The sequence below is a fragment of the Hyposmocoma kahamanoa genome, unplaced genomic scaffold (assembly GCF_003589595.1).
Source record: "Hyposmocoma kahamanoa isolate Upper Pololo Valley unplaced genomic scaffold, ASM358959v1 263, whole genome shotgun sequence".
In the NCBI taxonomy this organism is placed as follows: Eukaryota; Metazoa; Arthropoda; class Insecta; order Lepidoptera; family Cosmopterigidae; genus Hyposmocoma; species Hyposmocoma kahamanoa.
This window is the reverse complement of record NW_020653766.1, coordinates 3,467,136-3,531,221: the sequence shown is the minus strand read 5'-3', so window position 1 is coordinate 3,531,221 and position 64,086 is coordinate 3,467,136. Positions and strand designations below refer to the sequence as shown.

Here is a 64,086-nt window from a genome sequence, read left to right as displayed (position 1 = left end):
GAGTCGAAGTTAAGCTACTGATTTAGATACTTAAGTGCTCGAGGCAGAGGGAGCCATCTCACTCACTCTACATCGTGTGATAGGTACTGCAAATAACCTCATTTTATGAAGTCGCACCAATTTAGTTCTAGGTACCATAAAGCCTACCTTGGACAACAAAAAAAGTTGTATATTATTCCCCGTAACAGACGAAACATAATGTTTTTATATAATGTATTTTTTGAGGTTATGATCTATCCCTTCTACATGGTGTAAGTTTCATTCATTTAGAAGGTGGCACATATAAATAAATAAATCTATGCTACGAGGGCGGACCTTGTAGCATACATTTATTTATTTATAAATGTGCAAATTAGTTTAGATCAATGGCCTTGCTGCCAAAACAAATAAATGAAAAAAATATAAGATGCGCATTTGAATTTCGAACACGTTATGATCAGCCTTGATGATTAATTTCAATCCAGCACATTGACTTACAAATAAATGGACGACGGGTCTAATACAAAAACCACGAAAAAAATGTCCCAAGTCAACCTATTCGAAATTTAAATTGTAATGTCATCGCAGTATCGCGCTGTCAGTAGAACAAATGAAGACTAAAGCGGAGTGTCGCGCTCTGTATACGATTTTAGCGCCTTACAAGTGCGGACACTTTTTAGCGCGGACCCGACGTCCATATAATTGTAAGTCAATGATCCAGCAGCAAATTAATGATTAAAAATACGTTTAACGTTTTTTCAATGCAATTTTGAATAAGACTGATTCGCATAAGTATCTAAAGTTATTGTTTATTTCCTATAAAACCAATAATTTACCGGTTTGGTGCAACAAAGGCGGATAACACAAGGGAAAAAAAAATTTCAAATGCGTCTAATTGTTTTAATAATAACACCTGAATTTTTTAGCTATATCATAGGACAAATAAATAGTGAAGTATAATATGAGTCATATTATAAATATTTAAAAGATATAAGACATTAAAACTTCATTTTCAATTTTCTCGAATCTCATTTTTACGTGATACGCCCTTGTTATACCCAATGCTTGAATTGCTATATATTTTCAGTAGAGTCTAATTAAACGCATCTATGTCAAGGTCCAAAAGTAACAGCAGTTGTCTGCACCGCAGTCAAAATAAAACAAACTTGTTCGTAATAAAAACACATATATTTGCTTTTATTTTACCAAAATTTGGAACGTGTCCAACAAGGCAGTTCGGCGGTCCCCCCCGCACTCTAAGGCCTTTAGAAAGTCTACGTCGTTTTTATACGGATCTGTCATTATCAATTAATGTTGAGGAATAAATCTTCAGTTGCAATTAACATATTGATATGTGAAGGCCTTCACTACATCGGCAACAACCAACTCTTAAATCTGAGAGATAATGCGCTGCAGGTATATGTTACTTCCTATAAAAATATCTACTTATAATAAACAACTATCTCTCGTTTGTATTACAAGAGTAACAAAACGTTGTTTACGCATTTCTTACCGCCTTACATATAACAATGTTTTCATAATCGCATGTTTAAATACTACAAAAGAACCACAAGTATTAATTTCATTATAATTATTAAACCATACAATTATTACAATTTCATAGTATTGGTGGCGTTGTTATTTAACCCGTTCACGGAGTAGTTGAAAAGTTCTGTATACAAAAATGTCACAATTTTTTGTGCCACAGTGCATCATTGAATTTTGTCAGCACGTTGTCGATTTACACAGAAAGCACTTGGCAATAGTTACTTTTTTAATGTCTATTTAGTGAAACGGGGTACACCGTACTATCATAATCTGTAATTAAATTTACGATAACTGTCTGTTACTAATACTTATCATTCGAATGGGCAAATCATTCGCCTAAGTCGAATCCATAATAGTCGAATGATTATTATGTCGGAACTACTCGAAATCCATACCCCTGTCCCCGTCACTTTTTCGGTATTCACCGTATGTCAGAAGAGGGTTAGGCAGAAATGCCCTGTGGATTAGTAATGAATGATCATTCGAATACGAAAATTATTAAATTACTAACGTGTCACTCGAATGACAGGATTAGTAATAAGTAAAGAGTCGAATATCTAAATGTTTCACAATCGCGCATCACTAGCCGCTACTGTCCAAGAACGGGTTAATTTTATATTTTAAACTGACGGAACTTAAATTAATGCACGAAGTAAATTATCATTCTATAGATTTGTTATGTGTAAAATAAACGTGGTTACAGTAACATAAGCAGTGGTAATCTTGTACTTGTATGGCAGATCCGCAAAAAACGACGTACCAACAACCCACACGCGCCAACAAAACAGAAAAAAACAAACAGTTACAAAAATACAATTCCAACTGCTGTGGGTTGCCCTGCGTACTTTGCACTACGTGACTTTTATCTATACACGGAAAAATCAAATTCAATTGCCGAATTTTAATAAGATATTTAAGTTAATAATGTGCATTCAATTCACAGGCTGCCATAAATTTTCATCCAAGCTAATATGGGTTGGTTAGAAAAACGATGTTTTAACTACGAAAAACAGTGTTTTTTTAAATTCTAAAACGTCATTCTCGGACTGGCGTTCAGTACTATAATTAGCTACTATAATTATTAAATAATAAAAATTGCCACGGAAATTAGGTAGTGAAGACTAGTCCGAGAATGACCGTAAATTGAAGACGCTTTTAACTAATTTATCTTAGCAAAATTTGGCTAAAGTGAATTAAATTTCATCCTGTATTGGAACAGTAGAGAATTTGGTTGTTTTAATTTAAACTTTATTGTCGTAAAATATAAGCTCCATTGATATTTACTTTGGTCACAGTTTTTGGGCTTAGTACAATTTTGGTTTGGGTTAAATTTTAATCGAAAATGCTCTTATTACAAACAGTACAATTACAAATAGAACATATCTATCCCTTGCAAGAGAAATCCACGTAACTTGCATTTTTTAAATCATCATATTTGAATCAAAGAATGTTAATAATTGTATACGTTAGTTACGCTCATTCGTGCTAAAAAGGGATGATATTTCTGAATAGTTTTTAAGGAGTCACAATTCGGCTTTATCTAAGATAAGCGTATGAAATAAAAAAGTAAAAAATCACTTGATAAAATTTTAATTGCCGATTAAGGAAGACAACATGAAAAACTGCTGGCAAACCGCGAAAATTGACATACTGACTTGCCGGCTCCGTGTTGACCTTTAAACAATTTTGCGTCGGCTAAATTCGTAACCTTTCGTAGCCTTCAAATTAGACGCTTCGTAGACGGGTCGTATTCTAGAACTCTACTCAATACTCAAGTCAGGATTTGAGTATTGCAGTGAGCACTGAAAATTATACTCAAGCCCTTGCCATTAGGGTTGTATTTCCAGTGCTTGAAATCATATTCAAGTCTGCTCAAGTCTGGAATACGACCCTTATAGAAGTATACTAATTTTCATACAATATCTAGTCTAAATATTGTTACGAACCGTTGTATAAGTTGTAATTTAATTATTATTGTTTAATACATTTATTAACTATTGGAGTTTTTTTTATTGTTACTTTTCGAATAGCAAGAAAGAGACTGCAAGGAAAGTGTCGCGTCCAGCCTCCACAGATGACCAGCACAGGGCCACAAAGAGACTCACTAGACTGACGGAAATTGAAAATTAGATCGACTTTCTTTTGAATAAAGGACGACGAGGACAATTCCGACTAAACCTCTGACGCGTGCAGACCACTCCTCTTGACAAAATTTGTACAAACAGAAAGTTCAGGAAAAGACCAAATATCATTGTTCTCAACAGCGGCAGCACAAATTACCGAATGCAAAATAATCGAATTTGAAATATCTAGTAAAATTATTGTATGAAAATAAGCATTGGTGCGGCTGCAACGCCACTATGGCGTGTCTGCAACGCCAATGTGGCGCGGTTGCAACGCCAATGTGGTGCGACTGCAACGCCAATGTGGCGTGGCTGCAACGCCAATGTGGCGTGGCTGCAACGCCACTATGGCGCGGCAGCAACACCATTGTGGCGCGTCTTTATTGAAAGCGCCCTAATATGAACTTTTTGAGTAGGCACCAAAAACACAATTACTAGAAACAATTTTATATGACAATCGTATCAATCAATCATATAACTTTGGTCTAGAAATTATATCTTAAGTTGTAATTGCCCGATATTGCACTTGGAAGAGTAAAAAAGGAAACAGTGTCCAAAAGAGGTTCTCAAATTTAGCCGACGCTTTGTCTACTATAGACGGATTTTTAATAAGAAAAATTCCTTCTAACCGACTGGACTTACCGTGACTACAGATGCCGCTGGTTCGAATCCAGTCAGATAGAAAGATTTTTTAAGCGACACGCCTGCCCTTAATAGTTTCAGTGCCACGAAGAGTTTAAAATCGCAATATCTCAGGGACTGCACACGACAATGTACTGCACCTGTCACTCTGAGACAAAGCAGTAAGTTGACAAGCCTTTTCAATTTCACCAGAAGTGTAAATGGTAATACTGAGCTGGAAAGAGAGAACATCAATGTGACAGACTTTCGCCTCCCACGTTTGCAGCATAAAAAAGTTTGTGATCGAAATCAGGTGGAAGAAAACATGGCGGAACTGTCTGATAACCCCGAGATCTGTAACTAGGGTTGACACACCCTAGTTTGCCAATTTTAAATCATCTCAGTCGTCTGTCGATAGTGTCAATGGCATGATTTTGTACATTTGGTATTCTGCTAGAAGTGGCTTCTCAATGGCTCGCCATCGCTACGTTTTTGGAATTCTGCTCTTCAATGGCATTTCGATAGCGTAATCTACTAAGTATATGACATAAAAATACATTTAAATTGAAGGCTCTGAGAAATGGTCATTTACTATGGGCCTCATAAAATAGCTCTAAGGGTCGTATTCTAGAACCCTACTCAATGCTCAAGTCAGGATTTGAGTACGGTTTAAAGCACTCGAAATCATACTCAAGTCCCTGCCATTAGGGTCGTATTTCCAGTGCTTGTGTTTCAATTGCAATCCTGACTTGAGCATTGAGTAGAGTTCTAGAATACGACCCTAAGTCACTCGATCAATGTTGCCTTATTAAAACTACCATGGAAATACAATTCTTATATTAATTTTTATCTCGTTTCAACAACAATTCAATCTTCAAATAAAACGTATTTATTTTCATTATGTGAAATAATAAGTAGACTCCGCATTAGACGTGTCAAAGACTCACCATTGAAGAGCAGAATACCAAAAAATCGCAATGGCAGTTGAATAGTTGGCTAGCATCGAGTATATAACCAGAAATAGAGACGAAATGTCATTTGTTTGAAAATTATTCTGCCAAATCATTACGATGACAACTGCGCTCCGATTGGCCAGCCCGAATTCGAAACAATTGGCGGGTGTCGCTAATCTGATCTTTATTACAATAAATGCAGAATATTTTTGCAGTATACGTAGAAGTACACACAGGTCAGTTGTTGTTGTACTATTTCAGCTTTCTAATTTGTGATTTCAGTGCAAACGAGTTGATATTTAAAAGCGACATAAGGCCCATTTGCCGATGAGTTGCCACGTTGCCAGGGATGGATAGCTCTTATGTTGTCTCTATTTCTGGTTAGATACTCGATGCATTTACTATATTTCAAACGTCTTACGATTGTCACCACCACGGATTTTTGTCATTCAAGTATGCAGAAGCTGCATAATAATAATGTTTGTGTGTTCACTGTAGTTTTAAACCTCGTAAATGGCGATCGAATCTTATTAAAGCACAAAGTTACTAAAATGCAAACAATGGATTGTGTATACAAATTCTGCAGGACGATTTCACATCATATTTTCTTCATATTCGCACACTGGCTTTTACTTATTCTTAAAGTAACGTATCCAATTTAACACCCTTGATAATTTTGCCTGATGAATAGCCAGGGATGGATGACCCTTATTTCGTCACTATTTCTGGTTATATACTCGATGTTGGCTATCCACTCACAAGACACTTCTCTTAACTTTTAGCAGAATACCAAACGGAGAAAATCCTGCATTTAGCACTCTGTCGACCACTGAGATGATTTAGCATGAGCAGATTTGGGGTCCTGGAAGCTTGGACACAAACTGCCATCAGAAACTTTCAGCAAGGAAGATGACGTGTAATCACAAACTTTTATTAATTCTAAAATTAACGTCATAAATTTTGACTCCGATAAAAAAAAATCCGAATGTATTTATAAGTTTTTCACTTAATTCATACTAAAGATTACCAAGTTAGTGTTGAACCTTGAAGTGGTGGCGCTAATATCGATATTTGACACTTATTTTCGTGTTGTTAATAGTAGAAAATAGTTCTTAAAAGTTCCGCAACATGGCCAGGGTTCAGGTTTAACTTGACAATCTCCAAAAATCTATACAAAAAAGAATTCTATAATGCTACAATGTGCAGTGCATATTTTGAACCATTTATTTTAATATACCAAATTCTCCACTGTGGACCTTAAAATACTAGCACATAGAGTTTACTTTGGACTACTTAAACTTATTCATATCAGTGTTTTGTTTATTTGTATTGTCCAATATATTACAAAAACAGAGGGCTTATGAGGTATTTCTACATGCTAGTATTTTAAAAAAATATCTTTTTCTTTTAACAATTTGTGGTCAACACGTAATAAGGTCCTTATTTTTGATATTTTGACTCGATATAGCAATACATATGTATAATATACAATTGGAACTCCTATTTATTATTTATTTACCTAATTTTCTTTCATAAATCACAATGGGTAACCAGACAACGCAATATGAAAGTCTAAGAGATTGTTTTTTGTCTTGGAAAAAAGGTTTACATTAAAAAAAATTTTTTTTGGTGGATCGCCTGAATTTTCAAACTTTCGAAAACGCCCATATCTAAAAACGATTTAACGACATTGGAATTTCGCAGTACATTTAATATCACAACTTTTTGGATCCACCACTTTGTTTTTGTGTCCGCCTAAATAAAAAATAAATATATGACTAACACAACGGAGTGGACGCATGACTAAATTATAAATTAAATACGCTGATAAATCTTTTTGTTTAGTTTGAAGCGTGGTGTCGCACGGCTACATGCGCGTGCGCAACTGGTGAACTACAAAATAAGGGTCTAGAAAACGCCTGCGAGGGTAGGCAACGGTTAAATGCCACAACAAACTCGGTGTTATAATAATTCATGAAACAAAATCGCTGCTTTTCAAGAATAGTGGCTCATGCCAAAATAGTCCATATTAATATTAGAACACAGTTGCATTCAGAATGTGCAAAATTATATTGTGGAAAAGTCATTTAGCTGTTTATTGGTTAAAACAAACAAGTGACCACATATACCGGTGTATGATTCGTCAGCTTTGGACCTTTAGGTATACTTCATTTTCGATTTTGAGATAGGCCACTACTCTAGAAAGCCATGGAAATCACCTTTAATACAATAATTTTTTACGTCAAAACATTATCAACAATGTCATTAAATGCCATAATTAATAAATCAACAAAAAAAAACAATAAAACATAATTGTTACACTAAATTACATAAAACAATTTACGAATTTGGCAACTTTTATACATAATCTAATAGGGAAGATAAGAAATTCAGTTCAAAATAATGAGCTAGTCATATACAACAATAACCGACATGCGTCAGTGCCGCACTTACGCTGAGTGTATTTTATATGAGATACCATTCGCACATACGTCGCATTGTTGGCCACGGGTGTAGTCTGAGAAAAAGTTTACGTCATTATCCCGTACTTGTCCAATACTAGACAGCAGTTGTAAGAATCATCTTTAATGGTTAACCAATTGTTAGTAAGCCGCACATTATAACGCTGGGAACAGAATTCAAAACTCTTAAACAGGAGCACAGTGTCTCCCTAAGCGATTTAATTCTTTGAATTATGGGCTTGGTACAGATGCATATGACTTAAATACGGGTCAGTTCCAATAATGCACAACTGGAAGCAGATATCTAGCCACGGTAAAAATAATTTCAATGACGACAACCCTTCCCGCACCCCGCAGGACCCCCTCAAAGACCCACCACGCACATTCATTCCATCCTATCTATATCTTACTCATATATTTACATATTCGAGCACTACCTCGTATGTACAAGTTACACTTAAGACTAATGTAAGGACACTTGGAACTGAGAATGGAACCTTTGGTCGGGCGTCCACACACCGAGAACGCAAGGTACTTGTTATTTTACACTAAATTTTGGATGTCATTTTACACTAAATTTTGAATGCTATTTTACGCTCAATTTTGGATGTTATTTCACACTAAATTTTGAATGTTATTTTATACTACATTTTGGAGGTTATTTTGCAGTATATTTTGGATGTTATTTTACACAAAATTTTGGATGTCGCTTTTCTTCACTGTATATTTAAGTGAAGGTATTTGTTTGTTTGCTTGTTTGACTGCCCAGTCAAGACAAGATATCATGTTTATCCAACCATTGAAGAAATATTTTTATATTGTCGCCCTTTACAAAGGAAAATTTTAAATTACTTAGACATGAGAACATTGAACTCTGAATCAGGCTACGTAAATTACTTTTTCACCACACCTGCTCATAAACAGTGTCGTGGCATGCAGGCAAAGTCGACCGCAATGTTCTAAATTCTGTGGCTCTAGTGAAAAGTGGTGCCTGTCAAAAATGCCAACTTTACAAGGAAACACGAATAACACTTAACACTGAATAGCCATTGACTTACAATTATATGGACGTCGGGTCCGCGCTAAAAAGAAAAAGTGTCCGAACTTATAGGGCGTTAAAATCGTATACAGAGCGTCATTCACGCTTTAGTCTTCATTTGTTCGACTGACAGCGAAGCAAGCAAAATTAGACAGTACTGCGATGACATTACAATTTAAATTCAACGTTTTAGCTTTTTCATGTTCCTTTACATGTTACTACGTTTAAATGACTTGGGACATTTTTTTCGTGGTTTTTGTATTAGACCCGTCGTCCATTTATTTGTAAGTCAATGTGAATAGCATATTAAGTTGCAACTGTTTTTCGCGTCGCCTTGTAAAGTTGGCTTTTTTGACCTATGCCCTTTTTCACTAGAGCCACAGAATTATGCCCACGGGCTTTTTCATTATATTATCGCCCTATGAATTGTTACGTCAAGATTAATCAAAAAGGTTTTTATGCTCTAAAAATCTGAATGTATATAATTTCGCTTATATACTAGAAGTATAAAAAAAACTTAACATTTGCAACTACGTTTTACTAAATTTATTTTGTGAATTCAAATTTTGCAGTATTTTTAGAATTTGAAAATTATTTCTGTGGCTCTAGTAAAAAGAGGTGAAAGTCAAAAAGCCAACTTCACAATGAAATGCGAAAAACACTTAACGCTTAATATCATATCTGCTTTTCGCATCTCCTTGTAAATTTGGCTTTTATGACTTGTAGCCCTTTTTCACTAGAACCACAGATATATTTTACATCTAATACATTGTGGCTGCATGCGTCTGAGCCTTTTATAACATTTTAGTGCGAGTTGTATTATTAAGGGAAGAATAGTCAGTAATCTGTTTAAAAAAAATCCGTATAAAATCCATTTCAGTAAAGTAGCACGGGCAGTAAAAATTACAAACCTGAGTTATTAGCCTTCAGCCTTCGGTTTCGGGCTTTTAACAAACTCTCGATAGTAATTTCTTATTTACCGCATCAACATTTTCATTCGCCTTTAAAGATATGATATGTCTAGCAGTAGATAGGGTGATGTAGGAATAGCAATGATGCCTTGGCGTCACTAGTAGGGGAACAATGGGGGTACGCAAAATTTGTTTCCACAGCGAACTTTTCAAATAATTTTTCAACTATGCTCAAAATGTACACCATCAAAATGATAATTATTGTGTAACTTCATCCAAAACGTATAAAATGACAGTAACTTGCTTACAACGAAGGCTGAATCAATATGGAGATGCTCGTTTTCCAAACTTAGGTGTTTCTTCTGGTCCATACTTGCCATCATTTTGATATATCGAATTTGCATTTAACTACTAACGCGTATCATACTATTTAGTATGTACGTATCAAATGGTCGCGTATCATTTTGTATTTTGGAAATACCGAAAAGATTCAAGTGTGGACCCGGTACACTTAAGCGCTGACTGCACAGTAAACTCGGATACAATCATTGTACAAAAAAACAGTATCACTAACCGTCAACAACAGGTCTGCAGATGAACGTAGCACAAGTACACAAGCACATCTCTTCAGCACTTCCATTAATTTGGCACTTCAACACTGACTTAGCACGAAAGAGTATCACAGAGTCACGTCAGTCAATCACCACATACGGCAGCGCAATTAGATCGCCTAATTTCGCACACTCATGCCACTCTGTGAAGTTCGGAGGCCGTGGCGGTCTACCAAGCTCATCCACCGTCCGGTCTGACTCCATATCGTTGAGAGCCTGCACCAAGACTTCCTCCCCTTCGTTAACGTCCACTGGCAGAGTGACAACTGGAGCGGGATCCGTCTGCTCATATGTATATGGAACTGTTTCCAGTGCTCTCTGGAATAAGGCATATAGCGTTCTCCCATCTATGTCCTCTTTCGTTCTTTCAACGGTCCTGTGGTCCTCCTCTTCGCTCATAACTGCTTCAACAACGTTCATCTTAACTGGTACCTCACAGGCACCAAAGTTTTTAACATCCTCGTTGGACAGTAATGGTGCTTTCAACCGCTCGCTCGGTTCTAAACTAGGAACAGACGGAGTCTCCGCTTTAATTGAACACTTGTACTCATAGACTTCAGGCTTCTCTTCAGTTTTTATTGATTCCTCAACTTCCTCGTCTTCTATGTCTAATTCAGGTTTTGCTTCTGGAGAGTCAACAGGGTAAGGGCGTATAGGGGGTGGGGAAGGTGGAGGTGGAGGTTCTGGAGGGGGCGGAGCGAACTGCGTCCAAGGCAGATTCTCGCAAAGGGGAACTCGTGACATGTTTTTGACGCAATAATCATCCGCGTAGTCAGAGTACTTGTACAGAGGAACAATGCTGGTGAAGAGATCAGTGTTGTCAGGGTCCATTGGTTTTCTGACCGCGAATTGGTGAGGATGAGTGGGAGCTCTCGTGCCGTTGATGCCGGGCAGGTACGCGTGATGCAGTGCATGGACGTGGTACGGCCTGACGTCGGTAATCTTCGCCGCTGGACAACTGTCCTCGGCCTCGTCCTCCCCGCAGGTGCATTCGAAGTATTCCCTCTCGTCCTCTAAGGAAGGGAGGGGTACGGGAGTGGGGAGGCGTGGAGGAGAAGGTGGTCGCTCGGTGCTGCCGTTACGGAGCGGTGAATCCAATTTTATTGGATACACCACTGAAAATGAAATACAGGATAGATGAGAAAATACAAATCATGACAAATGTACATACATAAGTCTTACTTCACAAAAACTACACTTAGGACAATTATAAACGGAGCTCTCCCCGTCAAAATTGTTATATGAAAGGGAAGCCTGAGTTGTCATTTTTTACAGATCGTTGGTCCAGCCTGAAAGAATCAACCTGTAAGCAACTTACAGTTCAAGGTCACAACTTCCCTTCGTTCCCAACGGACCAGACTTGAGTTCGGCTACAACCGCATCTGTGCGTCTGCGCTAGGTAACTTGCTTGAATTGGTAAAAAAATATGCAACATTCAATTAAATACTAAATATATAAGACAACCAGATCAGTACCAACTTAGAAAAGTTCGTTTCCCAAATTATTCCCACCAGGAATCGAAGCCGGGACCTCTTCACCCAGCGCTCATAGTGTAAACGTTGGACAACTGAAGTAGTTAAAAGAAAGCTCTATCATATGTTGGACTCCTGTATTATTTCAATATACTGTACCTACCTAATTTATGTAAAACTGCGTTTAACCTAATTGCAATATACTTCGCGGAATGGGGACCCGGTGACCTGTATTACAGGCATTTTTATGCTTATCTCTCAGGCCCCATAACCTCGTTCTCCGTCCGAAACAATTGTTTATTTACATCGCATAATTCCTCGCCTGGCCCCTTTTTCACCTTTTCTCCATCTTTCAAATCCCGTTTCCAATATCTGTGGCTATAATGAAAAAGTCCAAAAAGCCAACTCTACAAGGCGACGCGAAAAAAATCACAACATCAACAGCTTAATATGATATCGAGTTCTTAGGTTTTCGCGATTGTTAACACATAGGAAATGAAACTATTTTTCCGGATTTAAATCGCGTATATTTGTTTTTTCAAACAAACCGACGTTTCAGGCCCTTTACAGGTCCCATGGTCACGGTTAACCGTGACCAATATACGCGATTTAAATCCGGAAAAATAGTTTCATTTCCTAAGCTTAATATGATATTCAGCGTTAAGTGGTATTCGTGTTTCCTTGTAAAGTTGACTTTTTTGACATGTACCACTTTTCACTAGAGCCATAGAAATTATAAAAGTTTCGACGTTTTAAAAACAAGTTAATCAAAACACTTTGCTAGTGGCTAAAACGCAAGAGATAAAAGAAGTAATACCCGACCGAATTAAAACACGCATATATGATGCGAATGAAGCTTCATGCTTGACATTGTTTTTTCACTTATCGAGTATTATTTATTTGAAAGTAAATGTTTCTGACGGATGTTGGACGGAGAACGAAAGTAGAACCCCAGGTACCAGTCTCTCTCAAATAAGGTTTAATGTTAAATATCATTAGTCAGTAATGACCACCACCTGTGAAGACGCCTGAGTCTTTTTATAGATTCAAACTAAAGTGCAAGGATTGGTTTACTTTGCAACAGAAGGCGTAATGTTCCTGGTCGGTTGTGGAATAGTAATCCGTATAGTCTGATAGCGGTCATTTGTACCCTTTGTCGTCCTGGGGGCCTACCACAACCTCTTAAAACAATATTACTTTAACCTTACATTGACTTTTCGTACCATAATGCGCTTAAAGTAAGCTTATTGTAATGTTAAAACTATGATGTTTTATTGACAGCTTTATGACTATTCATTCACTCAGTTCGTACTATGACGTGACTTTAACATTACTTATTAAAAGTTTTCAATATTTTGTATATTTTTTATTTTATACCACGAATAGTAATTCGTGTAAATAGTTAATAAGTTTATATTATTTTATATGTATGTTAGTTTGTAAGGTATGTATCAATAATAATAATATGTATGTTAGTCTGTAAGGTATTTGTTATATGGGCCTTAGTTGCCTGAAATAAATGAATAAATAAATAAATAAATAAAAATAAAATAGGAAATAATTTTTCGTTAAATAAAAATACGCGAAGTTTATTTCGTAAAAATATGACAGCGCTATCTATATGCTCCTTGGTGAAGGTGACAGTTGACACTAGACTGTAAGTCCGAACATGACTATCAAGACTCAGCATGTTTTATTTATTTTTCTTCATGAAAATGCGGAAAAACTATTGAAAACAACGTAATTTTAATAGATTTTATTATTACATAGTTTTCTTTTCTTAACAGTCAAAATTCTCTGAATGTAAATAACATGAAGTACTTAAACATTATACTACGATAGGGTGATTCGGAACATCAAAAACGAAAGAGACGGCATTATATAGTTCACATAGCGTTATCTCTTTCCCATTTGTGTAAGGAATAGACAATATTGGGAAGTCATTCGTTCTTTCAATCACTTCAGCAATAATACATTACTTGGTTGACAGGTTTGTCTTGGTACGAATATGAGTAATATTATAATAAGCTCACTTTAAGCTTACATGGAAACAAGATTGGTTTTGGAAAGGTTATGGTGGTAGGCCACCTGATTAAACTTGTTTGTTTTTGCTTGATACGTGATTATTATCACTTGTAACCAGTAAATAAATAGTTAGATATTAGTTAGATTAATGATGTTTGTTTCGTTGTAGTCCTTTTGTACAAATTATGTTCCGACAATATCCGACAGAGAACACAGGCGGAGATTGAAAAACAGCACTATGCTGAGGCTTCGTTTCTTTTATCACTCATAGCTCTTAATTTATTAGTACATAATGTCGTGTGATGTTGTATGTATATGTGTGGGTGTGTTTGATTAATATAGTCTTATTTAATTTTAATTTATGCAACATAATTACCTTGCATGTTGACAGAAAACAAATAAATAATTATTATTATTATCAGATCCCTATTAAAAAGTCAAATGTTGATATTTCTTTACAAATAGCCAATATGTCTATATATACCTTTGCAACAAAAGTAAAATTGTCCAAACTACTGTATTAATTTCGTCCTTCGAGTATAAATGCTCCTTCACAAATTGTTCACTCATTTCAAAGCGTGAAACACACAAAGAGCGGGCGCGAGTCGGGTCGGGACCGCGGCGGGTAATTCCGTACCGCATATATATTTATATGGACGACAACACACCGGGCGGCGGTCGGCGCGGCGTCCCGACTCGCCCCGCATCCGACCCGCACCTGCTTTCTGTGTTTCACGCTTAAATGCGGGCAGTTAAGTTGTACAATACAGTTTTATATTACTATCTATGTTTATAATATCTCTAATATTTCAAGCACTTGAGTCCAACCTCATGAAACAAATTTCAAAAAGAATTATTCTAAATTGGACGTAGTTAAGCAAAAAGGATCCAGCCCAAAAAATTATCAAGAAATGAGTTATATGTACCAAATGGTTCCTAAAGTCACTTAGATCAGCAAAAAAATCCAACATAAATATCTCGTTGTTACATGACATTATAAGTTTTGAAATTAAACAAGAGTGGAAACACTTTTAAATTTCAAACTGCCATATCTCGAAAGTGACTGGTTGTCATTGGATCCTTTTTGTTTAACTACGGCCAATTTGAAGTCAATACGAATCTGAAAAAAAAACAACTGTGACATACAGATACAGTTTCTCCACTCAGGTCCCTGTTGAGAATATGGAGCATTGGAAAGAAGTATATAAGAAACATACCATCCTCAACGACTACAACGTCATCATCGGCCCCAGGCGACTCTGGCGACGGCACCGGTTTGCTTCCACGCGACTGAATCTGTTCCAGCAGCTCTTTTGTTGTTTTCACCTAGAGATTAATATTGTTAAGTTATTACGGTAGAGACATACGACAAAGGAAATGAACGAAAAGCGCGTAGCCCACACGAGTCATAAAATCCAAAATTCGAATTATCTTTATTTTATTGTCATATCAGATTACCCTGAGAAGAATGAGCTAGAAACTAGGGAAATTTCGGGTATCGAAAACTCATTGATCGATCTAAATGTCAAGTAGCGACACCTATTGGCGGTAATCGAAATGAATTCAAATTATGCTAACCTTTTTGGCGCCGGCAGCGGGTATCTTATTAACCAAGGCAGTATAGGGATCGACCGTGTCCCTCCGGCAGCCGTTCCTCCGCCTCTCCGTGTGCGCGGCGCCGTTGCGCGCGACCCACCCCGCGGCCGAGGGGGGCGCGGGGGAGGTGGACAGGGCAGGAGGCAGGGGGGAGGGGGCCAGGGCGGGAGACGGGATCGTCGTCTCCGTGCCTGTGCCTGCACGGCTGTGGCCCCTACAAAATCAAGTTGGTACATTCACATGTACGATTATAGAACTCACAATGGCGGTTATTATTGAAAACTAAAATGTGAAAAACAGAATAAAAATTTCTACACAAGTATACAAGTAAAAGCCAAATTAATGCAGCATTTTTTTTAAATCTGGCCAGTTATGTTACATTTTTATTTGACACCAAATTTGAAATAAAAAATTAGTCGACTTAACGTCATTTCATTCATTTATTTAAATTTTCTAGTAATACAGGTTTGTCGAGAGTCGAGCTCGATCGATTGTATTAAGGCCCATTTAGATGGAGAGAGTTTCTTGTCTCGAAGATACGAGTATCGAAAGAATATAAAAACTTTCCTCGTCTAAATATTCGCGATTATCGACCGTCCACGTGAACGATAATCGCCTCGCCTTTGAATATTGAACGTCTCCGTGTAAACAGAACTTGAAAGCAAAAATCGTATTTTGTGTTTTGATTATCACTGCTTTTCTGAGACAAGAATTAGTGAAATGCGAACGAAAATAAATTTTGGGTCAAGAAAGTATGAAAAAATACATATTTCTATACAGTGCAATGAACTTAATATTGTCAGCAGTTCCAAATTCAATGATTTTTGCGTCATTTTGATATATCCATAGTCAATACCGCAGTAATCACTGAACTCGAATGGCAATTCTCGCACTCAAAACGGTTCGAACCGATTTATACGATTATCGTATGAACTGTAAAGAAATGTCGTACGAGATCGAGTTTTGACAAGTCGAAAACTCTTAAGCAAGAATCTCCTTACAACATATTTCTCTGTATAAACAGTCGAGGAGGCGATTAAGTTGTTTGCGAAACTCGTATGACATCTAAATGTGCCTTTATTGTATAAAATATAACTTAAGTATAAGTATTTTTTATTTATCAGACTTTAATTTAATAAATATTATTCGTAAACCATTACAATTCTTTAATTTTTAGGTTTCTCAACAAAGTTTTACGCCCGGGTTCGGGTCCCGGGCTGAAAAACACTTAACGCTTAATATCATTAAGCTTTAACTGTTCTTCGCGCCTCCTTGTAAAGTTGGCTTCTTTACTTATACCCCTTTTCACTAGAGCCACAGAATTGTCACTTGAAACCCAATCAGAAGACACAAAAAGTTTTAAGTCAACTAACCAACACGCTTGAAACCTAGGCCTTTTCGATCACGGCTAATATCCTAGAGAACTCACCTTCTCTTCTTGGGCTTTTTGTCCCGTTTAGCTTTCTTATCGTCGTGTAGCGCCTCTGGGGATAGCGGCCTCTTCACCGCTGCAATTCAAATTGTAACTTTTATGGTAGGCAATAGGAAATACAGGTTGATCCTGGAAAATATAAATACAAAGGACAATGGCAAACTCCCATTTTTATTGACATAATTTTTAACCGACTTCAAAAAAGGAGGAGGTTCTCAATTCGACTGTATGTTTTTTTTTGTATGTATGTTACGCGATAACTCCATTTGTGAACCGATTTTGATGATTCTTTTTTGTTGGAACGAAGGTACCTCCATAGTGTTCCCATTTAATTTTGAAGAAAATCATCCACCTCTAAGCCCTTAGAGGCTGATCACGCACAAAGATTCATTTTTATAAATAGCGCCTAAATATTATAAGGAGCAATTATTTTAATGGTTGATTTTGCTATTCTACAATTCAAGGCGTTTTTATCTCTCAATATACTTTGAGTAGTGAGAACTGATTTTTATTATCTTCTGTGTCACGTCCCGTATAGTGGCGAACTAGTTGATGAATCCGGGTTTGCGCACTTTCCGGTAACCGATTTCAATAAAACTTGGCAAATAGATGTAATTCCACGTGCTTTTGAGGTCGGTTTTTTTAGTACTCTGTACTGATTATGTGTCTGTTTATGAAAAATATGTGAAAATATAGAGTTGAAATTCCTGAACAAATTTTGTTTTGGGTTTACTATTATGAGAATCAAGAATTAAAGATATTCCAGTTTGAAGTTTTGGAGGTTATGTGTTACGTAGCTATAGTATGCCATTGTTCTTTCTAGAAAAAAAAATGTTTTATCCACACAATTACCTGGTCTCAAATCAAAGTATTCCATGTACTGAGTACCAGAGCAGCTGAATTTGCTACGTGGTAATACCCGGCATACCGGCCACCGGTAATCGAACCTGCGAACCGGTACTTACGAGGTGTGAGTGACTTTTGCTTCTGCACAGCGGCGGCGAGGGCGACAGTAGGAGGTGGCGCGGGAGTAGGCGGCGGTGGGTCGTCGTCCACCAGGATCACGTCCTGCGAGTCCGATTCGTACCCTCCCCATGCTGAGTGAGACAAACACGTGTCATGATTTTTTATATAGTCGTCATTGACTTACAAATAAATAGACGACGGGTCTAATACAAAAACCACGAAAAAAATGTCCCAAGTCAACCTATTTAAACGTAGTGACATGTAAAGGAATGTGAAAAAGCTAAAACGTTGAATTTAAATTGTAATGTCATCGCAGTACTGTCTAATTTTGCTTGCTTCGCTGTCAGTCGAACAAACGAAGACTAAAGCATGAATGATGCTCTGTATACGATTTTAACGCCCTATAAGTTTTTTTTAGCGCGGACCCGACGTCCATATAATTGTAAGTCAATGATAGTCGTATACATTGTGGATAGAATATGCCAAATATTCTAGGAAACATTCTTTTATTTTTAACCGACTTCAAAAAAAAGAGGAGGTTACACGTTCGGACGCCGTCATTTGTGGACCGATTTGGTAAATTATTTTTTGTTTGAAAGGGTGCACTCTCGTGGTGGTCCCATTGTCACCAAGTCAGAATCTGCTTAGGGGATCCCATAGGGATCAAGGGAAATCCTGATTTTATAGGCATGTCCGTGTTTATCGATTTCTCCATCAATAATTTGTGGACCGATTTTGAAAATTCTTTTTGTTTGAAAGGGTATACTCTCGAGGTGGTCCCTGATATTGTTCCGGGTTCGTTTCGGCTATCACAAATTACTAATTAAAATTAAGTAATAGGAAATCGAATTAACCAAATGCGAAAGAATTCAGTATTTTTTTATTGTTATTCACAAGTAAAATAGTGTGACCATTTGTGGCAGATTTCTGCCATTTGGGCAGATTTCATTTTTATTCATTTTCATTGCGGCAAAACATGTTAACGTTTTATTAAATGTGGCAGAGTTTGCCAGATTAGGGAATATTCAATAAGTTCATTATTATTTTTGGGAACAAACTGAAAACTTGTTGTTTTCTGCTACTACGAACAAACATCTGCAGCAACATACAGGACAATGTTATGAACATGAACATAACCTATATCAACTTTACAATCCCAGCTTTTAGTCTGTACTCAATTAACTTTTTTGATGCTACGATAATGGACCATAAGTATTGACAGGTCTGTTGAATGCACGTCGTCAAAAACACTGTGTCACAAAATACATAGGATGTCGCCACCCTTCCTTCACCATTGTACTACGTTACTTAAAAGAATTATCCTTATAATTGACCCTTTCGTTCGGCATCATAAAAATGCAGTGTTTTATAACCGACTTCAAAAAAATATGTTACGTGATTAGTTTAGATTTGTGAACCGATTTCGAAAGGTTGAAGAAAATATTCCACCTCTAAGGGTGGCAAACTAGGGGATGAATTCGGTTTCGCCCAATTTCCGATAACCGATTTCAATAAAGTTTGGCAAATAGATGTAATTCCACGAAATTTGAGATGGTTTTTTTTCATATAAAAATTTATAACGTATATCAGCTACAATAATAGCAAATTGAGCCTTTACCTGGCCTGGACGGCGGTCGAGGACTGGCAATAGCAGGACTTACAACTTGCTGCAAAGAAAAATTTGTTATCAGATGACAATGTACATATATGTGAATTACAGTAAGTAGACGTTATGGCGAACGATTACGGCAGTACCTACAATGTAATAGAGTTCGTCCAGGGAAGTATGCCACATTACCTATTTCTACAACCAAACTGTCATATGTGTATTATTCCGTTCCGGTTTAGAAGGGTAAGTGGAAAATAAAATGGTCATTTCAAGAAGTGGTCAATTCTAGAAGTGGTCACTTCAAGAAATGGTCAATTTGAGAAGTCATCATCCTCCACAGCCCGACTTCACCCACTGCTGGGTATAGACCTTCCGTAGTTTGTGCCTTCCACCAATGTCGATACCTCTTGTGGCTACGATCAGTGCAAATTTCAGAAGTGGTCCTTTTTAATTATGGTCATTTCTCATTGTAGCCCTAAACCGCCGAATAGGTGAAATTACAGGCACATGAGACAGTTGAGGGTGACAGGCGCAGCGGCAGTGCCTCTCAGATGTTTGCAATTGAACCCCCGAGTGGTACTGCTGCTGTTACGGACAGGCGTGTAGCTTATGAAAAAAAAATACTAAGGCAGGAAGCGGACATCTAGTCTGCACAGTTTCGTCGTCGTGTAATTTCTTAGGTCCCAAGATAAGCCCTGAAGCTCTATCAGAAAGATTTTCTTCTTTTTTATTTCTAGCTTTTAGCGGATAGTTTATCATTCAAGGAAAATATTATTAACTTTTATTCCTTAAAGCTGGAGAAACTTTCAAGGAAATGAAGAAACTGTTGTTACCGCAGCTGGCACCACACAAAGTATCTCTACACATAGTGTCTGTACGTGAACAGTTTTTGTTTTAATTTAATTTTTTATGTTTTCTTTATTTTGATTGTGTTTTTGTTTTGTAATTATTTGTTTTGTTTCGTTTTTTTTTCTCTTTTGTGGTGTCATTTGTGGTAAACTGGTCGATTTGAAGTGACACAATTGACGACACCCGTCAATTGTTTCGAACACGGGCTGGCCAATCGGAGTGCAGTTGTCACCGTAATGATTTGGCAGAAGTTTTTAAACAAATTAAATGACATTTCGTCTCTATTTCTGATTATATACTCAATTACTAAAACCCATAACAGCTATTGTATACATAGACATAGTAATATGTTCCAGGTAGTTATTTCATACATACCCTGGAGAGAGCTGGTGAGGTAAGAGGAGTACCACCCAAGCGCCGCACTTGCCGTTCAGCCGATGACCGACTCGAGCCTAAGGAAATGCAACCCTAAATTCACTACATGACGGTATATTACGTATCGAGTTAATTATAATTTCAATTCCAATATTATAGTTTTAATTTCAATATATTTTTAACCAACTTCAAAAGAGGAGGTTCTCAATTCTATTGGTTTTTTTTTGTATGGATGTTACACGATTATTTCAGCATTTTTGCAGCAATTTTGACGATCATTTTTTTTGTTGAAAAGAGGGGTACCTCAGTATTGGTATCATTTAAATTAGACGAAAATATTCCTCATCTAAATCTGGCCACACAGAGGCGGCCACGGAAGCGTTCCGGGCGCGGGAATTATTGTAACGAATGAAGGAACAGAACTTTTGAAGTCGGTTTTTAATTATTTTTTAACCGACTTCAATAAAAGGAGGAGGTTCTCAATTCGCCTGTGCATTTTTTTTATTTTATTTTTTGTATGTATGTTACGCGATAATTTGTGAACCATTTTGATGATACTTTTTTGTTGCATAGATGGTGCCTCCGGCGTGTTTCCATTTAAATTTGAAGAAAATATTACACCTTTAAGGGTGGCAAACTAGGGGATGAATGACTTTTGAGGTCGGTTTTTTTAGTACACTGTACAGAGATTATTATTATGTAATTTATTCAATTCGTCACCTGTGTGTGCTGGCGAGGCCCTGGCCGGTATGACAAGGTCTCGCCACCGCTTGACGAGCACTTTGGCACGCCGCGCGAGTGTGGGGTCTGTGGTCTTGCGTCGGAGTTCGTTCACGTGCTTGCCCAATCGGGTGGTCTGCAAGATAACGAAGATGATATAAATCACATGATGAATATTCCTTAGAAAAGACCCTTGGCTCTGTAGTGTGATATATAATTATGGTTATATCAATATACAAAATGTCTTAAATAACCATAACCTTAAAATATAGAAATTGTTTAATGGTATTTCAGCAATGCATCGTTGGGTAAGTACCGATAAGTCGAATACCTTAACTAATTTTAAATGTTTTTAAAAGAGAATTTTGTGCTCTATCTTGTTCTGTTTAAAACGGATACTTGACCATTGGTCACTTAACCGCGTTTTAGTCAGTGGACGGCAAAATACATACACCGACGTTGTGGAAATAATCCAGCTGAACGATGAAAGACGTTGAATATTTGTCACGACCCATCTAATCATTTTCTATAGCATTCAAAATAAGATGTGACATAATACAATCATCTCTTTCTAACCTTCGAATGTTTGTTTAGCTGATAGAGACCGATTCAAAATATCTTTTTACATAAATAGCATTTATAATCCAAATAAATAAAGTACACTGACCTCCAACAGCTCTTTTGTGATATTGATTTTCTCCAGAACGGATATGATTTCATTGACGGTATGCATGTCGACAACCTGAAAAACGTAATAAATAACTGTTATTAATACTAGGTATAATTTTTTACCAGTATTCACTACGGAGATGTGCACTCTCAAAAAGGTCCACGAGCCCGTTCATCACTAACCGAATACCAAATTAATGCACTTAGAAAACTCACCAGAATATTTCTTCAAACCTTTTTTTTAACCCTATTTTTAATAAGACTGTAGGGCTAGCACGATAGGGCGCGACTAGCGCGAGAGCGACATAAAGTGCGAGATACTGCTATTCTCACATAGAGATGTCCCGCTTTATGTAACACTTGGTTGTCAATGTCGGCTTTGTCATGTCAACCCTGTGGTGGAGTGAATTTACTCTATCGTGTTTACCCCTCGTAGTGAGAGACAAGACCTCACATATGAGTACAGTAACAGTACAGAGTAACACGAGTGGCTATCGATTCTCGGCACCCCATGCACGATCACTTCACAGAGCAACAGACAATGAGGAGCCGGAAAAGTTTCGTCAAACGCGTCCTCATCCTCTGAGCATTGAGCCGGCTCAGGCGAGGTGCGACTTTAGCGCGAAAGAGTACCATCTACCTTTGTCCCGACTTATGAGAGTCCTCCCCCTGGACATGAATTGCCATGGCCGATCTGGACGTCTTTGATTAGGCTTCGAACTGAGGTTGGTCGGAGCAAGGACAACTTGTCCAGGTGGGGTTTTTCGGATGGTTCTAACCTGGACTGCTTGTTAGGTGCGACTCAAACGACGGCCCATCTCATATTGTGCCCTGCGTGCCCTAACACCTGCACAATTGGCTGGTGGCTGCTAGTGACGCGGTCGGCGTGGCTGAATTCTGGACCACTATAGTATAATATATGTCATTGATACGATAAGAAGACTCCCCACGTGCCAAATATCCCCTAATTGAAACTGGCTTCTTATAACCCCATAATGGCACAATCCATCAAATGTAGAACATATTCAAACCTTATTATGCAGAACAATAGAGTGCTTATATAGACGAAAATCGAAATAGTGAAGACAGATATCACGCGAGACGGTGTGGTCTTAAAATTCTGTGGGACAAAAATGACATTCCAGCCAGTAGAAGGACGAATTTCTCCACATCCAGATCTGAAAAAGGATTTTGAGAATCACGACACATGACCTGTTTCTTCTTACGCACAAAACAGTACTCAAAAACCTTACAATTTAAGAATCAGCAGAGCCACGACACTTTAAATTGCACGACTATCTGTCGTCACGACATAATAGCAAGGCGCTCTCACTGCTATGGACAGGCGTGTCGCTTGCCACCAGGCATGTGACTTGTTCGTCCCGTCACTTAAAAAATGCAATTACGAAGGGATTATGTAAGTAAAATCCAAATAAAATTTCGACAGTATGGTACGTGTATGCTAACCATTCAGCAATGCTGTTTTACTATTTTTTTACGGCTCTGCAATCAATCCATTGAGTTATAAATGGAAAAAATAAACTAGCTTCCTACTATTGTGATTTGTGACGTTTGTAAAACATGTTTAGTTGAGATGCGTACGTATGTTTGCTGCTGTACGTGTGAACATTAATCCGTTTGTTTGACAAAATAACCGGCATCTTATTGCATATATCTTCAAGATTTAGATTGCCATGCATTATGTTAAAATCCAGGATATATTCAGGTGGATATTCTCTCCAGCAACTCTGACCATTTTCCAAAATTCTTCTTCAGAAAAAAAAAATACTGTCGTAACTTATAAGTGATGGAATTGAGAAAACACGATATGATAATTTAAAAAAATATTAAATTAATCTTATTGCAAATAATTGGGACTATTTTTTAATTAGTTGCCCACTTACAAACGAGAATTTAAATATATTAGTTCCAATCAGTTAATTTTTTAACTTTCAAATCGTGTTGTCTCAATTCCATCATTGTTGAGTTAGAACAGTATTTCGTTGCACGTGCGACCTATGTCCCTATCGCTAGCGAGACTAAACAGTTGGGCACCATCTTTCCTTCTACCAGCGACATTTGTCATCATTATAAATGGCAGGAGATTGTATCTGTCATGTCCAAGCATAATTCCAATGGTAACTAAGTATTTTTAGTTCAATTTACAGTTTGTCCTTTCATTAAAGTATTTATTGTCGCCGTATTTACATGATTTTAGCAAAATGCAAAAAGCTTCGACAAATAAGACTAGATTCAACGCATCAATATGGACTGATAACGGACAGCTCCATGTGTAAAAGGGACAGCCACACAAGTTTTATTAAAGTGTTCCTACATGTCAACTCTGCCATTATAAACAACGCATTTGTATTACGGTAACTTTCGACATATTAGCACCTGAAGTTTTTTTTCTTTGAAAAAGTCAATAAAACTGAAACTAAATAAGATATACAAAAACCGCTTAAGGGGGTTGTAGATCCAGTTTCCTTGATGCCAGATATGAAAATAACTCAATTTCGCCAAAAATTCGGTTACGATGCTTATGATTTGCAGAACTATAGGAATAACACAGAGTACCAAGGCCCTGAGTATCTCTACCATACGCTTTACAATACCATATCAGTGTAAACTGTAACAAATTTATTTAGTAGTAAATTATAAACAATATATAGAATTATAAATACAGTTGATAAGCCACATTGAAATAATAATCAAAATTCTTGATAAATATGTGCAGTTGGCAGGACAGAGTATTTTTAAACGACTTTTATATCATACGGAAGTAGATTTACAATTGAATATGCAAAAGAAATTCTAAATATTTGTAACAACTGTGTGATTAGTCTCATTTTATGTGACAAGTGGGGTCAAGTTTTAGTGGTAAGGCACTGGCCACAAAGAGAACATAAAAACTGTAGAATCCAGGAAAGTCCTTCAGTACTTTAATGCTGTTGGCTTTGGCTCTGAACTGTAATTAGTAATGATCACAATCAGTTGATGGACTCATGATGAGGGGTTGTATAGGCCCTGAATGAAACCAGCCTAATAATAATTGTATTGTTCACCAGTTACAGCTGTTGCTGTAGTTTCTCTTCTCAGAGAATTTTTTTGGAATTTACCAGTAAATCTTTGAGTTAAAAACGCGTGCGTTCCTCAACTTGGCATTGGCGAGTTTGCCGATATGGTAGCATAAAGTAGAAGTCATATTTTTACAAAACTACTGCACATAGACATTTTTACTTGACATTGGCGAAATCATAATTTCTATTCCATTCTATTTCCTTAATGGCGGCCACTAGTTTCGATGGTGCCATAGCTTTTAAACGAAGAAGAAGAAGTTCAGCGGTTATTGAAACTGTTGCCCTGACTCTGGTCGACTGTGTCATTGCCTGGGAATGCTGCCCCATTTAAAAATTCTAAAGTAATCTTTTTAAAATAGATAATAATTGACATAAGACTTGTTTTCTACCACCTCTATGTCATCTTTCTCGCATCTCCTGTATTAACAAAAAACGAAGCAGTTTTTAATCGACTTTTAAAAAGAAGGTTTTCAAATTTATGTTGGCTACAATGCATTGATCGTTGATGCTGTCCAGCAGGTGCTACCGCATTTGTTTAAAAAAAAAGAAACCGAATTATCTATGCATAAACTACACTACATATACATTTTCTTGATTTTTTTATTATGTTAATATAAAAAATACGTGTTATCAATAAGTTTGGAAACTTATGTTGTACATGAAGGAGTTAATTTAGAAGAACAATTTGTGTTTACAAAGTAGAGAACTAATTTTGTTTCACAATGTAGGTGGCCAGAACAATGGCAACACAATATTGTCAAGTTGACATAACCAAAGGAAAAGGGACCTAAAGTGCATGTGAAAAAGTTGTCAATTAGCTACAGGACAGTAAATCCAAAAAGCCGCAGTCATCAGAAACATAATCACACAAAAGCTTATCTGTTCCATGAAATCACTTTATCGTGGACAATTCATAAACAACAGTGCATTTAGAAATGCAAGGAAATATTTTACTATAGAATGATATCTTTGCTATAAATATTATTTGAAACATATTCCATAACTAAAATTTTTTTATTTTATTTAATAAAATGCATATTGTAGAGTGTTGCTGCTTTTCCTTTTTCAATTTTATATTTACACTCCATATTAATTTATTGAATTTTGAAAGGATGTAGAATGACTAACTTAGCTTTGCACAGACACATCTTGCATATATATTACATAATATACACATCAGATGCTATTTAGAAAAAAATTACAGATGGCATACAACCTTTATCTATTGTTTTGACAACTTAGAAAGCCTATAAACGGTATTAAAAAAATTGAAAGTTTACCACCTTCAGTCACATCAGGAGAATTTTTAGATTTACACGTACTACTCAGAGTACAAATGTAGGCAGAAGGTTAACTGCTATAATCCACAAAATAGTCGTTTCATTAAGCTTTCTATGATATTAGTAATTTGATGATGACTTCAAACAAAGGAGGCTTCCCAATTTGACTGTATTTCTTTGTGTATTTACGCCATCACTCCCACATTTGTGTACCGACTTGATTTTTTTTGTTGGAAAGAGGGTACCTCTTTAGTGGTCCCATTCAAATTTGAACAAAATATTCCACCTGTAAGGGTGGAATATTTACTACTAGGTACTTACATTACATTAGGGGACGAATATGGCTCATTAGATTTCACTCACTTCCTGTTAACCAATTTCAATAAAACTTGGCAAATAGATGTAATTTCCTCAAAGTTTTGAGGTTGACTTTTTAAAAAAAAGTTATAATTATTTAAATGGAGTCAACTACTTTGCCGAAAATGCCTCGTCTTGGAGAACACTTACACCTGGTAATGGCAAGCAACTTATAGTTTAGAATATTACATAAGTATGTCTGATTTTACTATTTTGCATTAAGGTACCAGTAAACATAAGGGTGTAAGACATCAGTGGCTTGAAAACTTCAAAATAACTAAGCACTTCTTGCTTGTGGAAACATCTATTCACAACCATGCTTGTCTTTATTATTTGTCACACAGTAAAAGTTACTTCCTATATGGTATCATTAACCATATACAAGATAAGTAATGTTTTTATTGCTATAGGTTATGATTACAATATAACCCACAAGTTCGCATTTGCAATATTGGGTTTCACATGTTGAGAAATAACCTGTTGTTTCATGGTTCTTTTATGTTCAGATTTAAGAAAATGATTTTGCCGTTTTTTATTAATTAGTATGTTATTTTAATTTACTTTTGAAGCCTATATATATACTACAGCAAACGTTTATGTTTGATATGATTGTGTGGTCCATATAGAATAACAACATCTCTGAACTCTATTCTGCTAGACACAGTTACCAAGCTAGTCAAAATGAATTGGTGATGGTGTATAGAAGAATTAATTGGAATAAAAGTAAGTAAAAGAAGTGCCTCAAGTTTGTAACTGAAAACCCATCTCAGATTACTTCACTATAAAAGTAAAAACTTTTAGCGTCATTATAGAGTACTTAACAGGATTGAATTATTACAAAGAAAAACAAAATGCAAAAACCACAGGGAGAAAGTGCAGATTACTGAAATGCCAAAAAAGCGTTGAGATTGCTACAATCCCGGAACAGATTGATACAGAAATAAGTCACTCATTTTCAGTAGTGATTTTTTACCTTTCCAATGACACTAGAATTTGTGAAATTTTATCTTGCTTGCTTAATCAGACCTTTCTAAGACATCAGGCTTTCTGAACTGATGTTTTACATTAGTGAATATTTGGGCATGCCCTGTGACAGATATTTGTAGGATCAAACACTTTTCTCTTGTTTTCGAGTCGTCTTTCTCATCAAGTCTTTAGTATATTTGAACAGGGTCATTATTATTGTTATGGCTTCTCAAGGATTTTGCTGCCCATTTCATTGCAACTGCTAATTGACCTATCACGACCAGCAATAGTTTTTTTTCATCTTGTTTTTAATAAGTCCTGTAACACCCAAGTGTCAATATGAACTGCCTCTGTGGCCAAATGCAAGAAGTCCCGGGTTCGATTCCCATGTCTGGAGAAACATCTGTGTGGCCTAATATTTATTTCTCTCGTGAGTTTGGGTGTCATTTTTAATTGGACATGTGTGTCCATGCCTCCCATGATACTGGTTTCCTTAGAACAGGGCTACGAGTGTAAGCGCATTAAAAATAAAATATATCAGTCTTGTGATGTCGGCCCGTGTGGATTATTCTACTCTATCATGTCGCCTCATAGTGAGAGGCAAGATCTCACATATGAGTACAGAGTTTTAGCCTTCTACACCAACAGGTCATCCATCACAATATTTAACTCGCTAGCCTGTCATATATATGCTAATTGAAATCCAATGGGCTTCTTATAGCCACATAATGGTCACACTCCACTAAAAGTAGCATATCTTCGAGTTTGTTTTTATTAGGTGATAGAACTTATTAAAAAGTGGCAAGCACAAAGTCTAAAAGCTAAGACCAACGTATTTCTAGAAAATGTGCTGTCCTTAGACTAGGGCTTTCGGGGTAGACACTTTTCGAACAGTTTTATACCAAATTACTTTTTTTTGGGTATCTATTTTCCACTCTAATCTCTCCTATTTTCCATGATTATTATTGTTGGTCTAAAGAGTGTGGTCACAAGGCCAACAGCATTAAAGACCTGAAGGATTGTCCTGTCTTTGACAGTTTTTGCGTCCTCTGGTTGTGGCATGTGCCTATGCAATAGTTTCATACGCCTCTCTTATATGTACAGACTGTAGATAGGGAAGTACATTTGTAACTCTGTTACATAGACTTCTGTAGCTCAAGTTTGTAGATATACCCATTTTAAGCCAAAATAAGTAGATAATCATGATTTGTTACCTTTTAAATAAAAAAGATTACTGACAAATGAATAATAGTTACCTTGAGAAACTGATATGCAGATATCATTTAATATGTTTTGGGGCATACAACAAATATAATTAGATGCACTAGAGTAACAATGTAATAGTAAATAGAAGTGTTTGTCTTTGGCTCATTATATGTAGGCCTACAAGGAGTCAATGTATTGTATAATCAAAATATTGTATAAAGTTTACTGTTTCCATAATCTTGGGCAATGCTTCAGTATTGCGAAAATGTGAAACCAGATATCGTGGTGTTGTGCAATTCAAATTTGGTAGTGTAGTCCAGACCTATACTAAAAACAGTTGTAGATTTCATAAGGTTTATATGTCACACGATGCACAAGAGTAAATACAAAATACTTACATCGCATCAGCCAAAAAAAAACCAAGACTCCAACAGCGCAACATAGCGACAAACCAGACGAAAATCGACGGGAGAGGTCACGCGTGGCACTATTCCGTACTTTCACATTGCAAAATATTTGGCACTACGACACATTAGGGGCGGAGGGAGCGCGCGACGTCAGTGGCCTGGCCCCCTGCGCACCGAGCACACCTCACCTCATACGCACTCATGGCCTGCGCCCACACCGACACATCCGCCAGCCCCCACGGGCCGACGCCATGGCTTCCAAGCACGAGCATCTGCACATCTACAATACCAGACTCGACTTCCCAAGAGGCCAAATCGCAATCGAAACGGGTGTCACGGGCTCGTGGACCGTTCTCATATCTCCCGACTCCAATTTCTTTCTTCCCGTCTTCGAAACTCGAAAACTTACATTGTAATTGTTATCCAACGCATTCAGAAGTCGATTACTTAGATCATGAGCGTTATTACTCATTTATAAACGAAAATATTTAACTAAATACGACGAACGTGTCTCGGCTGCGTCGTAATGGCGGACCGACGACTACGTATGCCCGTGCCAGGGCATTTTAGCCGAATAATTCAGCTGATATCTACCGAGGGCGACGCACACTCGTGTTTTTCCGTTTCTTTTGACGGCGGAACTTTATTTTTACATTTCATCTCACTAGATGGCGACAGTAATTAATGAAATATAAACTCAGTTACGTTTTAATACACTGAAAAGTTAAAAAGTCATATATAATAATTATAGTTTAATCAATAGTAATGACTAAACTAGCAAATTAGAATACTATTAGGCTAAAACCAACACCTACAATTAGACGCGCTGGCAATTAAATTAAAATAATATTTTGTAGAGGCAATACTTTTTACTAAATAGTTAGTCCTCATCACCAAAAGATGGAGCTGTAAATAATGCTAAATAGAGATGGCATTATATTTTCATCTCGCTCTTTGTAGTTAATATTACCAGTAGACAAAAAATATTAAATTGTAGGGTAATTTGTATCTTATAATTTGAAGGGCCTACAACTTTTATCCAGTTTGTGTTAACGATTATGTTTAGGATTTTAGGTAGCGATTTCGCAATGTATATATTTATTACAATCAACCAAAAGACATCCACTGCTCGGTTCTCCTCTAGGGAGAGGGTTTGACCCACTAGTCCGTCACATTAGCCCAATGCGGGCAGGGGACTTAACACCTTTTTCGATATTCCTTCATCATTAGGATGCTACCAGATGCTGCAAGCGCGAAGTCGATATATACCAGTCCATGCAATCGAAAACGACTGCAAGCAGTCAACAATGACTGCAAGCCGTTTTGTGTATTTATTAATATCTAATATCGAAGCTCAGATGTTACTCGTAGCTTGTTACCGTATTCAGAACATTTATGATTCAAAATGCTGATCCTTACTTTTATTAGGGAAACAAACATGTCAATATCGAAATCACTATTTTAGATTGTAACTGATATCCTTGATTCGTTCCGAATTTGCGATCGAAAATATAAACATGGGTGCAATTATAAAAGAATATATTTATTTAAAGAATTGTGCAAATGTGAAATAACATCTGTCGAGAAAAGTTTCACCAACTGCGTTTTTATTAATTAAAATCACACGTAACCAAGTAATCGTTAACTTTTGCTGTTACTGAAAAAATCGAGTTGACTCATGTCAATTGTTGCTTTTGATTCTTGGACAAACGTTCACATCAACTGCAGCTTACACTTAAAATTGACTGCATGCAGTTGAAGTAACGACTGCACGCAGTAAGTCCAGTTATTAGTTAAAGTCATAGTTATAGGTGAAGCGTACGTCAAACTTGACGTTTAATATCTAAATTAAAATCCATGTAGCTTGTAATAAGAACGGTCCAAAGTATAAAACTTGACTGTCGTAACCGCAGCGGCGCAAATCAGTGTATCATGAAACAAATGCGTATATGAAAAAGTCTCTTGCATTTTCTGTAGATGTTGGTATTCTTGATGCGAGATATCGTAATACAGTAAGTCCCTCGGCATGCCACTTATGACTGTACGTAGCAAGGCTATAGGTACATTAAAAATAACAAACAACTAGTGTCGTTCGTAATAATTGTTGTCGCACGTTCCTTATTTTACTTTTAATAAACATAACTGGAAATGTAATAATACATAGTTGTGGCTACAGCGTATTTTAGTGTTCATTTCATTGCATTGCAATAATACGCCACATGAAACTTTATGGTGGCACTTCACATGGCTATTTTTATTCGCTATTGGGTGTTCGATGTACTTGTAAAAATATTTGACGTACAGACAAACATGCAAACACTGACAAATATAACCGTCTTTACATGCAGCCAAATAAGGAGTTAAAATAATAAATGTAACCATAGTGTGGACGGTTTACTTGACGGCATTTGCCTATTTGGCTCCTTTGATGTGCGTCGACAAGCGCGCGGTAGTGCGAGTTTGGTGCTTGCTCTATTTGTCGAATAGGCAGACAAGGCAAAGACTATGTCACACATGCTATCTACACATTGTGATAGTTTGGCAAATTTATCAAAAATGCAAATACAAATAACCATGTGAATTGTCACCATTAAAGGTGCTTTCTAATAATGTGTATGCAAAATGATTATTTAATTAATATTACGAAATTTTTAAATTTTCTGTCGACACGAATGATTTTATATTTAAGCGGTTGGTTCACTGGTTTACTTTCATTTCCGTTAAGGCCTTTCACCGTTTATGAAGATTCTTATTTATATTTTCTTTTTATTTGTATTGTATTATTTATAGTATTCCGTTGATTGTCCATGCCATCTACTCTCGACAACCTGGTTCAACGGTTTATACCTTGGTTTATATGTACTAGACTTGAAGGCCCTGATTACTATTCTCAGTAGGACCGATTTGGGAAATCATCTTTTCTAAATTGCTCCTTTTCTGGTTGTTCTAGGAAGTGCAGGGTACTCTCTAGTTTGAGACCAAGCAATAGATGTGGTTGTCATATACACTATTATTATTATTATGTGATTGATATGCAGGCGGGTAGATATCCGTCTGAAGCAATTTTGCACAACAGAATATTTTGTTCTCATTTTATCACTTTTATAGAGGGCGCTGCAGTTTTATGACATTTTCTAAGGAAATTCAATATAAGAAAATAACAACACCAAAGGAAGAGTTTTGGGTAAAAATAAAGAATTGGCAACTTCGTACCACATGAATTTTTCCGGATTTTTTCCCAAAGCATAGCAACACCGGGTTTCAAAAAATGACATTTTTTCGATTGGTGTGTGAGTGGAGCGATGTCTCTCGTTAAATAATAATGGATATAGAGCACGAAAATACTCTCATCTGATAGTGATTTCATCTGTAAAGTCGGGCAAATAAATTAACTGATTACATTCGGCAGACTGTCGATACAGTGCAGTTTATAGTGAGTTGTTGACAGAATTGAAGGCGAAAGGTGTTAAATGGCGAAAATACTGTATTTGTGTATTGTATCGTAGCCGTAAGAAATGGATCGTCGCTGTTCTCAGTCGGTTCGGACGCTTAATTTCGACGATTCGGACAGTGATTTGTCCAAAAATGGGCAGAGGAAGGACTTGTCTACGTCTGAGGCCCCGTCTTCTTTGAATCAGAGCGCCGACGGTAAGTGAAAACTTTGTTTATAAATCATTCACTATTTTGTTATGGTAGGCGATGTTTTCAAGGTTTATCTATGCTGTCAATGTACATAAGATTACGAAGGCGTCAATGAGCGGTCTCGGCCTATTGGCCAAGTGCAGGTGTGCCAAATATAGGCCGGTAAACTCGCGGCAATCATACTTAATTGATCTCACCTACTTCTGAAACTAGAGCGGCATAAAAAATCATATGAAAGCAAAACAGCAGAGCCATGTGGCAATTTTTATATTCACACGAGTGTACATCTTTGTTTTGCTTGCGATAATTATTTCAAAACATTGTTAGACAGTTGAAAAGTGTCCAAATGTTATTTCTTATAAGATTAAAATCGTATGGTGATAGAGTACACTATAGAAGAATAACTGAAAATGAAATACTTTTAAGCAAAACAGCTGATTGTTATACTCTACGAACATGCATATTTTCTTGGGATACCTGAGCCTAACTACTTAAATGCTTGGAGCCAAGGTACTCTATGTCCTATAGTAGTGTTTATCACAGTTTTCTGCCTTACACCAAGTATAAAAACTGTATCCAAATCTGCAAAATGAAAAGTCACTGGACATTGGTGGTGATCATCATATTTTCTATATTGTATATTTTTTACATTATGTCTAAGCAGAAAACTTGATGCTGGCAAAATTCTAAAAGGCCAATATCTAAAAACAAGAAAAATAATCAAAGTATTAATTTTTCATCACTCTTCAATAATAAGATTTAGGTTGATATTCAAAATTTGCTTTTTACTAGACTTGCGTAGTTCATGAACTGCAAACTATTAGGAATATATCCATACACTGACTGACATGAACTAGTTCGTCTTGCATGGTTTTAATAGTTCATTGATCTTTTTAGTTCAGTACGAACTTGGAACTGCCTGCAATAATAGTTCACCTGTCTTTTATACAGTAGGAATGGTGCGAGTGGGACAAATAGCGGTCTTTCACTACTTATAGTGCAAGTTCGAGTGGGATGCACGATTGAATGTTCCCAGCTCATTCTTAAGTCTCTAATATGTATCTACATTATATAGATATGTATTAGAGGCAAGCTTGCAAAAAAGTGATATTTTTTGGTAGGTAACTGTATGATAATAATAATATCAACCTATGTGTACGAGTCATTAACTTACAATTATATGGACGTCGGGTCCGCGCTAAAAAGTGTCCGCACTTGTAAGGCGCTAAAATCGTATACAGAGCGCGACACTCCGCTTTAGTCTTCATTTGTTCTACTGACAGCGCGATACTGCGATGACATTACAATTTAAATTTCGAATAGGTTGCCTTGGGACATTTTTTTCGTGGTTTTTGTATTAGACCCGTCGTCCATTTATTTGTAAGTCAATGGTACGAGTATATGAAATAGTTGTACCTAAATATTGATTTTTAAACACACCTTTTGAACTAAAATTCTTATTTTGTAAAAAAAAAGGATATTTAGTTAGTATGACAGTCTTTAAACTTGTAAAATATGAAGGAAAATGAAATAGTACCGATTCCATACAAATTGTATTTTTAAATATTTAGTACAGTGTAGTATTGACCTCATAATACTAGAAGTCCGTAGTAGTTCATGTGACTAAAATTACTAGTTTGGAGTGTTCATTCAATGTCCGAGCAAGGACAAGACAAACTAACTAACTTAGGTACTAAATGAACTAGAAGACTGACCTATTTCAGTTGACCGATTGAACTAACTAGAGTCGCTCCCGCTAAGGGCCAATCAGGCACAAGTCTACTATTTACAAGGTTTGAAACTGCAATAACACTCAAGGTTTATACAGCTTCTGTATACTTCGATGAGAAAAATTCCATAGCAGTGACCCGTTGAGCTCTTTCAGGTTGTCATGATTGAAATAAGTATTGTGAATGATAAATACGTACAAATATTTATTTACAAAATACAATTTGCCTCATAAATTAGTGTACTAGAGAACTCACTGGAGAAATAAATGTAGGCCATACAAATATTGTGCCTGGCCTGGGAATTGATCCCGGGACGTAGTACAATCAGTATGTTAACCATTGCCACAGAGTCGGTTATGGACAATAAGCATTTAAGATTTCTTATAAGAGCTGTTACAGTCTACACTCCCCAGGAATTGTAAATAGAAAAAAAAATATGTCCAATAAAAATTACTTCAAATCCGTATGTTTAACTAATTAATAGTTATTATATGAAACAAATTCTAATTATTTCGAATTCAAATTGTTTATTCATCTAATGTGATAAATAATTTATGAATGTTCTGTACACCTTAATGGGATGTGTATTAGTTATTTAAGTTTTTAGGAAAGCACAATACATATGTATTCTGTAGATGTATCTTATTAAATAAAATAAAATAACATTATATGGAACCAATTTAGGAAATTAAACTGTTTTAGCTATCGACAACTTCAGTTGCGCAACGATTTACATTGTGGATGCTGGATGCGGCGGTCCCGGGTTTGATTCCCGTCAGGACCAATTTGGGAAATGAACTTTTCTAACTTGATTGTGGTTTGAGACCAGACAGTGGATGTGGTTGCACATATCTAAAAAGAAAAAGGCACAAAGAGATTAAATAATTGTTTTATATGTGAAAATAGGATCCAGATATTTTTATATAATTATATTTAATTATGTACTTTAGTATCATTCAAAGTAATATTGTCGAATTTAAAAATTTAATGTGAGTTACACCACTTTTTCACTGATAGCCTCTGATAGTTTCTTTGCGCGGTTTGGCATACGTTTTCTTTCTAAAAACAATTAAAGTTCAAACATATTAAGTACTGTATTTAACACTGGCTAATTGCTGTGTTATTTTTAATAGTATTGCAAACATTACAACAATCTTTCCTATTTGTCAACAACTAATCATTAAATAACTTCCAAACTGTTTGTTATGAAGGAAACACGAAGCCTTTAAAGACAATTGATTTCGTGTTAAATGTTAAAAACAAGGGTGTTACATAATGGTACCACAATTTCGTTTAACTAAGGTAAACGGTAGTTTTATGGGGAATTTTCCGGAGAGTATATTAAAATTATCGTTTTCTGAGTTTAAAACTTACATTAAAGGTATTTTTATTGAAAATTGAAGAGTATGTGTTAAAGATGTATGGAAAGACAACATGAGACTAGATTCCACACAATTATGATTCAAAATGTATTCCATAGCATTTAAGTTTATTTGTAAAGAGCAATCCTTAGAGTTTCTTGCTTTCTTCTCAGAGAGGTCAGCATAGTGAAAGTAGTAGCTTAAAAAATGACGTTTTCAAGTGTAAAAATGTTACCTATGGAATAAATCATTATTTGACTTTGACAGGTGGGCTAACTTTTTCATTAGGGGCCAGAAAGAATAATAATTTTCACAGGGCGTCAGAATTTAAAGAATGCATTCTATTTTGAAATGTTTTTAATATTATTGTTTAGTATTTTGTTATTTAAATATAATGCTAACATATCGACGGCTTTCTAGAATAGTGGCCTATCTCAAAGCAAATGAATATCATTCATTCATTCATTCACTCAAAAGCGTCGAATCCATTAGAAAGATGGTTTAAAATAAACTGTCAATAAACGTCAATCATCGTACACCATCCCAATGCTGTCATGTAATTGATTTAATTCATAATAAAATTTTGAATCGATAATGTGTTATTTACTCCTACTTTAGACGGGACATTGTTGGGCCAGATTAAAGCTCTTGTTCCGTACCGTACTTCGACCACCAGTGGACTTGAGCGATTGTCCACTCTGTGTGTATCAATTTCTTGAAGCATATATTAAATTTTCTTGTCTATTCTGTTATCTATTTATTAGTGATATATGTCCTATCAGTTTTGGAATTTTATGATATTTTATGAATATTCTTACTCTATTGTCCTAAGTCTTTTTTTATTATACCAAGTGACGGGACGATTAAGTCGTGCGCCTGACAGTAAGCCTGTCCGTAACAGTAGCAGTGCCACTAAGAGCTTTAAAACACAAAAGATCTGCGGGGCACTTCCAATGCGGCCGTCACCCTGAGACATAAGTTGATAAGTCTCATGTGCCTGCAATTTCATCAGCACTCTTCAAGACCGGAACGGTCACATTACTGCTGGGCGGCAGAATTACGTAACGTGGCAGTACTTCCTTGGACGAACTCTTTCACAAGGAGCTAAATTGCTACGGTAAAATTTTTTTTTGTAACATTTTTACTATTTAAAAAATAAGTGTACTTTTGACTTCTATCTCACCTGATGCAAAGTGACTGAATGTCTATTCATTCTCGCTTTGAGGAAGGCCCAAGTTAGCGTTTAATTGTAATAATAGTAAGCCTATATAGTCTCACTGCTGGGCATAGTCCTCCTGTCATAATGAGAGCGGGCCAATGCGGATTGGGAACTGCACGCACGTTAAGGTCATGGTAAATTTCAAATCAAATTTCGCGCACTAATTCCGAAAAACTCAAGAGCTGCAAGCTTGGATTCAAAACCCACGACTCTCTGCTTTAGATGCTATAGATCAAACCATTTGGCTACCACAGCGTTTTTTAAATTTTAAGAGAAAGCACTTTAATAGATTTTAGGAGCAGTAGAGCTCCTTGTAGAAAACGTATGAAAAATCTGTAGATAGAAAAGCGTATGCTCTGATGTTCCGGACTCTTGTCTTCTAACTTATTTATATAATTTATGTATATTTACTTATAGCTTTTATATAATAATGTATACGTGTATCACAAGTGTATCGTAAATGTGTAGTGTGGTATAAAGCAGAGGATACACAGAGCAAGTACCATTTCCTTAGGTCTCAGCCGACGCTGAAACAGGAACGACTGAAAATCAGCGTCTGTCTCGCCCGAGATATACATACTGCTGAGGTGTATCCTTTTCTTCTTTTGCGCCACTATACACACTTACTAACTTGGAATCACGCAGCCATTTGTTGTTTTAGTGTTAAATCGAGCCCTCCTACGTCAAGTATCGTATATCGAAATTGCCAAGTTTACAGGGGAGCGTTTCAAAGTTGTCCGTTTTATTTGACAAAACCTCATTACTGACATAGAGTGATCATCTAACCGACATCTAGGATTTTACAATACTCTATGTGAGTAACGAGCTTTGCCGAATAAAACTGAGAAATGCTAAAGTCACGTATTATGCTCATTGCAGCGAATTGAGAACTTTAAAACGCTTCCCTGTAAACTTGGCAATTTCGACATACGATACTTTGCGTAGGAGGGGTCGAAATATTCGATTTAAGTGTGTACAGTGACTCAATGAATAAACGTTTTCCTTTCTTGTGAAAGAATTCGTCTAACCTAACCTATTTCTGCCGCCAAGTAGTAATGTGAGCATTACTGCGTTCCGGTTTTGAAGGGTGAGGGTGCTAGTGGAATTACAGGCACGGGATTTGGCAATTTGTCGTCGGGGATAGTGCAAATACGGGGAATGTAGTATGGTACGGACGACAAGTAAACACGAAGTACTTAAATATTTTCCCATTCATGTTAAGGAGTCGGTGCAACCTCAAATGGCTTTGGTTGGTTCCACATAACAGTGAAAGTGTTGAACCAATCGCTTTGGAAAAATATATAGTAAAATTGAGGATATGCACTGGTTACTAACTATACGATGTGAAAACACGATTACAAAAAATTTCACGATAGAAAAAAATCACAGACTTACCTCGAAATTTTACAAAAAACGCACTGCTGTTGCAACAGTGTTATAACTCGAAATATGTGAAATTCAAGATTATGCTGTGACGGTGTGACCTCCTTACACCGTCATCTCACCTCTTTGTATCGCCTCTCTCCGCTTATATCCTATTGTATCCGCTTGTATCCTATCATTTTTTTTATTTTTTACATGTATTTAAATTTAATACATATAAAAAATTAATACAGTGAATAGAGACATCTCTCGCCAGGACTGGTAGCTGTAAAGGTACTAACTGGGTGATAAATCTGTCAAAGATTTCTCATAGATGGCGCTACGACTAAAAAGTCGTTGAAAGACCAAATGTATTTAAATTTTAAATTTGAGTGGTTCCATCTTCCTTCACTTTCTCATTTTGTTTTCGTACCACGGTCACTCCCAGCTCGATCGCCACAACAGTCGGAGCTGTTAACAAGCTAATCATGTGTAATAATTTATAAGTCTACAGCCTTCATGTATCTATTTCTGTAATTCAGTTTCACGGCCCATTTAGGGGTAAGTGCATTAATAATAAAGTGTAGGGAGTGTTTTATACTGTTATACCTGTTTTTTTACATTTACCTTTATATTGTTACAGCCTTTCTTTAAACTTTACTTCTTTAATAAATTTTTTGGACCGGAAGTTTCCCATTTCATTGTCGTGAACCTGTTCACGGCTAGTTAGGGTTACAATCCTTTCAATACTAACTGCTGAACGTAAAATTTGATTCTCTACACGTCAATAAAACCGTCGTTAGGATATTTGTAAGAAACAATTAAAATATAACATCTACTTAAGGGCCATTCCAAAGTGACGGGTGGGACATTTTTCTTCGTTTTTTCTTGAACTTTATGTAATTTCTCCCTAACCATTGGTTAATTAGACTTAAAATGAAAATATCATGAAGCCAGATATGCAATTCAACTGGGACTATTTATTTACATAAGTTTAGGACATTACTTCTACTCAAAACTTTTAATTTTCTGAGTGTGACACGTGGGACACTCACAACACCCGCCTGTTTGAGTTGATGGCTTCGTTGCCAAGACAAACAATTAATATTTTGTTCAGCAAGTTTTTCACATGAGATAACTTGATTGTTAAAATTCTAATTTATATATACACTTAATTAATAACTTTGATAAATTTTACGGAAATTAATATGTTAAGTTGTGATGGGTGGGACATGATTTTGTGACGGGTGGGACGAGTTACAATTGAATATGTGATCCATCGTTAGTAAGAAAAATATTTTATAATATTTGTCTTATTAAGACATTTTAGCATAAAAAAAAACAGAATTAAAGGACCAATAAAGTAATCCTATTATTTTTCTTGCAGCACTATCTATGACGACATGAAATCAAAATCACGCGCGTAAAATGCGTTAATAAATTTGTAAAATCCTGCCGCATCCTTGAATATATCATATCAAAATATATCGAATTTTAGAAGTTTTGCTCGAATATACTCGTATAGTTAAAACTATAGTGAAGACAGACTTTTCATGAATTTCCTGATACTAAAAATCATCAGAAAAAATGTTGTCACTTTTTATTTATCTTTTTTTATGTGTTATAATGTCTTAATGAGAAGAATTATAAAAAATTTGCTTACAAATGATGGATCTACTTACAACATAGTATTTTTTTAATTCTATGTATTAAAATGAAACTTGTCCCACCTGTCACAAAATGGTGTCCCAATCGTCACAATTTAACACATCAAATGTTAAACTCCGAAATTAAAGCAACTGTAACATCTAGTAAACATTGTAAAAACTCGAATCCATGAAAATACAAACATTTATTCAAAGTAAAAACGTTTAGAAGTGTGTCCCACATCCGCGCGTGTAGTATTGGCACACCCCGGGCACTCCATACAACGGTCGAAAATTATTCACCTACTACTACTACTACATAAAGCAAGGCGCTATCTGCACAGGCGCGAATGTGTGCGTGAAGTGGCAGGGTTGGAACCAACCATCACTTACTCATATTATTACGTTACGTGGCCAGAGTGGCAACATAGCGAAAATTCTAACGCAACTCTGCTATCTATAATTCTATTATAGAATCCTAATATTCACACATGTTCATTACGTATTTATATCGATTTAATATTATGTTTTTTATTAATTCACTAACTAGAATAATATTGAAGATTTATTTAAAAAATATATTAAAAGCACTTAAAATGTTATATTTAGGGCAGGTACCTTTAACTAAGGCAACCAAAGTATTTGAAATTGCGTGTCCAACTTTACCATTACCTAGTTAATAACTAGGTATATTCATTATGTAATATTAATCGGCAATACAAATTGAAAATTCTAGAACCCTAGTCTAGCTCACGAAGTTATGGCGTCTTATTATATGGATATAATAAATCTGTATTATTACTCTGCACTAAAGAAAACAATAACTGAATGAGGCTCAGACATAAGTTTTTTTACTTACTTCGTTTCATCTTTCAAAAAACGGAAGAAACTCCTCTCTTTATCCCGTTTAGATGATTATAAGCAGTCGTACACAGCACAATTCACGACCATTATAAATAGTAACGTAAAATGATGTTATATATTAACGTACAAATCTCGTAATGAATAAATGAAAACTATATTCAAATATCAAAGCCGTCTTAGCGCGAAATCGTCTCGCCGACAGCCTAGTTCTCGTTCAGTCAATGTAACCGTCAATGTGCGGGGCGTGGTGCGATATCTAAAGCTAGGGAGGGGCGGAGAGTGTCCGATCTCATTACTTATTTGTTCTCTGGTATTGGTAAAAGACGCGTATCTGCGCCAAACCTAATAGGATAGGGATTTAACGTTATTACTTTGTTATTTAAGTGACTACGACTTTCATTAATTTATACAATACAATACAAAAATTCTTTATTGTACACCAAAAAAGGAAACAAATACAATACAATTAAATTAAAAATAAGCGGTGGTACAATGGGCGGTCTTATCGCTTTAAGCGATTTCTGCCAGACAACCTTTGGATGGAAGTAATTATATAATTCACAGGAAAAAGACGGCGGTGTATGAAGAATTACTAATCAACAGATAAAAATTGATAAATAAATGCAAATATACATATATTTGTAAATAAATAATAAAACCAATACATATATATGAATATCGTAAACTACTATATGTATATTCTTATACTTATAAATATAAAAAAAAAATCTAAAACGTAATTTCAAAACATAAAAATACCTAAGCAGTCCAGGTCACACTAAATTAAGGTAGTGTACTTTTACCATATTTTTGAATATATTCAATGATTTCGCTTGTTGAATAGACAAAGGTAAAGCGTTCCACAATTTTACAAATTTATGTTGTCTACGGACTGATAACATTTACGCGGATTTAATTTGGCCACTAAATTACCGAAATGTAAACTCATAATCAAATTCTAGTTACGCGTAATTGCATTGTCTCAAGGTAACGAGTGCTGTGGCAGTGTCTCTCAGGACTTTGTGATTTAAAGCTCTTCAAGTGCCACTGCAACTCTGCCATCCTTATCATAAGTAACGTAATCGCATTGTTAACGAAATAGAGATATTGACATGTCTGGGATTAGCGAAACAAGTTCTGCAGCCCCATCTAATCGGTTTTTTGTTATCTTAATTAGTTTCAGTTTTATTGTTAAGTGAAATCAGCGTAATTGACTTTTTTAGGTGACAATAAAGCTTTAGGTGCTAATATATCGAAAGTTCCGAAATGCGAATGTGTTAATTATGCCAAGCAGGGCAGACTGTTATGGACAGTCGTATATTTTGTTCTTTTCGTGACTTGGTACTCGCCAAACTATAGTACATGTATAAAGGATCCGAATAGACTGGTTTATAATAATGTACCTAGACTGTTGTACTATAAAAATCAATGCAATAGTATGTGTGTCCAAATATCTAATGCTCTGACAAACAACATTAAAATATTGCCAAATAGTTTGTTTAAAAATAGATTGAATGCATGGCTTAATAATTACTACTGATATTATAATATTATTTAATTGTTTGTCTTTCATAATTTTTGCTATTATTTGAATTGACTATGTACTGAAATATAATTAGAACTTTAAGGATGTTACGTGCATGTCTAGTGACATTATTTGCAATCTAATATTAATTAATTGTAATCCAATCACTGTAAGCATTGACTTACAATTATATGGACGTCGGGTCCGCGCTAAAGTGTCCGAACTTATAGGGCGTTAAAATCGTATACAGAGCGTCATTCACGCTTTAGTCTTCGTTTGTTCGACTGACAGCGAAGCAAGCAAAATTTGACAGTACTGCGACGACATTACAATTTAAATTCAACGTTTTAGCTTTTTCATATTCCTTTACATGTCACTACGTTTAAATAGGTTGACTTGGGGCATTTTTTTCGTGGTTTTTGTATTAGACCCGTCGTCCATTTATTTGTAAGTCAATGACTGTAAGTATAATTTTGCATACCAGATGTGGTAAAATATAAGCTATATCTCTCTACTGTGTTCCATTACATTTTCACCATATTTTATGCAAATGAATTTTCATTTCAAACATGATATATGAAAAACAAATTGTTACTGAATACACAACCCAAAGGTTAAGTGTATCTAGCGTTTATTTATCACCTGTACATTTATTATCACATATGGGTTTTCAATGAGCACACTGATAACAACTGATTGAATTCATTGATTGACAAGTATTGATAATGCCATGTTATGTCTATTAATAAAATTTCTAAGTTAAATTCGCTGTTAATGCATTCTTCTTCTTTTGACTGTTATGACCCCATCGAAGTAATCGATAATTTCGCCTATATCAAGTTGAAGAACACACGCGTTTTTACTCAAAAATTCACTTGTGAATTTCGACAGAATTCACTGAGAGGAGATTCTACAAATGTACAACGACAGAGAACCTACACAGACTTACAGAAACAATTTTTTTTAAATAAATTTACGCAGCACGTGCACAACGGGAGAATGGACTAACGTTAGGGGGAAGTTGGTATGAACGGGACGGGGGATTTTAGGTGGGAGGATATCAAACAGAGGAGAGACGATACGAGTACAGTAAAAAAACAGGTGCTCGACGGAACCTTCTGCCAAACCACATTCGCACAGGTAGTAGTCTCGAACACGAGTCTTAATAATAATTTATTGTACATAAAAATAGAACATATTACACGGATTATTGTTAAACAGGCTTCGTACAACAGTGTCTAAATAGGTGGCGATACAGTCCACACCTGAACTAGGTGGTAACCTGTATCTCGAGGGTTAGAGTTACTCGACGTACAATGTCATCCAAAATGTGAAACGGACAGTGTAACAGTTCCTACTTAAACAAAATAAAATTTAAGTGAATAACATTGACTTACAAATAAATGGACGACGGGTCTAATACAAAAACCGCGAAAAAAATGTCCCAAGTCAACCTATTTAAACGTAGTGACATGTAAAGGAATATGAAAAAGCTAAACCGTTGAATTTAAATTGTAATGTCATCGCAGTACTGTCTAATTTTGCTTGCTTCGCTGTCAGTCGAACAAACGAAGACTAAAGCGGGAATGACGCTCTGTTTACGATTTTAACGCCCTATAAGTTCGGACACTTTTCAGCGCGGACCCGACGTCCATATAATTGTAAGTCAATGGTTTGGGTACCTCATGAAAAAAACTGATTCACCAAATTGTGAATCTTGCAATAAAATTGAAGACGTTCAACACTTGTTGGCGGAATGTACCAAGAACGAAGGCCAGCGACACCTATTGTTGACTACATTACAACTAAACCGCTCCAACATTAGTTTTTTTCAAGAAATACTGTCAGAACCCTTATCCAATTACACGAAAATGTTGTGTGACATGGTAAATCATCGTTAGTTGTACGTGTAATAACTGTAATAAAATTTAGAACTGTATTAAAAAAAAAAAAAAAATGTGTAACAAATAGAATAAGGCTATGATAGGACTGGCATGTTCTCTAGAATAAAAGTCCTGAAACTAAATAAAGATTAAAAAAAAAAAAAAGTCAATGGTGAAAAACAATAATTAGACCTGTATAACAAATTAAAAGAAAAAACTAAATGGATTAAATTAATTAAAAAAAATTAAATTAAATGATCGAAAAACAGTTGCAGTAAGAACAAAAATTTTAACGCGCATAAAACGACGAAATATTAGCCAAGAACACAGGATATGTGAGTTATGCGAAAGCGAATAATTGCGGAGGTAATATTTTTCGGAATCGATTTCCTAGTAAAGAACCAAGGTTAACTGACAAATTGATTTTATGTCAACATAAATACGAGCTGTAATTGTGATGGCCATTTATTACCAGATAGTCCATTACTTCGAAGTGATAAATCACAAAGAAGTAACACGTAAGTATGAATTATACAGTTTTTATGACACTTCGTCGCTGCATCCAGCACTTGATTTATCATTGACCTTGGTGGCGTGATGTTTAGACTTAGTTTGAGATCAGGTAACTGGTGTGGTTGTCTTTGTTTTTTATTACTTTATACCAGGTGGTAACATAAATTATAGTAGTTTATGAGACTGTTACATAATGTAAGGCACTAAAACACGAGAGAGGGTTTATGAAAACGAACCGACAAGCGAGTTTCATAAAAACGTCTCACGAGTGTTTTAAGGCCTAATTATGTACAGTTACATACACTGCTTTATCTATACACATATTATAAGCTCTCTGTGATGTGTTCAGGATCTGCATGTTACGACTGGCGAAATGGCGGCAAATAAAAACTTTTCTCACGCATGCCACACCACCGTAGTTTTTATTTTTAATTCATAGACAAACTAGAATCGGCCCCAACTATCATATCGTTCGATATCAAGTAACGTGTGAAAATGTCAAAATTTTTTGCTATTGACATTTCATTTCCAATAAAAATTCATCTCGACTGATATTAGAATTGAGGTCCAATCAAATTGTTTTGTTTTTCAGAGATATTCGAAATTTGAATGTAATATAACATCGAATTCGATGTTATTAAGAAACAATAATAACATTTTCACAGATAAGAAATTTGTTCTAACAAAACAGCTTACCTTTATGCTGGTCGTAATTTGCGGTTTTTGAACACATTATAGGGAGTTTATGATATGTATGTAAATAAAAATCATTATCCTGTAAGGGCACAGCATATGAAAAAAATCTGAATAAATAAAATAAATAAATATTAGATAAAATCACATACGTTGCTGTGATCGCAAAGTAAGTAGCTAAAGCACTTGTGCTATGGAAATCGGAAACAACGACGGTACCACAAACACCCAGACCCGAGACAATATAGAAAAGTTAGTTTTCTACACTGATGAGATGAGATGGTGACACCATGTAAACCGGTGTGCAAGCCACGCGATCACGGAGGCCGTAAACACTTAAATTAATTCCAATCTTCTTCCATTTACTAAAGCCTGAACATTATTACAGGCTTAGAATAACAACGCATAGAAACCTAGTCTGCACACGCTAAGTGAGGCAAATTGAAGCGCGCCCAAAGGGCCTACACGAGCGGGCGGGCCTTCAGTGCTCAAGGTCAACTTGCACCGCGAACAGATCAAGAATTTTAGCTAAAAATGACGAAGTGTGCATTAAATGAGTGTAAAAATAGATCAGACAAACATAAAATAGATACTAACATCACATTCCACAAGGAAGTAACGCGTTTCAACTTGTATTTTTATATAAATATTCACTAAAACCGAAAATTAACCTGCTACTAAAACTAGCCTACATGAATTTGATTTCGGCCTCACTTGTGACAGTTCGTTTGATATGAAACTATCCATTCTATGCGTTATTATTCTAAGATTACAGGCAAGTATTGCTCATTGTGTATTTGTTGGCAAAAAATTTAGTGACAATAATTATTTATTTATTTTATTTTTTATTTATTAATTTATTTTCAGGTCACAACAGACCCATAAAACACGTACCTTATGGACTAACATACATAATAATATGATGAAAACTATTTATTTATTTACACGTATGGACCGCGACGTGTGACGCAACGTGGGTGTCCGATAGCCGTCCTCAGAAAACATGATAGATACCCTTCGGCCAAAAGTCCTCCTTCATGGAGGTCGACAGATGTTGAGTTGGTACTCTCATCATAAATGAATTAAAATTCACCTTGTGGCAGGACTCCAACTGCTCGAACCTCAGGGCAACTTTGGCTTTCACTCGTATGTACTCCACGATATCCGCAGACTTTGTGGAGTAATGAAGTCGTGACACGTATAGCAACGTCGTCGGTACCGCTGGACGCAATAGATGGTTAGGGCCAGTCGGGGCGGTGCCACTAAGGTTTACGGCTAGTGTACTTCTTTTTCTTTTCCACCTTTTTGAAGCCGTCCTCGTCGCACTAGTCTACTCCTCTCGGTGGTACTGACGACACAGCTCCAGAGATGAGTTTCCGTTTATATTAATTGTTCTTTTGTAATAATAGAATTTAACATAATATGCACACTCATAACCTTCCCTAGTGCGGGAAACCCTGTATCGCGGGTGCCATGAACATAGACAGCCATAAATTATACCCAAACGCACGAGAGAAATAAATGTAAGGCATACAAATGTTTCACCCGGCTCGGGAATCGAACCCGTGACTTCTGCGTGGCAGTCGGGCATGGTAACCTTTCGGCCACAGAGGCAGTTTATTAAACATATCGCACTGCTAATACATATGGCGTATTAACTCAAAAAGTGAATTTATACAAAATAGCTGAAATACTCAGTTCCCGTGAAATATTAAATTATAATTTATTAGACATCTAAACAACTCTTACTTGCCAATTATGGACAAACCAATGTAGGTTTAAGGGTGTGATGTATATATATTTTTGTAATATTCTTAGTGTTTAAAATAAATAAATAAAATAAATAAAATAAAATTAGAAGTATATTTTTTTAAATATGAAAAATAATTTCAAAAATATGAAATTATTTTTTACTACTTTTATTTTTATAAAAGTAGTAAAAAATAATTTCATATTTTTGAGCAAGAACTGTTTTGTCCAGAAGTAACTCACAAAACGTTTGTCTCATTTTGGGTTAAATAGATATATTTTAATGGTTTCTTACAATATTGTAACGACAATTTTATTGACGTGTAGAGAAATAAATTTGACATTCAGAAATGGTATAATCTTGAATTTCACGTATTTTGAGTTACAACAGTATTGTAATAGCAGTGCGATATCAATATTAATTATGAATTAAATATTATGTATATTATTAGACATATTCCTTATTCATCTCAACATTCTCAGCCTTAACCTTGTACGCTAATTAAAGGGCAGTATTGGATTTTCTTTTATAATATCAAGTGACTGGACGAATTCTACAAATTGCAAAGCCACTCGGAGCAGTGACTGTAAAGATCTAAAGGGCAGCGAGTGAGACGCTTCTGCTCCTAGCGAAAGAGCGCAATCATAGAAGTACTGCCAGCATACAAGAGCGTTACTCGTTCCGGTTTTGAAAGATAAGTGTGTTGAGGAAACTACAGGTACACGAGTGACGGGAGCCGTGGCACAAGATCTTTGCGATTTAAAGCTCTGAGTGGCATTGTAACTGTTATGGATAGGCGTGTCGCTTACCGCCAGACAGACGACTAGTTCACTATCACTACGTCTGGCACGGTTTGCTAGAAGACGTCAGGTCGAATCCGGCCGCATCTTCGTATTAATAATTATAACAAACTAGTGGAGTAATATCACTTAAAAAATAATTGAATATCAATCAATTCAATAAAAATTTACGTATTTGTTTTGTTTTAATGTACACAATACGCTTACGTTTTTATATTAGCTTGTAGACGCGTTGTAAATAAGTATGTTCATTCACGGAAATTTCTACAATATTGATTGGAGCACGAACAAACAATGATAAGGGGTTTAGTTTAGGGCAACGACTTGAGGACAATTTAAGAATAAACATTACAATTAAGTGTTTAGTATGCAAACTCATATTGAACAATTTTCCAAAATCCAAGCTTCGTTGCTATTTGAATTTTAAGGAAAACGACGGTTTTATTGTGAAACTATTGTTTGTAATGTGACAGACAGCCACACATACAATGTGGTCTTAAACTAAGTAGTTACTTCTCATGTACTAAGGGTCGTATTCCAGAACTCTACTCAATGCTCAAGTCAGGACTTGAGTATTGCAGTGAGCAGTTGAGCACTGAAAATCATACTCAAGTCCTTGCCATTAGGGTCGTATTTCCAGTGCTTGAAATCATACTCAAGTCTGCTCAAATCCTGACTTGAGCATTGAGTAGAGTTCTGGAATACGACCCTAAGAGTACCAGAGCAATGACTGACTATGTTTAGTCTATATTTTTTATTGCAGATTTTTTAAATATAATAAGTAATGATGTTAATAAAGAGTTTATTTATCTGTATTAAAATAACAGTTTGATCTTAAATAACATCGTCTGTAGTGACACATACGACTTAAGAGTCTATACAAACAGGCTTTAATTTGATTCTGCATAACATTGAAAGTGTTGAACTAATCACTTTCAAAAGTACGTGGAATTACATATAATTACCAAGTTTTACTGAAATCGGTTACCGGAAAGTGCGCAAACCCGGATTCATCCCCTAGTTCGCATACGGGACTTGACACAGGAGATAATGAAAATCGGTTCTCACTACTCAAAGTATATTGAGAGAGAAAAACGCCTTGAATTGGAGAATAGCAAAATCAACTATTAAAATAATTGCTCCTTATAATAAAATTTAGGCGCTGTTTATAAAAATGAATCTTCATGCGTGAACAGCCACTTTTAGAGGTGGATGATTTTCTTCAAAATTAAATGGGACCAACAAAAAAAGGATCATAAAAATCGGTTCACAAATACCGGAGTTATCGCGTAACATATATACAAAAAAAACCAGCCGAATTGAGAACCTCCTCTTTTTCTCGAAGTCGGTTAAAAATTTAGTGTATAACACATTGATTTACTATACGGTGAGAAATCATGATTCCTAAACAATTTCATGATAAAAAAAAACACTTGAAATTGTACAAGAAAACTAGCTAAAGCACACAAGTCAAAATCCAACAACTCCATGTAAATTAATACATCAAAGCACATAAGTCAAATTCATTTGTTACTCCATAAATTTATAACTTTATTCTAGAGGCGTATTTTTCAAATTTACCATTCTCTTCACATCTTCCAACATTATAAACAACACAAAAAAAATATATAATTATACATTAATAAAGGAAGCACTTTTTTGACTTATGCGCTTTAGTCCGCTGACCCTAGAATATTATACCAATGATTTTTTATATCAACTGAAGTAAATACAACGTATATACCTACTATATACATTTTTCAAATAGCTTTATTTCGTTTGTAAAAAAAATCTGATATAAAGCCAGTGTTCCTGCTGCTGGATCCTAGCAAAATGAACCCTACTTAGGGGAAAAAATTAAATTCGAACTTAGGTAGTATCGATTCGATCGAGAAGCTATAATCATATTGGCATGATGTTTTTTTTTATAATAACAAGTGACATGACGAACAAGTCTTGCGTCTGATGGTAAGAAATTTAATTGCAAAGATCTTAAGGGCACTGCTACAGTGGCTGTCACCCTGAGACGTAAATTGACAAGTGAATGTAATTTCACCAGCACCCTAAGCGCCCAGTTACACGAGGCGAAAGTTTTCGCGCGGCCCATTTACCATGCGTTCATGTACATCGAATCTGAATTCTATTTACTAAGCAACAATATTTAAATTCCTCTGCATAATACAACCGCGCGGCCGCCACTCGGTCGACCAAATTCAAGCCGTGATGCGAATGAAGCTTCATACTGGATACTTGTCTTTTAATTTTGTCGAATATTACTTATTTGACAGTAATTGTTTCGGACGGTTGTCGGACGGACATCGAGAGTGCCCGGGACGCTAATTTAAGTTAAACAAATAGAGCGTATTTTGCCATGACAATTACGCACGCGGTCGTTGCGCGGCGGCCGCGCGAGGTGAGCGTTGATGAAAGCGTTAGTAGTAGTTAGTAGAGCGTTATGAAATTCGTGTCAGTTAAACGCGCCCTTATCATTCAAAATCAGATACTGCGTAGTAATGCTCACATGACAGCTTGGCGGCAGGAATAGGTAAAGTGACAGTGTTTCCCTGGATGAACTTACGTTAGGAGTCTATACAACCTCAAATGACTTAGGTCGATTCTGCATAACATTGAAAGTATTGAATCCTTTACTTTGGAAAAAATATATAGTAAAATTGAGGTTATACACTAATTACTACACGGTGTAATCACTGTATATCCTAACGAAACCGGAACGCAGATACAATGGCGAACATATAAGGTGAGTTTAGTTAGGACAAGGAGGGCAGTATGATACGCGTTTGTTTTAAAAAAAAATGCATTCACTCTAGCTAACCCTAAATTTTAGCTCTCGGAAAACTCAGTTGTGTATTCCATTCCTTTCACGTACGCATTGGGAAGGAGGAAGTAAGGCGCTTCGTGAGTATGGATGATATATCACTGACATAAGGATGGAGTGTTCTGAATTTTCTAGTCGACCGAAGAAGGTGGGAATAATTTCAAAGAAAATGTATCCGTTAGTAAAAGCATAGTATAGTAAAAGCAAGTAGTACGGCAACTTCCTCTGTTCTGCGCATAAATGCCTACACTTCGTTCAAACCGTAGGGTTGTTACATTATTATTTTAGTGTTGTCAAGCTTGACACCTTGTTCTATGGATCGTACGTATCGTAAGCGGCATAGACTTGGATTTAAATCTTAAGTGTACCTACAGATCGTAAACGTAATTTGAAAAAATTAAAGTGTTTATCACAGTATTCTTGTCTATATTGAAATAACATATTTTTTTAAATGTAGTAGGCATTTACCTATTTATTGATATATTTGTATCAGCATCGCGGATTGGTGGTTTGATTATGGAGTATGATTATGAAGTAGAAATGAACAATTCTAAATTGTATGCATTTTTGTCCAAACAAGTACAAACATAACAATAAACACGTTTACTATTTGACGTTATTTTTTAAACACCAAACGACCGCTTCAATTCTTTCATTACATTAAAGACAGAAACCTTTATTCAGCTATTCACAAACATAAAATATTGATTCAAATTGAAATCATATATTCCAATCTAATTTTTATAATTTAATATAATTTTAATTTCTTTCTTCTTGCATGCAAAAATACTTTAAGTCTAGGACGATGATTTTCAAAGTGGTCTTTATCGATCACCACGGGTCGACTTCAATCTGAAATGGCAAGACAGGCAGCGAAAAAAGAAATTACGGTGTACGTGACATGTAAATGAGGTTCCACGAGAGAGGCTCCCGTGGCATATCGTGACCGAAATTTTAGCCTTCCAAAAATAGAATAATCCACATAGGGGAAAGTGTGGTTATTTGGTATACCTGCGATGTGCAACGCGAGTGCGCCACGAGGTTATGCGAATGTTTGCGTCCATACAAGGTGCGCGGTGGGCTTGCACACATACAAGCAGCACAGCTACGTTTGTATGTAGCAGGGTTGATGCTGATTTTTTACCTTAAGGCTCAACTCACACTGGGTCAGAGTCGAAGCGTCGCGTCGCATCCTGTTTTTCAACTACACTGCTTGGAGACGGGATCACAGTGTGGTCGGCGTCTGACGCCTCACGGCGCCCAAGTGACGCGCGTCGGCACTCGATTCCATACTTGCAAAACACAAATATGTACCTTAATAATGGGAAAATAGAGATGAATATGCTATAGGCGAAAAACATGACCCGTCGCGACGCTTCGACTCTGCGCCAGTGTGAGTCGAGCCTTAAGGTAAAAAATCAGCATCTGCGAAGCCGATTATATGTATCAAAATAAAACGCGAACAATACTATAAATAAATGAAAAATGAATATTTATCCTTACTGAATGAAAAAGCTTTATTTTCTTTGGCAAAATGTTATTTCAATGATTTTGTGACATTTGTTAACAAAAGAATCAATCTGCATGAAAACAATCAATCTGACTAGCTTGATCGTTTTGGAATTTTATCAAAGTTATACTTTAATAATTTCAGTACAGAGTACTAAAAACCGACCTTAAAAGTTAGAGGTATTACATCTATTTGCTAAGTAAGTTTCATTGAAATCGATTACCGGAAAGTGCGCGAAATTGGATACTTCACCAGGTTTAGAGATGGAATACTTTTTTCAAATTTAAATGGGACTAATAATGAAGTACCCTCTTTCTAACAAAAAAATGACATCGAAAACGGTTCTCAATTAGTTATCGCGTACTTTACAAAAAAAAATACAGTCGAATTTTTGAAATCAGTTAAAAACGTATTTTTTAACTTTTTTTTTTTTTAATAACGCACACACTCGACATAGCCCCGCACTAGGGAAATCCTGTGTCGCGGGTGCCATGGACACACATAGACAACCACAAATTACACCCAAACTCACGAGAGAAATAAATCTAGGCCATACAAATATTTCTCCCGGCCCGGGAATCGAACCTGGGACCTCTGCGTGGCAGTCCGGCATGGTAACCGTTCGGCCACGGAGGCAGTTTTTGATTTTATATTCTTAGAGTTATATAGATTTTAATAGCTTGGAATATATGATTTCAATTTGAATCAATATTTTATGTTTGTGAATAGCTGAATAAAGGTTTCTTTCTTTAAATAAAACACAGATGGTGTCTGCGATATGGCTTTGCAGATAACATTATCAAAACGCCAATTATCAGCTGTCTAATGTTGCAAGAACCGTGAACAACTTTATCTCATTGCATTTAGGAACGTTCACAAATGACATTTTCTTTGTATCCAAATTTACAAATAATTGATTGACATATCGGTCGTCTGGTACAACAATCGACACAAATATAAAAACAATACATAACAAAACAAAAACAGAAGGCAAAAAGACGGGTACAAACAGCGGTCTTCTTGCTAGATAGTAATCTCTTTCTTCTTCATTTTTTCGAAAATATTTAATGCTAAAATACTTTAAGTATAGGACGATGAATTTCAAAACGGTCTTTATCGATCACCACGGGTCGACTTCAATCTGAAATGGCAAGACAGGCAGCGAAAAAAGAAATTGGGGTGTACGTGACATGTAAATGAGGTTCCACGAGAGAGGCTCCCGTGGCATATCGTGACCGAAATTTTAGCCTTCCAAAAATAGAATAATCCACATAGGGGAAAGTGTGGTTATTTGGACCTTTTTTATATATTTTTCAAATTTTTACAAACGTCTATTGTTTCTGAGATCTGAGGGGCACTGCCACCGCGCTCGGCACCCTGAGACATAGGTTGACAAGTCCCATTTTCCTCTAATTTTATCAGCACCCTTCCATTCAAAACCGTAAAGCAATAAAGGTCCACATTACTGCTTGGTGGCAGAAATACGTAAGGTGGCAGTACTTAGTTACATGATAATCTCAATACAGAGTACTAAAAAAACCGACTTTATTGAAATCGGTTACCGGATAGTGCGTGAAACTGGATTCATCCCCTACTTTTCCACCCTTAGAGGTGGAATATTTTCATCAAATTTAAATGGGACCAATACTGAGGTACTCTCTTTCCAACAAAAAAGTATCATCAAAATCCGTTCACAAATGTCAGAGTTATCGCGTACCAAACAAAGAAATACAGTTCAATTGTGAACCCTCATTTTTCAAGTCGGTTAAAAATATGTACAGTCAAGAGCACATCAAGCTTGACACTTTGTACTTTGGACCGTCCTTATCGTAAGCGGCCATAGAGTTGGATTGAAGTCTTAAGTATCAAGCTTGACGTGCTCTTAACCCTGTACAAAGTTACATATTTTATTCTTAAATAATTCGTTTTAGACTTTCATTTTTGCCTGTTTTCAGGATTTTATATGATCGAATAAAGTACACCCTATCGTGTAACGTATTTGTACATTTTTTTAGACAGCATCCTCAGGTGTATCGTATATTTTTCGTAAGATCGTTATTTAATGGTAAACACCTGAACCACTTGATCTAGAAAAACAGTTTTCCCGCTTCTCTGGTGACGCGTTCGTAGGCACGCATGTGGTTTATCGATGCCTTAGGGCGCCTTCCCACTATGTCGTGACGACAGATTGTCCTGCAGTTGACAGTGTCGTGGCTTGTATATTTAAATGAAGTTGTTCACGTATAGCACGACACGATTAACTGTCGTTCACGATTTTTTATCGTTACAACGACAAACTGTCGTCACAGTGGGAACAGCTAGAACGACAGTCGTCAGACGATAAAAACATGACGACAGATTGTCGCAGCTCCTATTGTCGCCACGATGTAGTGGGAACAGCTAGTCACGACAGTCGTTCAACGATAAAAAATCGTCCACAACAGATAGTCGTGATATGGGAACAGGCTAAACACGACAGTCGTCCAACGATAATAAAACGCAGCGACATAGCGGGAACGCGCCCTTACCTTCTCAAACTTGTATCTTATAAAGAGTCTAGTTTCTATTTATTTTAAATTTTAAGTCAAGGGTGTTAATTTGGATACATTACTTTAAGAATAGGTAAAAGCCAGTGTGTGAACATGACGGAAATGTGTGTGAAATTAGCCTGTAAAATTTGTGTATATAGAATCCATTTTTTGCATTTCAGTAACTTTGTGCTTTAAGATACGAGTTTGAGAAAGAAAGTAAGGCGACGTTATGTAGCCAATCTTCTGTGCGAAGATCCTTGCGCACAGCGGAAATGTGACCGTACTATTTTCAATTACCGTAGGTGGTCGGGTTTGCACGTTATAGTTAAGATCTAGTGCCGAGCGCCGTTCATTCTCAAAGTTTAACTTTAACTGTCTCCGTGGCCGAACGGTTACCATGCCCAGGATACAGCGATACAGAGTTTCCCTAGTGCGGGGCTGTGTTGAGCGTGTACGTTATAAAGTCACCGACTTCCGTGTTGAGCAGCACCCTCCGCTCCGTCGCGTCGGGCTGGTTGCTCACATTGCGAAGGCTGTATAAATAAATAAATAAATAAATAAATATTAGACAATGTCACTTAAGTTGCTCTGATCCCAAGGTAAGTAGCACGAACACCCAGACCAGAAACAATATAGAAAAGTTAGTTTTCTACGCTGACTCGGCTGGGGATCGAACCCGGAGATAGCGAGTGTGCAAGGCACTCGACCACTGAGGCCGTCTAATATTTTGTTATTACTTTGTATGATAACATCACCTAATAATCAGAATATGAGAACATACAAAATTATTGAGAAATAATAATGTAACAGTATTAAAAACTAGTGCATAGAGATCACTAGAACAGGTTAAAAAATTTAGGAAGCTCCTTCAAATGAACGAACAAGAAACTCAAGGTGCCATCTTTTCTTGCACATAAAAAAAACAAACTACCAATGTTTCTTATTAGTAATTGAATCCACCGTTTTTTAAAATTTGTTTCACTGTTATTTATGTCATTGAATTATTTATTTATTTAAATTGTTTACATCAGCAGTAACCTACATACATACACAATTGAAACAATGATATCGTCATTTAACAAACACTAACGGATGTTATTTACAATATTGACACAAATAAATTATTTACATCACCATGTAGAAAGTCAATTCGTGAATGGAGCACGTAAAGTAACTTTTTAAATGCACAGCAGACACACGCTTCGCCACAATATCAACTAAATTTGAGATAGTTTAGTAGCAGTAGTGCTTCTTCTGGAAGAATACGTCCAGGGAAGTACTGCCAACTTACTTAAGGCCCATTTAGACGGAGAGAGTTTATCGCACGCTTCGTAACGAAATATCGTACGCGATTATCGCAAGCAATAATCGCCATAAGATTTTCGTATCAAAATGTTTGCATACAGGCAAGAACTAAAATTTCGCTTACGATTATGTCATATGAGATTCGCAAGCAACTTAATCGCCTCCTCGATTGTTTACACAGAGAAACTACTAGCAAGGAGGTCTTTAGTTAAGACTTGTCTAAACTCGATCTCGTATGACATTTATTTACTGCAGTATTGACTATGGATATATCACAAGGATGCAAAAATCATTCAAATTTGGAACTGCTGATAATATTTTATTGAACTTTATAGAAACATATTTTTTATAATATTTTATAATATTACTTTTTTAATTTATAACATTTTTTAAACCAAAATATTTCTTTTTTCGTTTTAGTTTCTTGAATTCTCGTCGTAGAAAAGCAGTGATAATCAAAACACCATCGCGCACTGCACTGGTAGCGACTAGCTGGCACAAAAACTCGAAATACGATTTTTGCTTTCAAATTCTGTTTACATGGAGACGTTCAATATTCAAAGGCGAGGCGATTATCGCTCACGTGGAAGGACGATAATCGCGAATGTTTAGACAAGGAAAGTTTTTTACGTTCTTTCGATAATCGTATCTTCGAGACGAGAAATTCTCTCCATCTAAATGGGCCTTTAATTTTGCCGTCGAAGGGGGACAGGCATGTCGCGTTCCCATTATGTAGTGACGACAGATAGTCGTGCAGTTTCAAGTGTCGGGTTGTACATGTAAATGGAATTGTTCACATATAGGACAACACGATTAACTGTCGTTGACGACTTTTTTGTCTTTACGACGACAGACTGTCGTGACAATGTGAAGAGCTAGAACGACAGTCGTCTTTCTATAAACAAAACGTCACGATAAAAATGTGACGACAAATTTTGTCGTGCAAACGACAAGGTGGCTGCCGTGAACCGATAAATTGTAGTCACGATCTAGTGGGAACAACTAGACACGACAGTCGTTCAACGATAAAATAAACGTCCGCGACAGATAGTCGTTATATCGTCGCCTTACTTTCTCAAACTCGTATACTAACGTAACTCGCAAAGATACTGAAATGCAAAAAATGGATTGTACGAGTATATACGAATTTTGCAAGCTGATTTCACATCAGATTTCCTTCATATTCACGCACTAGCTTTTATCTATTCTTAAAGTAATGCATCCAAATTAATACCCTTGATAAGAAACTTAAAATAAATAGAAATTTTTGTCATCTCCTGATTGATTACTCTTTATAAGATACGAGTTTCAGAAAGTAAGGCATCGATATGACTGCCATCGAAATCGAGTAGAGAAAACTGACCTAAAAATTATCCTTTACAGGAGTTAGTGATTCTTCACTCGTAAGCCAAATTTTATTTATTTATTTATTTATTGCACATATCACACATGATACGAGTATGACAACCCTGTAAGGGCATGACAATAGTTGAGAAGGTCTCACGCTTTTACAATATTTCTAATTAATTATAATTCTTGATGATATATGTCTAATTACTATTTAGTTTCTATTCAAGTAACTATTAACTCATTCAAACGTAATTTAAAGTTTAATTATGTTCTGACCTCTTTGTTATGCCCCCGTGTATACAAAATTCTAGTTACGTATTCTACGACTTTAACGTGTAACTCTAGTTATTGATTTACTAAACATGTTGCAATGGCTATTGTGAGCATTGTTCAATTAGTGTAAACTAATGCAATTATGCGCTCGATTGTACTGTTCTGGGCTCTTTCACTTGAAACATAGGTATATTCATATATCCACTTGCTTGAATTGACCCTTAACATAATGTATTATGAGTGTCTTTTGTGTTGCAAGCATTGGTTGAAGACATAGTTTCCCAAAGGGTCCCTACCGCCCCCGCTGAACAGTCCTTAGGGCGGTAGGAAGCAGTCGAAGGGCGTTGATGCTATCCAGGGGGTGCTAACTTAAATTTGTGGTACTGTAACTGGGACGTAGCTCGGATGCGTTACTTTTATGAATTTAAAGTGGAATAATCTTCAAAATATACTTTATTGTATTCTTTCATGATTCTTTCACATAGTTTCGGCGTTGGGTTACAATTCAATAATGTCAAGATGCTCCATTCTTTTCTTACTTCCTTTTTTATAACACATTCTAATTACAAAACTATTCATTCAGCCAGTGATTCTACTCATAGAGTAGAGCCTAGACTACAGTACACAGTTTAGTTAGAGTAGATAATTAAGGTAGGTTCATGGTTAAAATGAAATATAATATATCTATAATAACGCAATCTATAGGTGTGTCGCGTACCACCAGGCGCATAACTAGTTCGTACCGTCATTTGGTACAATAAAAAAATATATACATTGAATTAAGTATTGTAAATGATAAATATTTAGAAATGTTTATTTACAAAGTGCAACCCCTAGTGTTTCTTGCTCATTCTCCTCCGGGGAGTCTGTCTTACGAATGAGGTTTAAGTAATTTTCTTAATAAATAATAAAAATAAATAATAAAAATTATTTGAGTCTGGAGTTTGATCCTGATCAAAATTGTACATGACCATAGGTTGTTCAGAAAAATACTTTAAAAAATCTCGGCTGTGTTTTTGATATCAAAATTGAGGGTAAACTGGCCTCATTTATATAGCACATTTTAATGTACAGACTGCAGTAGCGATGCGCGGCTTTTGAATGTTACTAATACTAATCACTCAAAAGGGCAAATCATTCGCCTAAGTCGAATCCAAGCACAATCATTCGACTCGAGTCGAATGATTAACAATACCGAATGCCAATGCCAACCGGTCGGGTGCACGAGTCTAATGGTTATTATATCGGAACACCTCATTCATCATGTCCATACCAAAATATCCCTGTCCCCGTCACATTTACAGTATTTACCATTGCGTCAGAGAGGGCTAGGTGATCACGAGCGGAAATACCCTATGAAATTTTTGGATTAGTACTACTAATTAGTAATGAATGAATGATAATGAATGATCATTCAAATCTTTCGAATACGAAAATTAGTAGGTTACTAATTTGACATTCGAATGTCAGATGTGCTGTACTTTAGGCGGTTAGCGCTTTTCGTTATTGTAGTTTGCTGTGTTTTAGGGGGTTAAACGAGACTAAGTTACAGTGGAAGGTATAATTGGTTGGCGATGTATTGTTGATAACAACTTTAGAAACAAAGTAATTTTCAGTGCATAAAAATGTTTTATGTTACTTTTTTACGGACATTTTGGGAATTGTTTTTTTTTTTCACTTGTCGTACGTATGGAGCTTGTCGTACTCGTACATGGGTCAATCAACATTTTTGCCAATGATGCGGCGAACGTTTTTATTAAAAAAAATGTGATTTGATAATTTTAATCTGAATTTTTATTACGCTAATCGTTATATTCTAGGTTTGTATTTAAAATTGTGCAGCTACTTTTATGAATTGTTTTTTGTAAGTATTCCTGAAAACCTTTAAGTTATTTCCTGTCTCTGTACCTACTAGGGTACCAGAACTCAGCTGGCATAAGATGGTAAAAAAATATGTACAGTGCTGCTAAAGAGTAGATAGGTAGTTACATTATGGTAACCACATTTAACCTACATTTATTTCTCTCGTGAGTTTGGATGTAACTTGTGGTTGTCTATGTGTGCGTCCATGGCACCTGCGCTTCAGTGTTTCTCTAGTGTGGGGCTATGAGTGTGTGCGTTATTTACTATTATTATTTATTATTATTAATAGCGTACTTGAACCGGAGACCCTGAACCCGGCTGTGCTATTGTCGCAGAAAACAGCCTCTTTTATTAGAAAATTCAATATTAATCTTTTATTCCATGTGAGAGGAGAGATTCTAAAACCACTTTGGGAATCATCGCTTTATTTATTTATTTGTCGTAAATATATTTACGCGGTATTACAGTTAAAAACGAATGCACCGCGAAAACTATAATAATTATAAAAATAATAACAAGATATAAAAATAAAGAAAGGAAATAAAATTAACATACAAATATCTTATAATTGTACACTCGGTTCCGTAGCATCCATCATTTCACAGAATCTCAAGCATTCAGAACGTACAGCAGCCCATTGCCACGCAAGCAAATCGCACTCCGGTGCTGATGCCAAGTGAGTTGAGCATTGTGAAGGCACGGAGCAGCGGCGAGTTCCTATGCAATACTGTACGCGCAAAAGGCGCAGCGAATAGTTCACGACGTCGCTCTAAGAATTATTTTAGGGATGTCTGGGACAAATAGCCTTACTAAGTTGCCCCACAAGTTAAGATAATATTTGAAAAGACACCCGTGAAATTAAGCAATATTATAAGGGTACAAAATGGCGCTACGACAAAAAAGTCGTTTAAAACTCGAAACAAAGATCTGCAACAAGCGCATAGAAAAAATTCCTTAGGTCCGCTGGTTCGCCCCGTGGCTTGCTTGGCATAGCGTCTTGCACGGTTTGGTTCGAATCTAGACTAGATTTTTTTAAAAAAAAGCGAATCATGGTCGTGAAAGACATTCAGTAAACGTAATTAAAATTAGATTTAGTTTTTTTAAAGCTTTTTATTTAGTTTTTTAATTTAAAGCACTGACTATGGAGCTATTACGGTTTCCCTAAAACTATATCCAAATTTATCATAGTACATAAACATTTATCAACCCCGCCTGGAAATGGGTAACGTCCATTTAGATATTTCCCACGAGGCCTGCGTGCTCTAGATTCCTGTTAGAACTAGTACTAATGGCCATACACGTCATCATCCAGAGACGAATCGAGGCATCAATAGGCAGTTGATTCGAGATTATTTTTTACGGACATTTTGGGATTTTTTTCACCTCTTATTCTCCTGGAGTTTGTCGCACGCGAGTAGATGAACTTATAACCAAGTCGGTGAATGTGAAGTTAAAAACAACCTCAGGCCTTGGTTGGTTCTGCATAACAGTGAAAGTGTTGAATTAAAAATATTTGTATTATGTATTGGACATATTCGTATCGTCCGAGTAAGTAACTTCTAGTCAATAGATATGTTTTTAACGCTTCTATAAATTTTGTTTCGCTTGTTTCCGTTTTTATAAAAAAAAAAAACTTCTTACCTGGACGCATAAATTCAACAGATAAAGAATCTGTGCATGTAATGATGTAATTGGATAATTTTAAGTCATATGTCATCTTAGCATGTCTTTTTCTTAAATTTAATAAACAGTATAACACTTTAGCTTATTCTTAACACAAGCGACATAAAATTGAATTTAGTGCTAATCTTAACGAGTCGACACAACCTCAAATGGCTTTGATTTATACCGCATAACAGTGAAATTGATTCATCAATCACTGGAAAAAATATATCGTAAAATTGAAAACACGATTTCTAAACATTTTCACCAAAAAAAAAACACAAACTTGCGTCGAAATTTTACATAAAAACCCCTGTATTCAATAGGCACTTTACTAATACCAATATACCATAATAATATATACCAATATCGAGTTCTTAGGTTTTCGCGATTGTTATACATAGGAAATGAAACTATTTTTCCGGATTTAAATCGCGTATATTTGTTTTTTTCAAACAAACCGACGTTTCGGGCCCTTTACAGGTCCCATGGTAACGGTTGATTGAGGTGGTACAGTCTTCAACTAGTTATGTCTAATATTGATGCAAACCACCCTATTTTTTCACCATAGTTACAATAGTTATTAATTAAATACCTTATTTTTAATTTTACAAAGAAAACATTCCAATTTACGCTACATTAAGTTTTACAAATTATTTTATTGAATGAATTTTTATTAAGTTCAATTTATAATTAATTATTAATAGAAATTGGAATAAACCAAAACATATCAATTAGTACTGTAGTCTTGTGTGTTTGGGATTTTTCATTAAACAAATATACGCGATTTCAATCCGGAAAAATAGTTTCATTTCCTAAATATATACCAATTTTTTTTTTTATATATACTGAACTAAATATAACACGTATAGTATACGATGTACATTTTTCAAATTTTCGTTTGTAAATAAATAAATTCTGAAATAAAACCAGTGTCTTTGCCACTCGAGCCAAGCAAAATGAACCGTATTAGTACGGGAAAAAGTTTGAATTCGTGATAAGGAAGTATCGAGTCATAAGATGTGAGGTGTTTGTCTCAGTTTAATTGTAAGTTTTAAACTTAACTCTATTATATGTACGTTTCGTCATAGTCCAATTGTATCGTTTATTTTTTATTATATTCATTGGCGCGACAAACAAGCTGTTCGCCTCTAGGACTAGCATGACAGCGCGCGACTTGGGTGAGAGCGATATAAAACGCCAGACCTCTATGCGAGAATGGCAGTCTCTCGCGCGTTGTGTCGTTCTCGTGCAAGTATAAGTAGTAACGTCTCGTACAAGTGTAAGTATATGTAGTGTATGAATAAAAAAAAAGATCTCAGGGACATAACTCGTTACTTTGAGATATAAGTTTGAATTATCTTCTGCACCACATATTATTCAAAACCCGAACGCTGTAATCTCAGGCCGTAATGCTCCTACTACTTTTTGGCAGTAGAAATATTATGGTGGCAATACTTTCCTGGACGAACTTCTCACAAGTAGCAGAGGCGCCCCATCCTCTACATAGCAAAATCTATATCCTGTACCCTTACTTATGAGCCTGCCCTATGCTAGAGCACTTCCGCGGTGCTGTCGTTAATAAGGGCCTTCCAATGTTCAATACCAAGACGTCTTGTCTGTGATGTTAATTTATGATCTCGTAAAGAAGAACGTCCAATTTGGACTCGCAAATTTTTAAGTCGCGACCGGAAATAAGTTTCATTTTTACAAGCTGCATAATTACAAACCTTTTTGTATTGAACTGAGGAAAACCAATTATAGTAACATGTCTCCACTTTACTCCACTATGAGAAAATACAATTAAATTTTTCAAAATTGTGAATTGGATATTTTTAGTGATAAACATCACGGCTTCAGGAATGTAATCCAAAAATATTTTACTTGTGAAGTTAACATAAAATATCTAGCTATTTTTGGTTTGCTTAATTTTTGCCTAATTTTTGCTTAGTTTTGCTCAGTTTTATCTGTTTTTGCTGTTTGAAAGTACATAAATTGTTGAACGTAAACTCGATTTGATCTAGTCATGTATGTTTATACAGTCATACTCTCGTGCTTCCAAAATAATAATTATTATCTTTATGTAATGCAGTGCATACCTTTATTTTAAGTGCATGCATAATACTAATTTTTAATGTTTCGTTTTTGTAAATATTTAACGTATCTGTATGTATTTAGTTGGTAAGCCTTACTAAATAAATAAATAAATAAAACTTTGATATAAATTATAGAAAAAAGGTATGAATTTTTAAAAATACGTAACAACATATGGATGACATTGTAAATATTTGTTCTTGAACGTAACACGACTTACAGTCTGACATTTTATTTTAAACCTTCACACTTGCCATGATTTCTTCAACGATTAACTTCAACTTGAAATAATAACTGCCTCCGTGGCCGAACGGTTACCATGAGATTGCCACGCAGAAGTCCTAGGTGCGATTCCTGGGCCGGGAGAAATATTTGTATGGCCTACATTTATTACTCTCATGAGTTTGGGTGTAATTTG

The 64,086-nt window shown here is 36.0% G+C and overlaps 1 protein-coding gene across 2 annotated transcripts; it reads right to left on the bottom strand.

The window, feature by feature from the left end:
* Positions 1 to 9,310: 9,310 nt before the first annotated feature.
* LOC113228980 (nascent polypeptide-associated complex subunit alpha, muscle-specific form-like) lies at positions 9,311 to 29,813 on the bottom strand. Of its 2 annotated transcripts, none has more exons than XM_026462444.1 (10): positions 29,666 to 29,813; positions 21,959 to 22,033; positions 21,292 to 21,427; positions 20,572 to 20,648; positions 19,357 to 19,405; positions 17,738 to 17,869; positions 16,770 to 16,848; positions 15,323 to 15,554; positions 14,962 to 15,070; positions 9,311 to 11,362 (listed from the first exon to the last, which is right to left on the bottom strand). In XM_026462444.1, exons 1-10 carry the CDS (start codon positions 29,726 to 29,728, stop codon positions 10,329 to 10,331), a joined length of 1,986 nt encoding a protein of 661 aa, XP_026318229.1. In that variant the 5' UTR covers positions 29,729 to 29,813; the 3' UTR covers positions 9,311 to 10,328. The 2 variants fall into 2 exon arrangements, with proteins under 2 accessions (XP_026318229.1, XP_026318231.1); XM_026462446.1 differs by lacking the exon at positions 29,666 to 29,813 and adding an exon at positions 29,248 to 29,497.
* Between the last annotated feature and the right edge of the window lie 34,273 nt (positions 29,814 to 64,086).

What these genes read in the sequence shown, in the direction of transcription:
- LOC113228980 (XM_026462444.1), bottom strand. Translation starts at nt 29,728, where the DNA reads ATGAGTAATAACGCTCATGATCTAAGTAATCGACTTCTGAATGCGTTG. An exon ending in GGCCTCGCCAGCACACACAG is followed by an intron (nt 20,649 to 21,291) that starts GTGACGAATTGA and finishes GCATTTCCTTAG; the next exon opens with GCTCGAGTCGGTCATCGGCT. An exon ending in CCGCTGCCGGCGCCAAAAAG is followed by an intron (nt 15,071 to 15,322) that starts GTTAGCATAATT and finishes ATTAATCTCTAG; the next exon opens with GTGAAAACAACAAAAGAGCT.